Raw genomic sequence first — 58439 nt, 5'->3', positions numbered from 1 at the left:
AGAGAGAGAGAGAGATCGAGAGCAGGAACACAAGCAGGGGGAGTGGGAGAGGGAGAAGCAGGCTTCCTGCTGAGGCTTGATCTCGGGGGCCCTGGGACCATGACCCTAGCTGAAGGCAGACACTTAACTACTGAGCCACCCATGTGCCCCGAGGAAAAAAGTTTTAAAAGGGGAGTTTACTGCTTAAGGACATATGTGAGCAAGGAAGGAGGGGGCAATTCCTTCTCTGTGGCCCTCAGTGTACCATAATGCTGAATGTAGCTATGTTTAATAAATGTTTTCTGGTGTTTGAGAGTCTCATTTACAAAACAAAAGATAAAAACAACACCCCCAACACAAACAAACAAAAAAACAATAGCTGTTGTAGATCTCAGAGGTCCCCTGTTCCTTTGTGAGTTCCTCAAGTCCAGGGGCATGGAATAATGGCTATTAATCACAGTACCCGAGTCACTGCTCTGAGATCTGCATTCTCAGTGTTCTTTATAGAATACTAGGCTACTAAATAAAAGAATGTCTTTGGTACTTATGAAGACACCACTACTGTCTGAGTTATTTCTTCCAGCTTTGGTATTAGATTTGCACTAATCCTTCCTGGGAATAATGGTATGAGTTTGAGTTGTCAGAGTGAGGTCAGTACAGAATAAAGTAAACAGCCTTGAATTTGGCACCACAACGTATAGTTCATGGGACTATTGTTCAGTAACTCCTTTGCTTGGGGCACATACCCACCCACCCTCCCCAGGTCCCCTGTCTAATGTTAGCTATTCTACAGCCATTCCCTCTTCCCTCTTTATCCTGAGCTCTCCCCTTTTCTGGAGGCAACTAAAGAGTTCTGTTTCCTGCCTTTTGCTTTCCTCAGAAATACCATTTAAGTTTTGATGAACAATCCAAGAACAAGCCATGAAGTGTGGGAGAGAACTAGATCAGGGACTGTGTGTGGAGGTGGGGAGGAGTGGAGGTGGTGGTGGTGGGATGTACAAAGAGGCAAAGCAGAGCATGTGTTCAGGTATTAGTCATGTGCTTGGGGTCTAGCACAGTTCCTGGTGGGAAGTAAGTGCCTTCATCATTGTTGGCTAAATGCAAAGTAACATATTGCTTTTTCTTGCCATATTTCATAAATTCTCTTTTCGCCCACAATCAGAACACACAAAATAGGGTATAAACAAAATCAAAGAATTAGAACTAGGGAAAAGATCAGTGAGAATAAACAAGACACTATATTCATTTCCTCTGGTTAGTTTCAAAATGGACTTTATTGAGGTCTATTTTACACTGTAATTTTTTTCTTACCTTTTTATTTTGAAACAATTATCAGTTCACAGGAAGTTTCAAAAATAGTACAGAGAGGTCCATATACCCTTCTCCCAGCTTCCCCCAATGGTTGCAGTGTATATGACTAGTACAATACCCAAACTAGGAAATTGGCATTGATAGAATGTGTGTATATAGTTCCATGCCGTTATATCTCATGTGTAGATTCAGGTAGCCACCACAACGATCAAGAGGCAGAACTAGTCCATCATCACAAAGGTCTCCTTGTGTTACCTCTTTTGAGTTACACCTGCCCCTCTCCTCCTCACCATCCCTCATTCCTGGCAACCGCTAACAGTTTTCCATCACTGCAATTTTGTCACATGGAGAATGTTATATAAGTGTGATCATACAGCATGTGACTTTTAAAAAAAAAGAACTTTTCAGAGGGTCGCCTGGGTGGCTCAGTCGGTTGACTGATTGCCTTCGGCTCAGGTCATGATCTCAGGGTCCTGGGATCGAGCCCCACATTGGGCTTCTCCCTCTGCCATTCCCCTTGCTTGTGCTCTCTCTCTCTGTCAAATAAATAAATAAAATCTTAAAAAAAAAATAAAACCTTTTCAGATTGGCATCTTTCACCTAATGTAATGCTCCTGTGATCCATCCAAGTTATATGTCTCATGATTTATTCCTATTTATCCCTGATTAGTATTCCATGCAGTGGGTGTAGCAGTCTATCGAGCCATTCACTTATTGAGGGACATTTTGGTTGTTTTCAGCCTTTGGCTATTACAAAGAAAGCTGTGATGAGCATTTATGCACAGGTTTCTCTGGGATAAATACTTTGGAGTGTGACTGCTGGGTTGTATAGTAACTGCATATTTAGTTTTATAAGAAACTATCAAACTACGGCCGTCCATTGTACAGTTGTACCAGCAAGGTGTGAGAGGTCCAGATACCCCACATTCTCAACAGCATTTGATGTAGTTACTACTTTTAAAATTTTAGCTGTTTTAATAGCCGTGTGGTTATATCTCATTTTGGTCTTAATTTGCAGTCCTATAATGGCTAGTGATGTTGAACATCTTTTTTGTCAATGGTTTTTAATCTTTCTTCAAAGACTTCTTCCTCTTAACCATGATACCAACTGAGACTACATATTAGTGTTCATGCTTGATCCTAATTAATATCCTTCCCTCCCTTTACTCTCTGTGGGAGGGTGCTTACTTTTTGTAAAAATCTCCATGTTCCCCTGTGCTCTAGTATTGCCTGGGGTGAACACTAATAAGGCTGTTTATGACAAAGTATTTTTTGAATAGAAGCCCTGTGTTTGGAGACATTGCCCACAGGTGACAAAAATGCTGCATTAAAGTCATTTATTTGCATTCTGAATACATTATCTCTAGAACGTTTTTACCCTACAGTTGGATTTTATTTATTTATTTAATCTATGTATTTATTTTTAAGATTTTATTATTTTTTTTAAAGATTTTATTTATTTACTTGAGAAAGAGGGAGAGAGCACAAGCAGGGGGAGCGGCAGAGGGAGAGGGAGAAGCCCTGCTGAGCAGGGAGCCCGACGTGGGGCTTGATCCCAAGACCCTGGAATCATTACCTGAGCCAGACGCTTAACAGACTGAGCCACCCAGGCACCCCTTAAGATTTTATTTTTAAGTAATCTCCACACCCAATGTGGGGTTTGAACTCACAACCCCAAGACCAAGAGTTTATTTATTTATTTATTTATTTATTTACTAACTGAGCCAGCCAGGCACCCCTATCATGGGATTTTTGAGTTTATTTTATATCTTGGGGAACAAATTGGCCTTGCTCAGAAGCTTTGTAATGTAATACTCAGGAGTTAGGCTTATTTTCTTTCTTTTTTTTTTTTAAGATTTTATTTTTTTTATTTATTTGACAGCGAGAGACACAGCAAGAGAGGGAACACAAGCAGGGGGAGTGGGAGAGGGAGAAGCAGGCTTCCCGTGGAGCAGGGAGCCCGATGCGGGACTCCATCTCAGGACCCTGGGATCATGACCTGAACTGAAGGCAGACGCTTAACGATTGAGCCACCCAGGCGCCCCTAGGCTTTATTTTCAAATCAATATAGATTTTAATTCCTGGTTTTGCCATTTCTGAACTTTGTAATCTTGGACGAGTTATTTAAACTAAGCATTAGTTTTCTCTTATATAAGATGAGAATAATAATGGCAATTACCTTATAGGGTTTTTATGAAGACTATCTGTGTGTTTCAGTTATCTATTGTGTTACATGTCATCCCAAAGCTTGGTGGCTTCAAATGAGAATTATTTAATATTTCTCATGATTCTGTGGGTTGACTGGTTCTATAGACTGAATGTTTGTGTCCCTCTGAAAATTCATATGTTGAAGCATATGTGATGGTGTTAGGAGTGGGGCCTTTGAGAAGTGATTGTGTCAGGAGGATGGAACCCTCATGAATGGGATCAGTACCCTTATAAAAGAGATCCTGGGGAGCTCTCTTGCTGCTTCCAGCATCTGAGGACACAGTAGGAAGGTGGCTGTCTATGATCCAGGGAGCAGGTTCTTTCTTATCAGACGCTGAATCTGCCAGTGACTTGATCTTGGACTTCCCCGCCTCCAGAACTGTTATATCTCTTTAGCTTTTCTTCTTAATGACACACGTTTCCTTCCTAAAAAGTCCAGGTCAACCATCTTATAAAATTCCCAGATGCTTAATTTGTTTATTTCTTCATGCTACCATATCACTTGTTTTTTCTCTCCCCTGTATTTCCTCTATACAGGATTGGAGGTTTAGAGACTTGATTAGATTCAGCTTAAACAACTTTGGTGAGAATGTATCATACTTAGTGCTGTGTATTTGCTATTGCATTTCCTAAGGAAACAACAATGCCAGGTTGTTCCACCACTAGTGAGGGCTAAGGTGGTGAATACCAGATCTCTCCACTGAATGGCACATATTTTCAACTTTAGTGATTAGTAACTAATCTGTATGGTTTTAGATTATTTAGCTATTGCTGCATAACAAACCATCCCAAAACTGAGTGGCTTAAAATAATGATTTATTTAGTTCAGGATTCTGAGGGTTGGCCATTTAAGTTGACTTTGTTTATTTATTTACTTTATTTAATTTTTTTAAGATTTTATTTATTCATGAGAGAGAGAGAGAGAGAGCACACATGCAGGGGGAGGGGCAGAGGGAGAGGGAGAAGCAGACTCCCCAGGGGGAGCAGGGAGCCTGACCCAGGACCCTGGGATCATGACCTGACAGACGCTTAACCAACTCAGCCGACCAGGCTCCCCTTAAGTTGAGTTTGGAGGGCAGTTCTGGTTTCAGCTGGACTTCCTCATGCATCTACGGTCAGCAGCGGATGGGCTAGGTGGCTTTGCTGCTGGATGTTGACTCACTTTTGCCTGTGGCACCTCAAATCTCCTCAGCAGGCTAACCTGGGCTTATTTTCATGACAATGGTAAGATTCCAAGGGAGCAAGGGGAAGTGCATGAGGTCTAGGTTAGGAACTGACACTGTCATTTCTTCCATATTCCATAGGTCAAAACAAATCACAAGGCCAGTTGGGATTCATGGGGTAGAGAGAAATAGGCTCCATCTCTTGATAGGGGAGCTACAAAGTCACATTGCAAAAGACATTGCTAGAGAGGGGAGAAGAAGTGAGACCATTCTTCACAATTAGTCTACAACAGGCATCATGTTGCCTATCAATCTCTCCTGATGATTTTGGCATCCATTGATGATTCTCACCTGAGTCAATTATCATATTGTGGTGACATAAGGGTAATTTCTTTTTCTTCTCTCTTTTTATTGAAATGTACTTGAGACACAATACTGTAAAAAGGGTGATTTCTTAATTCAACCATTCTCCTATATTTTCTAGATAGCATTCATCTGTAAAAAGAGCCTTCCTGAACATAAAAAAAATCCCAAACCCAAACAATGGGTAGAGGGCCTGAATAGATATATTTCCAAAAAGACACATGAAGGGGTGTTCGACATCACTAACATCAGGGAAATGCAAATTACGACCACAGTGAGATATATCACCTTATACTTGTCAGAATGCCTAGTATCAAAATGAAGGGTGGGAAATCGGAGGGGGAGATGAACCATGAGAGACTATGGACTCTGAGAAACTGAGGTTTCTAGAGGGGAGGGGCATGGGGGAATGGGTTAGCCTGGTGATGGGTATTAAAGAGGGCACGTACTGCATGGAGCACTGGGTGTTATATGCAAACAATGAATCATGAACACTACATCAAAAACTAATGAGGTAGTGTATGGTGATTAACATAACATAATAAAAAAATAAATAGTAAAAAAAAAGGCAAGAAATAACAAGCGTTGGCGAGGATGTGGAGAAAAAGGAACACTTGTGTACTGTTGGTGGGAATGTATATTGGTGCAGCCACTGTGGAAGACATTATGGAGTTTCCTCAAAAAACTAAAAATAGGAATACCATACAATCCAGTAATTCCACTATTGGGTATTTACCCACAGAAAACACTAATTGGAAAACTTCTATGTGCCCCTAAGTGTTTATTGCAGCATTATTTACAGTAGCCAAGATATGGAAACAACCTAAGTGTCCACTGATAGATGAATGAATAAAGAAGATTTTGTATATATACATGTGTACACACACACACACACACACACACACACACACACACCCCACACTGGAATATTATGCAGCTATAAAAAGGGATGAGATCATGCCATTTGTGACAACATGGATAGACCTAAAGAGCATGATCCTAAGTAAAATAAATCAGACTGAGAAAGACAAATACCATATGATTTCACTTATATGTGGAATCTAAAAATAAAACAAAAGAAATGAATAAAGAAACAAAAAAATGAACAAAAAAACCCTACACTTTTAAATACAAGGAACACATTCATGGATGCTATAAGGGAGGGGTGTGGAGGGTAAAATAGGTAAAGGAGATTGGGAGATACAGGTGTCCAGTTATGGAGTGAATAGTCATGGGAATAAAAAGCACAGCATAAGGACTGTAGTCAATGATGTAGTAGTTGTGCAGTGACAGGTGTTAGCTACACTTGTGGTGACCGTAGCATAATGTATAAACTTGCCAAATCACTATGTTGTACACCTGAAATTAATGTAACATTGTGTCAACTATATTCAAATAAAAAGATTAAAAAAAGAGTAACTACAACACACACAATCTTCCTTTATTCTTCTTTTTTATTATTTTATTATTTAATTTTTTATTATTATAGGCAACATTTTAATAATTATGTAAAATATAAATATATATTATATAATATATATAATATATTTATATTATATATAAAATTATGTAAAAATATATGCTCACAAAAATTCAAACAATATAGAATCATGCAAAATAGGAATAAAAAAATCTGTAGTCCTGCTTTCTAGAGGGACCCATTATTACAATTTTGTACATATTGTCTCATATATAAACATACATATAATACATATATGAAACAAAAATGAGATCTTACTTCACATAACACTCAGATTTCAGATGTCTTTGAAATATCATAATAAACATCTCACACTATTAAAAATACTAATATTTAAAAACAGAATGAGGGGTGCCTGGGTGGCTCAGTCATTAAGCGTCTGCCTTCGGCTCAGGTCATGGTCCCAGGGTCCTGGGATCGAGCCCTGCATCGGGCTCCCTGCTCTGCGGGAAGCCTGCTTCTCCCTCTCCCACTCCCCCTGCTTGTGTTCCCTCTCTCGCTGTCTCTCTCTGTCAAAAAATAAATAAAATCTTAAAAAAAAATAAAAACAGAATGAAGTGGCAAAACACTTTCCCAAAACTTGGCCTTCCTCTTAGAATCTTAGTTTTCCTTAGACATATATCTTGTAAATCCAACATGACCAATTACCACTTCCACATCCAATTAGCCCCATTTAAATCCTGTCACTGTCCTTGGATTACAGTATATCATCCTGAACTTGGCTCCTAACTACTCCTCAGTCTGCTCACTCCTATAATCCCCAAGTTCACCTCTAGCTACTCAGTCTTTCCGCCTCAGTTATACCAGATTTCTTTCAATTCCTTGAACTCACTACACTCTTCATGCCTCCTGGTTTTGAACATCTGGTTCCATCTCCTGAAACTCCCTTCCTCACCTCCCCCTCAGCCCAGCCTATGCCTGACTATATCTTGTTCACCCTTCAGCTTCAGCTCACATCTTACTTCCTCAGAGGGGCCTTCTCTGACTCCCAAACTGGCTTATGTTCTCCTTTTTTTGTGTCCTGTAGTGCTCAAAACTAACTTAATGTTTCTATTCATGGTCAGCCTGTAAGTGCCAAGAGGACAATATAACTGTGTCTTCATTGTCCATCACTGTATCCTCAGGGCTGGCATGGCATTTGGCACATTTTAGGTACTCAATACATTTTTATTTGATTAAAAAAAAATAGAACAGTGTTCTAGAATATGGGAGACCTATCACAATGCTATTTCTAACCATTCTCTCTGCCCTTCCTAGCCATTTAGTTCCTGAACACACTGTAGTGGGCCCTGTCTGTGCTCCACCTAGATCCTCTTGGACCCCTTAGTAAAACATTTCTTAATGCTTTTTAATAGCCAGCACCTGCAATTAGGTGGGCTGTCCTTGGGCTATTACAATGTCTCCCCCCTTCCTCCAGTCTTCTTGAGGTATAACTGACAAATAAAAACCCTCTATATTTAGGGTGTATAAAGAAATGATTTGATATATGTATACATTGTGAAATGACTACCTGATTACCATAATCAAATTAATTAATGCATCCATTATCTCACAAAGTTAGCTCAAAAAAAAAAAGATTTCATTTTTGAGTAATCTCTACCCCCAACATGGGGCTTCAACTCACAATCCCAAGATCAAGAGTCACATGCTCTACCAACTGAGCCAGCCAGGTGCCCCTAGCTTTTTTTTTTTTTTTTGTGGTAAGAACACTTAAGATCTACTTTCTAAGCAAACTTCAAGCATACAACATAGTTAGTAGTCTACTAACTGTAGTCACCATGCTGTACATTTTATCCCCAGAACTTATTCATCTTATAAATGAAAGTTTGTACCATTTGACCAACCTCCTCCATCTCTCCCAGCCCCCAAACCCTAGCAACCATCGTTCTATTCTCTGGTTCTATGAATTCAACTTCTTTAGATTCCACATATAAGTGAGATTATACAGCATTTGCCTTTCTGTATCTGGCTTATTTCACTTAGTGTAATTTCTGGGTATACAGCCAAAGGAAATGAAATCAGTAGTAGAGCTGCTTTGCTTAGGCAAGGGCCAAAGGAAGTGACCGGGAGTTTACATTCCTCCTCGCCAACACTCCCAGTCCTTAGTCACTGCAGAAGCATGAGAGCTTAACTCCTTTGACTCCACTTGGGATAAACTCTAAACTCTGAGCAATTATCTACATTCCAGAAGTCCCCTCCAGGATCCGGCTGGCCTTTGCATGCGATTGCGCCCATTCTTGGCTTTCTCCCTTCCTCGGGCCAGCTTCTCCAACTCCCTTACTAGTTTCTCTTGACAGCAATTTCTTTCTTTTTTTTGCATGAACTCAGGAAATACTGCTCCAGTGAGTCATTTTTCTGAAATTTTAACTTTTAATTGAGAAATTGATGTATAACATTGGATTAGTTTTACATGTACAACATAGTTATTTTTAATTGTATTTTTAAACAATTGAGGTATAAGTGACATATAACATATTAGTTTCAGGAGCACAACATAATGATTTGACATTTGTATATATTGTGAAAATATCACCATGATAAACTTAATTGACATTCATCAATACACAGTTACAAGTTTTTTTTCTTGTGATGAGATCTACTTTTTTTTTTTTTAAGATTTATTAAAGAGAGAGCAAGCATGTGTGCCAATGGAGGGGAGGGTAGAGGGAAAGAATCCTTAAGCAGATTCCCAGTGCAGGGCTCAATCTCACGACCCTGAGATCATGACCCTAGCTGAAACCAAGAGTGGGATGCTCAACTGACTGAGCCACCCTGGAGCCCCCAGATCTAATATTTTTTTTTTAAATTAGAGAGAAACAGAGAGAGCGTGAGCAGGGGAAGGGGCAGAGGAGAGAGAATCAATCTTAAGCAGACTCCATGCTGAGCGCAGAGCACCAGGCAGGGCCTGATCCTACAACCCTGAGATCATGACCTGAGCAGAAATCAAGTCTGTGGATTAACCGACTGAGCCACCCAGGTGCCCCCATCTACTTTTTTTTTTAAGATCTCTTTTAAGATTTGCTCTGTTAGGAAGATTTGAATATACAATATTGTATAGTAAACTATATTTTAAAGTCTACATTTACGTATTTATTTATTTGTCTATTTATTTATTTATAAGTAGCCTCCACACCCAGCATGGAGCCCAACCTGAGACTTGAACTCGTGACCCTGAGATGAAGACCTGTGCTGAGGTCAAGAGTTGGACGCTTAATCGACTGAGCCACCCAGACACCCCTTAAGTCTACTTTTAAGATCTACTTTTTCAGCAACATTCAAATATATGCTGAGGTAGAGTAAACTATAGGCACCATGCTGTACATTACATCCCCAGGATATATTTAGCTTATAACTAGAAGTTTGTACCTTTTGACCACCCTCACCCATTTTCCCATCCTCCCTTGCCTCTAACAACCAATAATATGTTCTCTGTATCAATGTATCCTAATTTTTTTTAGATTCCTCATATAAATAAGATCATACAGTATTTGTTTTTCTCTTTCTGACTTATTTCACTTAGCATAATGCCCTTGGGGTCCATCCACGTTGTCACAAGTGGCAAGATTTCCTTTTTTAAAATAGCTAAATAATATTCCATTTTGTGTATGTGTGTATGTATCCATATATGTCACATTTCCTTTATCCATTCATCCATCAGTGGACACAGGTTGTTTCCATGTTTTGGATATTGTAAATAATGCTTCAGTGAACATAAGGTGTGGATATCTTTTTGAGATAGTGATTTCTTTTCCTTCAGATAAATACCTAGAAGTGGAATTGCTGGATCATATGATAATTCTATTTTTTTGGACCAATCTAAGTTATTTATTTAAGCCATCTCCTGCCATAAGCAAAGGGATGGAAGATCAGTATACTGGTCATCATTTGATACAAGTAAGGAAGGTGAGCTTAAGGTCCCATAGACTTCTGGTCCGTGGGCAGAGTCATGGTCCAAAGCAGTGCTGTGGTCCCCACTGGGTGGTGGTCCAGGTTCTCTTTATTCATCTTCATAGCCGGTTGGAAGTGGATTCACGTGAGAGTTATGGAATAGATTATGATTACCATCTCCCCAGGAAAGGGCTTGGACCTGATGCGGAGATGGGGGTAGGCGACGAACTCGGGTCTCTCCTGCTCTCCGTGACGCGACTTCAGGAAGACATTCAGCATGCTCACACCCACGCCAGGGAGCGCTACGAAGTAGGTGAGAGCCTTCCACATGCGAGCTGAGCCCTCCTCGTAGTGGGCGCCACTCGACATGGACCGCCCCAGCTGTGCCCCGGACCGACCTAGCAGCCCAGACAGCCGGGACACAGACGCCGCCGCCACCACCGCCATTTTCGACCTGGACCATATGATAATTCTATTTTCAAAAAAGATTTATTTATTTATTTGAGAGAGGGAGGGAGAGAGAGCACATGAGAGCAGGTTGGGGAGGGGCAGAGGGAGAGGGAAAGAGTCTTGACTCTGCTCTGAGCATGGAGCCTGACGTGGGGCTCGATTCCACAACCCTGAGATCAGGACCTGAGCCAAAACCAAAAACTGGATGCTCAACCAACAGCACCACTCAGGTGCCCCATGATAATTTTATTTTTAATCTCTCAGGAACTTCCACACTGTTTTCCATAATGGTTGCACCGATTTACATTCCCACCAACAGTGCACAAGGGTTCCCTTTTCTCCACATCCTCATCAACACTTCGGGAGCATTTTCTTAGTAAGTCACCTGAATATGAATCTTTGTCTCAGTTTACTGCTACACCTCATGACCTAAGGCCCACAGCAAGCTTGCTTCTGACTCAGGGCACTTGACTTTACTTTGGCTTCCTTCCTTCCCCCATGAGGTCTCTATTTAAATGCCATCTCCTCAGAGAGGCCTTCCTGAACCCCAGGTATAAAATAGCACCACTCCTTCATTTCTGTCCCACTCCTGTTGCCTTCCATCTCAGTAACTTGTTTTATTTTTCCTTCACAGCAGTCATTACTCTTTAGAAGTACATACTTACCTTTTTGTTTACCATTTCCCTGTTTCCCTGGCGTCTGCTTCATGAGGGTAGGGACTTTGTCTCTTTTGTTATTGCTGCTCTAGAACCGAGCACCTAGTGGCACTTGGTAAAAATCACTGGAATGAATTATTGTTCTTTAATACAGCAGGGAAATGTAGTAGTGGAAATTTTGGGTCAAAAGAATAAAATAAAATTACATTATTAAAACTTACATTTTCTTGAAATTTGTATATAATCTTTAGAACTACATATTTTTTGGTTATTTTTTTTTCATTTTGCAACTGTTTGTCAGAAATGAGTATTTTAATTAGTGTTGCATGGCCTCCCTGTAGGAACCCCAAAGACTAGTGGCATTTTCCAAGTTCTTCATGAGAACTTATCTCCATTGTAGATGGTACAAATGAAAACAATTTGCAATGGAAAGAATATGGAATGGAGTTGTAGTCCTTGCTTTTGCAAACTAGCTCTGTAGCCTTGACCATTGTACCCTTCCTCTAAAATGACTGGCTGGGCTGGATCAGTAATTATCAAACTTTTGTGTGCTTACAGGTAGATGAAAATTTTCTTGGCTCAACCTGGGAGATTTTAGTTTAGATGTGGGGTGGGCCTCAGAATCTGTATTTTCTCCATAATTAAAACAGGTAACTTAAGAACAGATAGTCTGTACACCATACTTAATAGTCAACCAGGCAAGATGTTCATTTATTATGTCAATCAGTCCACAAACTTTTATTGAGCATCTACTATGTACTCTGCTATGTGTTGTAGATTCTGGAGATACAGTCATGAATGAAATGGACTAATCTTTGTTCTCCTGGAGGAGAGACAGAGATAGAGAGAGAGAGAGAGAGAGAGAGAGAGAGAGAGAGAGAGAGAGAGAGAGAAAACACTTGACAGGAGACACAGACAAAAAAACATACAAAATATATATCTGTTGTTAGATGGTGTTAAGTGCTAAAGAGAAAACAAGTAAGGATGGGGCATAGAGTGCCCCAGGAGCAGGTTGGGGTGGTGGCGATTGGGGTTGTAATCAGGCAAGACCCACTGAGATGGTGACATCTGAGGAGAGAAGGAGTTAACGATGAAGCTATCTGGAAGAAGAGCATTCCTTAAAATTAACAAGACAAGAAACAACAAATGTTGGCGAGGATGCAGAGAAAGGGGAATCCTCCTACACTGTTGATGGGAAGGCAAGCTGATACAGCCACTCTGGAAAACAGTATGGAGCTTCCTCAAGAAGTTAAAAATAGGGGTGCCTGGGTGGCTCAGTCGGTTAAGTGTCTACCTTTGGCTCAGATCATGATCCCAGAGTCCTGGGATCGAGACCCACGTTGGGCTCCTTGCTCAGCAGGGAGAGGGAGAAACAGCTTCTTCCTCTTTCCCTGCCTGCCACTCTTCCTGCTTGTGCTGTCTCTCTCTGTCAAATAAATAAATAAAATCTTAAAAAAAAGAACTTAAAAATGGAGCTACCCTGTGACCCAGCAATTGCATTACTAGATATTTACCCCAAAGAAAAAAATGTAGTGATCCAAAGGGGCACTTGCACCCCAATGTTCATAGCAGCAATGTCCACAATAGCCAAACTGTGGAAGGAGTTGAGATGTCCATCAACAGATGAATGGATAAAGAAGATGTGATATATACAATGGAATATTACTCAGCTATCAGAAAAGATGAATACCTACCATTTACATCGACATTGATGGAACTGGAAGGTATTATGCTGAGTGAAATAAGTCAATTGGAGAAAGACAATTATCATATGGATTCACTCATACATGGAGTCTAAGAAACAGTGCAGAGGATCATAGGGAAAGGGAGGGAAAAACTGAATGGGAAGAAATCAGAGAGGGAGACAAAACATGAAAAACTCTTAACTCTAGGAAACAAACTGAGGGTTGCTGGAGGGGGAGGGGGGTGGAGGGATGGGGTAAATGGGTGATGGTCTTTAAGGAGGGCATGTGATATAATGAACACTGGGTGTTATATACAACTGATAAATTATTGAACAATACATCTGAAACTAATGATGTACTATATGTTGGCTAATTGAATTTAAATTAAAAAAAAGAAAAAAAAAGAAGAGCATTCCAAATGGAGGGATGGGCAAATGCAAAAGGCTCTGAGGAGGGAGGCTGCCTGCATGTGGGAAGATGGGCACACACAGAGTGCGGTGATGGGAGGATTAACAGGAAATGTGGTGGGGAAGATCCCGAGAGGCCAGATCACACAGGGCCTTATAGGTCATTTTATAGTCTTAAGTTTTACTCTGAGCAGAATCAGAAGCCAATGGAGGGTTTTAAGCAGAGTTGAGACATTGTTCTACTCTTTAAAAAATTTAGTCCACAAGGGGAGCAGGGGTGGAAACAGGCAGGTGGTAAGTGCTTTTTATGTGTTAGCTAATTTAATTCTCATAACCAAGAGCTTTAACATTCTATTATCCATTGCTTGTTGGACTTGGTGAAAAATTTTATTTATTTATTTATTTATTTTTTTAAAGATTTTATTTATTTATTCGAGAGAGAGAATGAGAGATAGAAAGCACGAGAAGGAAGAGGGTCAGAGGGAGAAGCAGACTCCCCGCCGAGCAGGGAGCCCGATGCGGGACTCGATCCCGGGACTCCAGGATCATGACCTGAGCCGAAGGCAGTCGCTTAACCAACTGAGCCACCCAGGCGCCCTTGGTGAAAAATTTTAAAAATTAATTTTACTCAGTTCTTTGTCCTTGCTGTTATTACTGTTTATGTAACCTATTCATTCTCAACCATTCATAATTTCCTGGCCTTTTTAAAGCAGGGAGTGTGGTAGGGTGGGAGGTGGGAGGGTCATTCTTTCTCCCCTCCTGACATTTCCTTCCCTGTGGATGGACCTACACTCACCCAACACCATGGGGGTGGGGAATGTCCATTAGTTTTTGATGGAGTGTTCAACGATTCATTAGTGGCGTATAACACCCAGTGCTCATCACAACATGTGCCCTCCTTAATACCCTTAATACCAACAAAGCTCTTTGTTGGTTGGTCATTCACAAAAATTACAGTAGGTGGCAGACACACTCTATCAAAATCAACCTCCATCCACAGCAGTTCTATTAAGGAGCTAGCCAATTTTACAATGTCCCATTAGAAATCACACCATCTTTGTTTAAGCTTCTGTAACAGAGTACCACGGACTGGGTGGTACTCTTTTAGATGACAGAACTTTATTTCCCACAGTTCTGGAGGCTGAAAGTCCAAGATCAGGGTGTTAGCATGGTTAAATTCTGGTGAGGACCTTCTCCTGGGTTGCAGACTGCTGAGGGCTCACTGTATGGTGGACAAAATGAGAGTACTCTTTGGCTTTTTCTTTTAAGGAAACTAATACTATTCATAAAGGCTCTACCCTCATGACCTAACCACTTCCCAAAGACCCCACCTCCAAATAGCATCGCATTGGGATTAGGGTTTCAATATATGAATTTTGGGAGGGGGACACAAATAATCAGTCCCAGATTCACCTGGCAAAGCATCTAAGTTCGGCTATTTAAGAGTGAATCCTGTTGGTTCTTATCTTGGAGTTGGCAGTTTGAATGTTTTGAATGTTTGTAAAACATGTTGAAGGAATGTTTGTAAAACATGTTGAAGGAATTCATTGTTAGTAGATTTTATTTTTTGACATAGAAGTTGTTCAGAGCCAAGTCTTTCAAATATGAAAAGCCATTGAATTGAGTTTTTTGATGTGTAGAAGGATAATTTTTGGAAGTATTAATTTGTATTTTGCCATATGCTTATTTCTGCTCCTCCAATCCAAGTGTGTAGCCAGGCCCTTGAGAAATTCCTTGCTTCAGATATTTTTTTATAGGATAGAAATACAAATTTTGATCTTGGGGAAAGAGTATTATCTCCACTGAATATAATTTATGTCCTGGAAGGGTAGAAAAAGAACAGAATAGACAAACAGAGAGAAATAAAAGATACTAGAGACTGGGAAGGAGATAAAAGTCACTGGAACTTGTGCTTGTTAGAACCCTGGGCCCCTGGCACAGGATCCCCAGCCTAAACCTTCAGTCCTCTGAGTATGCACAGGAGAGGTGGGATGCTGGACAGGAAGGAATCATAATCCACTGGGACAATGGACTTCTTGGCAGTCTGGATAGATGACTAAGCAACTCTTTAATGCTTCGGTGCCAAAAGATCCCAGGATCTTGGTGCAACTTGGAATTGGGAACCCAAATAATGGATGGAAGTGCTTATCTCTTGCAGCCTGGTAGAATGGGGCTCAGAGTCAGATTTAAGGTGATTAAAAGAGAATAAAGCAACACATTATTTCTTGTATCCCTAGAGTCATACTCACTACAGATATTTGGATATTTGTCTCTAAAATAACCATATTTACTTTTTATCTCTAATGTTTTATAGGTCTGTGAGTGCCCCATATTTTCTGAACAAGGCTAGCATCATTGGAATAAGTATAAAATTTTCTAGGTGGCCATTTGAAGGTCAGTTTTCTTTTGCCTGTATAGATTTTTTTTAAAAAATTGACATATAGGGCACCTGGGTGGCTCAGTTGGTTGAGCGACTGCCTTTGGCTCAGGTCATGATCCTGGAGTCCTGGGATCGAGTCCCGCATCGGGCTCCCTGCTCAGCAGGGAGTCTGCCTCTCCCTCTGACCCTCTTCCTTCTTGTGCTCTCTATCTCTCATTCTCTCTCTCTCAAATAAATAAATAAAATCTTTAAAAAAAATTGAAATATAATTGACATAATAAGGCCTGTGTACATTACTAATAAACAAAACTATATCATTACTTTTAATTATTTCATTTTGTTTCTTTGAATTCCTTTATCTATTATGACAGATTCTTGGGAAAAGTCAGAAATTAGCCTTGAGATCCTATAGTATCTCCATGTACTGATATTTACTTCTCACAGAATAGATGAGAGCAAATGATTATGAGGCAATTAGCTTGGCCAAGATCATAGTGGTATAATAATATTAGCAATAATAGTGTTGATGTGATTATTATGATGACAAACTAATTGAAATGATAGAGACAAACAAAAAAGCTACTTAATAAAGTCAAAGAAATATAGTATTTTTGGATTTGTTATGGCCCTTTAACTATTCAATGAATACGTTATAGAACTCAGTACATTTGCTGTGTACTTTTCAAAGATCTTTACCAATATTAACCTCACTTAAGACTCGTAACAGTCTTCTTAGGTAGACACTAGTATCTTCTCTTACTTATTTATTTATATTATTTTATTTATTTATTTATTTATATTATTATGTTCAATTAGCCAACATATAGTACATCATTAGTTTTTGATGGAGTGTTCAATGATTCATCAGTTGCATATAACACCCAGTGCTCATCACAACATGTGCCCTCCTTAATGCCATCACCTGGTTATCCCATCCCTCCACCCTTCTGTAACCCTCAGTTTGGAGAGAAGGAAATTGAGGCATTGAGAGCCTAAGTAACTTGTTTAAGGTTATGCAACTAGTGATGGAGTCAGGGTTTCAGCCCAGGTAGGCTCACTCTAGAGTCTATGTTGTAAACCACTGTGCTACACTGCCTCTCTCTAACAGGCTCTAATGAGCAGCTGAGAGCCTCTTTTAGGAGAGAAATAAGAAGGCGTGGGTGATCCGTGGCAATAGGAGGAAACAGCTCACTCATTTATTCATTTGGTTTCCTAGGCTTAGTTTGTTATTTTTTCAGGCTCAGTTCCTATTCCAGATAGTTCAAGAAATCAATTCAATTTTCTTACTGTCTTACTAACTGTCCCAATTTAGTACTTAGATGGTGGATCTGTCCATCAACTCTGCAGTCAAATTATGGCTTCATTGGTATTACTGAATGATTTTTCTTTATCACATAAACAACATATTTATGATTTTTCTTTATCACATAAACAGCCATATTTCTGTCTGTGGATTTACCATGCAATGAGCAAGATAGAGACCATCTTTACACTTGTCTTTATCTTTACTCACAAGAGAATCTCCTGAAAGATCACATACTAAACATCTGAATTCTTCTGTTACCTACTCAAGGCTAGGAAAATCACACCAACCATATGCTATTTTGCCACAAACTGAAATTACTTCCATTGACACAAGTATTCAACTAGCTATAGACTCTAAAACCTCCTAACTTTCCTCTGGTTTGATACTTATTTCTAGTTGTTGGTTTGTTTATAGGTAAATGTAGAGTACAATGGAAGCTCTGAAAGGCATAGTTTTGTGTAAGTCTCAAGTTCCTAATCAAGATACTTGTTCTTTTTGAAGACATCTTGAAACAAAGGGGAGGCTTGATGTACCATGGAGACCCACAGTCCCTTGGGACCCTCAAACCAGGAAAGAAGGAGAGACAGCTCTAGCCACAGGCTGGAAGGGGGTAAACTAGCTGTTAAGCTTACTGTTGTCACATAGAGGGTCTGGGGGTTTTCTCTCCTAGATAGTTTATTTTCTATGAGTATATATAAGGTTGAACGAACTGTTTGTGATTGCAAGGGAGTCTCAATCCAGTCTCTATCATTCCAAGCAGATGTGCTGCTCCTTGTCCCTTTCCTGAGAGCCAGGGTCTTAGCTCATCTCAGACACAGAAAGGTATTTGTTGTCTGTGTACCTCACGACCAAGTAAATAAAAACCTAGGTTGATGACATACATAATGTAGTCTCCATACAAAATATTATTATTTATATCCAGAACTGTATTAGCAACCTTACCTACCAGAATAGAAGCCTATGTAGTAATCATTGTCCAGGATAATTTTGAAATTTGGCTAAATTTTAGGATTTCTTTTTTTTTAAGATTTTATTTATTTATTTGACAGAGAGAGACACAGCAAGAGAGGGAACACAAACAGGGGGAGTGGGAGAGGGAGAAGTGGGCTTCCTGCTGAGCAGGGAGCCCGATGTGGGGCTCGATCCCAGGACCCTGGGATCAAGACCTGAGCCGAAGGCAGATGCTTAACGACTGAGCCACCGAGGTGCCCTAAATTTTAGGATTTCTAACACCAAAGTAGATATTATGAAAATCTTGGCCACCCTTATATAATTTTTATTTTTTCTCTTTTTCAGCTTCCCTCGGGTTCTTTCCATTATAATTTCTCTCTCTCCTCTTTTCCCCACTTTTCTTATTTAAAAAAATGCTTCATGTTCTGAAAATCTCTGAGTCAGGTCTCAGCTTAAATGAGTTTCCTAGGGAAACCTTTTCTAATGCCCAGATTAGATTAGGTAGCTCTAGTCAAAGTATTCATAACTCATACAATCAGTTTAGTCATTAATTATGGCATGAAAGGAATCATGTTTATATTTTTACTCTTTGTCCTCCTCTCTGCCATTAGAGTGGATGAGGGCAGGGACATATCTGCTTCTTTCTTTGCTAAATTCCCAGGGCTGGCACACAGTAGTAGTTCTTAACAGGTAATTGTCCCCTTTTCGAAGGTTTAAAAAAAAAAATCCCCCCCCCAGTTTTTTGGTTGTTGGTGTTTGTTTTCTATTTCATCAGATACCTTAAATATATTTATGTACAATACAGAATGTTAAACCTGGAAGAGACTGTCAATGCTTATCTAGTTCAATTCTCTGCCCTTTCCCCTTAATTTAAATATGAGAGACCTAAGTCTCAGGTAGGTGCAGTGACTTCCGCATGGTTACATTGAACACAGGTGACAGAACTAGGACCCTCAGTCCAAGTCTCCTTCCGTATATTACATTGGTTCCCCTCCCTTACTCCTCTTTTTGTCAACCCAAGTATCTAATAAGTAAGGAGAAAATCCATCCAAGATGAAAGGGATGTTTCTCTTCTATTTAGTCCAGTCCAAATATCTTAAGTTTTCAAAGCATGATTTGGGGATGATTTAAAAATATTTTTGAAGTATAGGAAACTGCTAAGGGATAACATTTTTTCGTCATTCAACATTAGAGGGCCAGGTACATGTAAAGACGTCAACCTTGAAGTGCGACTTTCCTTTGAGTCACACTGTTACGAGGGGAAGGAGGAAGACAGGACAAAGTTGTGCCTGGGATGCTAGCTAGCATAGTCTGATATGGAATTCATAATCCCAGAGATCTCTGAGGTTGATCTAGCCAGCAGGCAAGTAGTCTTTTCTTCCCTTAACAATACATGAGCCTTCCTAAGACAACACAATTTTTTTTTTAGTAGAATCTTTTTTATTCAGGAAAAAAACAAACAAACCAAAAAACAAAAAAGTTTTCTAACCACACACAGGAGGAGTTTGGGTAGGGGGAGGTGTCTGTCCATCCAGCCCCAGCCCCTAGCCCATGTGGTTTTGGCAGCAGTAAGGGGTGTGGGGTAATGGTCCTCCAAATAAAAATGCTGTATGTGTGTATCTGGGAAGGAGAGGGGTACAAAAGCCGTGGGAGTGGTGGGGGGAAGGGACGGACGAGGTCAGTACTGGGAACGCCCCAGGTGGGAGGCCATTTCATAGCATTTCTTGTTATCATACCACCGTGGACACCTTCTTCGCCCATCAGCAGGACTAGCGTCTTGGCAGTCATGGCGACAGTGATGTTGAAAGTGGGGGCTCCCCCAGTGCTCTTGGTACGAAGATCCATGGTAAATTCCCCATCCTGCAGCAGTGAGTCCCGGATAACAGAACATTTCTGGCCCCCAAGTGTCAGCCCGTTCACGAAAAAACTTGATCTGTCTTTGCCAACCAGGACACCATCCTCAGCTGGTGTGATGTTGACGAAGGTTTTCCCGGGGACGGCGGCCCAGACGGAGGGTAAGACCTCAGAGTCCACGATGGCCGCGTCCTGACAGGTCCCGTCCACCATGAGGTTGTCGATGTAGGCGTCCCACCCGGCCATGGCACTGCTACGGGCGCTGCTCTCGGCGCTGCTGCGGGGGTCGCGGCCAGGGCTCGGGGGGCCTCGGGCTGGCGGGCGGGGGGAGGCGGAGAGCTCGGGGCACGAGCTGCCGTCCGGACCGCGGCTCTGCTGGCTGTGCCGACAATACGGTTTTCTTAGAGAAAAATGCTTCACGCAGAGAAGGAAGTAGGGATTTGAAAAAGCCATCCTGAGCAGGAAGCATTATGAGAGGTAGTAGGATCAGAGGTAGTCCAGAGAGGTTATTAGCCTGGTAGCCAAGTGTGCTGCTATTAAGAGTTCTCCTTATTCTCATGTGGGAATGAGGAGTTAGTAGAGAGTGCTTGTATGAGATTGTGATGTCTTAATAGTACATCACTTGTAAGAACCAGGGGGAAATATTTTTTTATTCAGCCTTAGTTTTTACATTAAGAGACTGCTGCTTTGTATTTTCTTAAAAAGAATGTGGTTAAGGGGCACCTGGGTGGCTCAGTCAGTTAAGCATCTGACTTCGGCTCAGGTCGTGATCTCGGGTTGTGGGATGGAGCCCTGGGTTGAGCCCTTCGTTAAGCCCTGAGTGGAGCTCCATGCTCAGCAGGGAGTCTGCTTCTCCCTTTCTCTCTCCCTCTGCCCCTCCCCTGCGTGTGCTCTCTCTGTCTCTCTCTCAAATAAATAAACAATCTTAAAAAAAGAATGTGTTTAAAAAAAAATAATCTGGTTTAGAAAAGCTATGGAGAGTAAGTAGAGAAGAGCAATGCAATGATGGAAAAGATGAAAACAGGTTTTAAAATGTTTTTATTATTATTCACATGGAAGAGGTAAAGCTAAAGAATAAATCAAGAAACATGTAAACAGAACTTTGATCAGCTGTTCTCAATATGTACATAACACAAGTGAGACAATAAGCTTGTTACATAAATGGAAAGCTAATTATATAGTATAAAAAGATATATTCTTGATATGATTTTAAAAACACTGTGAATAGCTACTTGAATTTAATGTTTTAGGGACTAACTTTTCTGGAAGGGAAAGGCTGGTTATACGACCAATAGGCAACACTTGAAAGTGTGAGAGATTTCATCTCTTGCTTTGTTAGTAACCATGGCTGAAATATATTTTGAGGGGGCCTCTGTAGAACACAAAACAAGAAAAAAATGTTTATTTTTTAGCTTTTAAGAGCTCTTGCGTATTTCTTGTGAAATAGAATCATTCATGAGCTTAAAGAAACTAGTGAACAAAGAAGTTCTTCTCCAAGTAATCTAAGAACACCCCAAAAGTCATTTTAGCTTTCTATATTTCTTACAATCGTTCTAGGTTGGACTGAATCAGCCAAGGAATATTTGATTTTCCTTCTGCCTTGGTTATGCTGTGTAAGCATTCTTTTTTAAAAAAGATTTTATTTATTTATTTGACAGAGAGAGACACAGTGTGAGAGGGAACACAAGCAGGGGGAGTGGGAGAGGGAGAAGCAGGCTCTCCGCCGAGCAGGGAGCCCAATGCGGGGCTCCATCCCAGGACCCTGGGGTCATGACCTGAGCCAAAGGCGCCCCAGCTTTGTAATCATTCTTTAGAGAATATCTCACCAAATCTTATAATAGTTGTTTAAAAAGCAGGGTGGAAGATTTGAATGATCTAAATTCTAGGACAAAATCTAACACTATTTAAAGGAATACAATAAAATGCAATAATCAACAATGTAAAAATCGCAACTAGCATCCAAGCAAAAATTCTCAGGCATAATTTGCAACGGCATGGATAGAGCTAGAGAGTATTGTGCTAAGTGAAATAAATCATTCAGAGAAAGAGAGATACTATATGATTTCACTCATATGTGGAATTTAAGAAACAAAACAAATGAGCAAAGGGGAGAAAACAGAGAGGCAAACCAAGAAACAGACTCTTAACTGTAGCGAACAAACTGATGGTTACCAGAGGGGAGGTGGGGGGATGGGATAAATAGGTGCTGGGGATTAAGGAGCACACTTGTGATGAGCACCCCGTGTTGTATGGAAGTGTTGAATCACTATATTGTACACTTGAAACTAGTATTACACTGTATTAATGAACTGGAATTTAAATAAAAACTGAAAACTAAATACAAAAAGAAAAAAATTATAAAGTAAGTGATTAGTATTAGATGTTAGTGGTTAAAGGTTAGGGGTTAGGGTTAAAGTTAGGGATTAGGGTTACAGTTAGGGTTAGGGTTGGTGTTTGGGTTAGGGTTAAGGTTATGGTACATGCCTGGAATTTTACAGTTCAGAGACCTCTCCAGAGGGTTAGGGTTAGGTGAGGTGTTAGGGTTATGGATAGGGTAAATTTTAGGGATAGTATTCAGGGTTTGTGGTTAGACGTAGGAGTCAGTTATGGTTTTGGGTATGGTATGTGCCTGGTATTTTCAGATGAGGTATCACAGAGAATAAAACCCCAAACTTCTGCTGGGGTTACTGTAAGAGTTCTGGTTAGAGTTAGGGTGAGAATATGTGCCTGGTGTTTTGCCATTCAGAAACCTCTCCAGAGGGTTAGGATTTGTGGTTCAGGATTAGCGTTTGGGTTTGTTTTAGGGTTTTGTTTAGGGTTGGTTTTAGGGTTAGCATTGGGTTTGAGTTAGTGTTTGGGTTAGGGTTAAAGTTAAGTTAGGGCTTAGGGTTTAGCAGTTTGATGTTAGGATATGTGCCTGGAAGACATAAGTATTTTTTTAAAAGATATATTTATTCATCTTAGACAGAGAAAGAGAGAGAGAGTGGGCACACGAGCATGGGTAGAGGTAGAGGGAGAGGGAGAGAGAGAATCATCAAGCAGACTTCCCACTGAGCAACTGAGCACAGAGCCAGACTCAGGGCTGGAACCCAGAACTCTGAGATCATGACCCAAGCAGGATCCAAGAGTCAGCAGCTTAATGGATTGAGTTACCCAGGCACCCAAAGGAAGATATAAGGATTTCTAAACATATGTGTGAAAGCATGTTGGAATAGCTCTGTGCTTAACTCATTAAAGCTACACTGTGCAAAAAAAAAAAAAAATTCAGGCATACTATGAAGCATAATAATATGACCCCCAGAAGAAAAATAAATCAACATATTCAGGAATGACAGAAATGATGGAAATACCAGAAAAGGATGTGAAAATCTCACCAAGGCATATAACAATTAAATTGTTGAAAACCAGTGATGAGAAAAACTTAAAGGCAGCCAAATAAAAAAGATTCATTGCATATAGAATGAGAGCAAATGACTTTTTTTTAAAGATTTATTTATTTACTTATTTGAGAGAGAGAGGAAGAGAGAGAGAGAAGGAAAGTGCGCACAAGCCTGGCGGGCAGGGGCAGAGGGAGAGGGAGATAGAGTCTTTAGCAGATTCTGCTCTGATCACGGAGCCTGACATGGCGCTGATCTTATGATCCTGAGATCACAACCTGAGCCAAAACCAAGAGTCAGACCCTGAACAGACTGCACCATGCAGGTGCCCCACAAATGGCTTCTCTTAAGAAACTAAGTAATCAGTGCAATCCCTATCAAAATACCAAAATACCAATAGCATTTCTCACAGAACTAGAACAAATATTCCTAAAATTTGTACAGAACCACAAAAGACCCTCAATAGCCAAAGCGATCTTGAGAAAAAACAAAACTGAAGGTATCACACAATCCTAGATTTCAAGATATACTACAAACCTGTGGTAATCAGAATAATATGGGACAGGCACAAAAATAAACACATAGATCAATAGAACAGATTAGAGACCCTATAAATAAACCCATACTTATATAATTAATATATAACAAAGGAGGCAAGAATATGCAATGGGGAAAAGACTGTCTCATCAGCAAATTGTGTTGAGAAAACTGGACAGCTACATGCAAAAGAATGAAACTGGATCATTTTCTTACACTATTCACAAAAAATAAGCTCAAAATGGGTTAAAGACCTAAACGTAAGACCTGAAACTATAAAACTCCTAGGGGAAAGCATAGGCAGTAATCTCTTTCATGTTGGCTTTAGCAACATTTTTCTAGATGTTTTCCCAGCCAAGAGAAACAAAAACAAAATTCAACTATTAGGACTACACCAAAATAAAAAGCTTCTGCATAGCAAAGGAAACAAAACAAAAAGGCAATCTAATGAATGGGAGAAGATATTTGCAAATGATATATCTGATAAGGGGTTAATATCCAAAATATATGAAGAACTTATACAACTCAACACCAAAATCACAAATAACCTGATTAAAAATGGGCAGGAGTGCCTGGCTGGCTCAGTCGGAAGAGTGTGTGACTCTTGATCTCAGGGTCATAAATTTGAGCTCCATGTTGAGTGTAGAGATTATTTAAATAAATAAATAAATTTAAAAAATGGGCAGAAGACCTGAATAGACATTTTTCCAGAGAAGACATATAGATGGTCAATAGACACATGAAAAAGATGCTCAACATCACTAATCATCAGGGAAATGCAAATCAAAACCGCAATGAGATATCACCTCACACCTGTCAGAATGGCTAGTATCAAAAAGACAAGAAATAACAAGTGTTGGTGAGGATGTGGAGAAAAAGGAACCCTTGTGCACTGTTGGTGGGAATGTATGTTGATGAAGCCACTGTGGAAAACAGTATGGAGTTTCCTCAAAAAATTAAAAATAGAAATACCTTACCATTCAGTAATTCCACTATTGGGTATTTACCCAAAGAAAATGAAAACACTAATTCACAAAGATATATGCACCCTTATGTTTATTGCAGCATTATTTACAGTAGCCAAGATATAGAAACAACTTAAGTGTCCATCAGCAGATGAATGGATAAAGAAGAAGTGTTATAAATACATGATGGAATAGTATTCAGCCATGAAAAAGGAAGATACTCTCCCATTTGTGACAACATGGATGTATCTAAAGGATGGTATGTTAAGTGAAATAAGTCAGACAGAGAAAGACACACACCATATAATTTCACTTACATGTGGAATCTAAAAAACAAAACAAATGAAGAAACAGGAAACAAACAAAAAAACAGACTCTTAAATACAGAGAACAAACTGGTTATTGTAGGTGGTAGGAGGGGAGGTAGGTGAGAGGGATGGATGAAGTAGATAAAGGGGAATGGGGGGTAGGTGAGGGGAGGGGAGGTAGGTGAGGGGGATGGATGAAATAGATAAAGGGGAATGGGGGGTACAAACTTTCATTTATAAAATAAAGAAGTCACGGAGATGAAAAGTACAGCATAGGGAATAAAGTCAATAACATCGTAACAAGGTTGTCTGTGACAGATTGTGACTACACTTATTTCGTGAGCACTGAGTAATGTACAGAATTGTTGAATCAATATATTGTATACCTGAAACTAATGCCACATTGTATGTTTATTATACTTCAATTAAAAATGTTTATTTTTGTTTTTGTTTTTTTTTTAAGATTTTATTTATTTATTTGACAGAGAGACAGAGTGAGAGAGGGAACACAAGTAGGGGGAGTGCGAGAGGGAGAAACGGGCTTCCTGCTGAGCGGGGAGCCTGATCCCAGGACCCTGGGACCACAACCTGAGCCGAATGCAGATGCCCAAAGACTGAGCCACCCAGGAGCCCCTGGTTTTGTTTTTCTTAAAAAAAAAAAACCCAAAAACACAAGGTGAATCACAATCCCATTTTGCTATGTATTGTCAAATGGTCAATCTCCCTCCATCTTCTGTGCTCTTTGACAGGAAGCTGATCTGTGATTTTTGGTCACATCTTCTCTCATTAACCCAAGGTGCCCACAGTTATTTCTAAGAATTCTCAGCTTTGTTCACAAACCATGGCCTTCCACGAGCAAACTGCTGGCAAGCCTCTGTAAATGCTGTGCTGTTTCAGATTTTCATATCTTTTTTTTTTAGATTTTCATATCTTTATATGAGCTGCTCCTTCTGTCACTGCTCAAAGTCACATTATCACCCAACTATTACCTTTTTGATGAAGTCTTTTCATACTTTCCACTCATATCTTATTATTTATCTTCTATGTGGAGCTTTTAATACTACATTTATCCTCTATTTAAAATATTTCTTTACATTTCTCTCATTCACGGACTATGAATTCTTTGAGGGAGATTCCATGTCTCCTCTTCTTCCTCCTTCTGTATAATTATCATCTGTAACAGAACTTGGTATATTAGAATCTCAATTAGTGTTTTCAGAAATAATGTGAATTCCTTAAAATTTTCACCCTTTTCTCTACCATCCTGATCAATGGTCTTTGAACGTGTAAAGAAAAATATTTTGTCATAAGAACTAATTAGATACTACAAAAGTCACAAGTGAAACAGGAAATATAACCATATTCATAAAAATCTTATAAATATTTATTTGGAAGAGCAATGGGCATTTAGAGGTAAGAATATTGATAAGACCCTTAGATAGATGAATAGGTAGATTCAGGATAGTGTCAAAAACAAAGAGTCTTTATGTTTTAGTTGGCTCTTTTTCTTGGATTGTTGTATTTTTTTAATTTTTTTAAAGATTTTATTTATTTATTTATTTGACAGAGAGAGACACAGTGAGAGAGGGAACACAAGCAGGGGGAGTGGGAGAGGGAGAAGCAGGCTTCCCGCGGAGCAGGGAGCCTGATGTGGGGCTCGATCCCAGGACCCTGGGATCAAGACCTGAGTTGAAGGCAGACGCTTAATGACTGAGCCACCCAGGGGCCCCTTGGATTGTTGTATTTTCTAAACCCCAGAATATACTGTTTTTTCTTTTTTCAACCTGTCCAAATGCATATATCTAGAGAATAAATATCCAATTTTGTGTGTTTGTGTCTGTCTTATATGTATACAAATGGGAGAAGAGTAAAGATGATTTTCAGTAAAAAAGCAATTAAAAGAGGGTCGCCTAGGTGGCTTAGTCAGTTAAGTGTTTGACTCTTAAGCTCAACTCAGGTCTTGATCTTGGAGTTGTTAGTTCAAGCCCTTCACTGGGCTCCATGCTGGGCATAGAGCCTATTTAAAAAAAAGTAATCAAAAGATATTTTCATGAATCTTAGGACTTCATCTTCACCTCAAGCCCTGAGGTAAAAAACAAAATGAAACAAAAACAAAAACAAAACCACAACAACCTGATAAAACTTATTTATTCATGAGGGAGCTCTTCCCCTACGTGACTCCTTAATTGTCTCCTCTTACATTGCTCTGGGAAAATCAGTCTTATTCTGAGACCATTCCCAGCACAGACTGAAATCATATTGGTCTTCCCTCTGCTATGTGGTACCATTTTTGACTACCCTCTGTATTGCTAATTAGCTATCTCTTTTCCACTCCGGGGGAATTTCAAATAGGTCCACATGCCAGGTGTGAGTTTTCTGAGGATGCTGCTATTTCAGGTCTGCTAGAAAACAGGTGGGTGAGAAGGACAGGCGGAACAGATACAATCATTTTGTTGTGTTTTGTCAACTGAGATGTTTTCTGGTACTAAATCAGAGTTTGAAATCACCACTGAAGATTTCAAACTGTGATTTAGTTGTGGTCCAGAGGAAGAGGGCACTCAGAAGAGAAAGAGTTGAGAAGAGTAGTTGAGTCAATGGGCAGGGTTTGAAAAATATTCTGCAGGGAACTTATGTTGGTCTTTATTTTTTTTTTTAAAGATTTTATTTATTTATTCAACAGAGAGAGACACAGTGAGAGAGGAAACAGAAGCAGGGCAAGTGGGAGAGGGAGAAGCAGACTTCCTGCGGAGCAGGGAGCCCAATGCAGGGCTTGATCCCAGGACCCCGGGATCATGACCTGAGCTGAAGGCAGACGCTCAACGACTGAGCCACCTGGGCGCCCCTATGTTGGTCTTTAAAAGGGATAGAGAGGTATTCAGTGTCACATATTCAAGGGTACGAACCATGATGTGGAAGAGTCAGGCACGATCCAGGAGGCAAACAGGAGTGTAAATGACATTAGGATGCACATAGAATATGTAGATTTAGGTCAGATTTAGTCTGGCAGTAAACATCCACTCCAGAGTTGGTAACAGTGTCTGGTTTTGGTGGTGGAACACAACTTCTATGTGGACCAAGCAAACAGAATTATGCAATTTAGCCACTGTTTGCCAAAGAAGCAGGAATTGCATGTTCTTTCCTCTGACATTTAATTAGTTATTATAATAAATGACTGAGGAGAAAAAATCTGAAGTAATTGCTGAGGTGAAATATTCTAATTTATTTCATTGGACCCTCGTCTTCCTGAAGGATTCAGAAAACCTTGATATCTGGGTTATTTGTATGTCCATTGTCTCATTCAACAAAAAGTACTTCCCCAGCTTCTGTTATGTTTTCAACATTAACCAGAGTTCTGGGAATACAGAGAAAAATACACAGTTTCTTCCCCCCATGAGCTGGACTCGTGGGAGTAGGAGATAGAAACCGAAAGTTATGTTCCATCACTGCCTCTGGAGCAGGAACAGCTGAGAGGTGGAGAGGTAAGTAAGGGAGGAATACCACTTAGGGAAATGTCTCATTAGAAAAGAAGTAGAAAGAATGGGGAAAACTTTGGTTTCTAGTTAAGGATCTGCCATTCTCCACAGCAGATGAGGCTTTCTGTCAAATATTTTCTTTCTTTTTTTTTTTTAAAGATTTTATTTGTTTATTTGACAGAGAGAGACACAGCGAGAGAGGGAACACAAGCAGGGGGAGTGGGAGAGGGAGAAGCAGGCTTCCCGTGGAGCAGGGAGCCCGATGGGGGACTCCATCTCAGGACCCTGGGATCATGACCTGAGCCGAAGGCAAACGCTTAATGACTGAGCCACCCAGGCTTCCTCTGCCAAATATTTTCTGAGAAGGAAAACTCAGGTCCTTGTCTTTGTGAGGTTAGCTTCTTTCTAAAAGCCTTCTACTGGGTGTATGGCTAGGGCACTTTGGAATTTTCAATATTTAAGCTAATTTTTAATTCCTTTCCTGTATTTTTCCATTTGGGCATGTTAGTCTCTAGTCTCAGAACTTGAGGGAAATTTCACTCTGTTTCCGTTTTTCTTTCTCTTCTCCATGATTCTTTTTATCACTCTTTCCCTATTACTTACTTCTTCACTTAATTTTTGTTTTCTTTATCATTAAATTGTTTTTTCTCTCCACTCCTTACCATCATTCTTCTTCTCTTTGTATGTTTTCTTTATCTTCATCTTCTAAAATATCTTATTTTAAACAGTTAAGTTGAAATTGCAAAGGAATTAATTCAAATTAATTTAGCAAACATTGACTTCCTAGAATGGACAATTCTGCCCTCTGAAACTCTCCTAGGATGAAAATAGAGATGAATAATGCAGAGGTCCTGCCCTCTAGTGCCTGGAAACACAGGAGCCAAGTCATGCTCATGTAACTATACTGCAGGACAAAAGGTGCTGTGCTAAGTAGGAAGTGCTACGGCAGAGCGAACAAGATTTTTTTTTCCCTGCTAGGATAATTGGGGAGGTTTCATGAACTGGGTGGCACTTAAATGGGGCTGTGAAAAATGAACAACATTTCAAGATAGATGAGGCAGCGTTTTTTATTTGGAAGGGAGAGTCTGAAGAAAAGGAGGAAAGTTTCAGAGATGCAGGGTCTGTTTAGCTGAACATAGGGCGAGTTGGTGCTGGGGCCCAAACACAGAGGCCCTAGAATACCTGGGTTGTTTATCAGTCAATGGGAAATCTCCAATTTGGATTAGTAGAGAGGCACAGCCAGTGTTTCTGGAATACTATTTTGCTGTAGAATAGGAGGGGCGGGCAGAGACTGGGAACCAGGAACACTCTGGATTTTGCAGGAACCTTGTATTTTCCTTTTTTGGCTCATCAGTCCTCACTACTGTATCATCTTGAAGCTCTGGTCTACTGGTTCATCCTCTATTTCTTATTGGTTTCTCTTCTCTGCTTCCCTGGATCCCACTCCATCCCAACCAGATTCTAGATAAATCATGGAAAATTTTGATTTTTTTTTCTTTTTTAAGTAGCAAAACTGCAGGATGTCGGATGATCTTTTCCTTGGTTTGAGGGCTTTTCATTTACTTATTTAAAGGTCTATTTATTTATTTGAGAGAGAGCGAGCTCGAGAGTGCGAACAGGGGGAGGGGCAGAGGGATAGGGAGACAAGCAAACTCCCCATTCAGTGGGGAGCCCAATGTGGGGCTCGATCCCAGGACCGTGAGATCACGAGCTGAGCCGAAATCAAGAGTCAGTCAGTCACTCAACCAACTGAGCCATCCAGGCATCCCTCTTTTATTTATTTGCTGGTGATATCAAATGAAAAAAGGGACAGTAATAGGCAGAAATCATTTTATACATCTGCTTGAAAATCTATAGTTCAAAAACCTCATTGACAGTATATCCACTAAAAGACAGACCTTCTGATCTAGTACAGTTCAGATTCACCTGTTACTACTTTAGTGTTCTTACTATAACAAGAAGCCTTATTATAGCATGTTTGTGTCTTCACAAATTTTTTTTCCCTTTTCCTTTCCTGACTTAGAATACATGGCCCTTGTATTTTGCAAGGCTAAGCCTTCTTATCTTTATTTTTTATTTCATCCATTTCTGCTACTCCAGAGCCTTATGACCAATTACCTCTGGCTGTTGTGCGCTTTCATATTCTCCCCCACTGGTTCCTATGAAACACTCATTTCTCCTGTTTATTTAATCATTAAAAAGTCCCTTTATTTTGGGCTCTCTCCATGTATCCTTCTCCTCCTTTATTTTTAAATTGTATACTCTCAAGAGACTAACTTTCTTAACAGCCTACGTTTACCTTAACCCTGGGCAGTCTGAGTTCCTCCCTCTATTATTCATTTATTCCATAAATATTCATGGAGCACATCCGATGTGTTAAATTCTAGGCACTAGGAATACATTAGTGAAGAATTCCTAGCAGTGCCTTGCTTTCAAATACCAGTTTTCTTTTGTTGATCCCAGAAACGCTGAATTAATTCTTATTCCTCTTGATTCCACTGCAACACTATTCACCTTCTGAAATAATCTCATTTCTTGACTTCTAGAGTTCTGAACTCTCTGGTTCTCTGGAACTGTTTCTTTCCCTGTTTTTGTTTCTTTTTCCCAGACTTATTTTATTTATTTATTTATTTATTTATTTTAGATTTTATTTATTTATTTGACAGAGGAGACACAGTGAGAGAGAGAACACCAGCAGGGGGAGCGGGAGAGGGAGAAGCAGGCTTCCCATGGAGCAGGGAGCCTGATGTGGGACTCGATCCCAGGACCCTGGGATCATGACCTGAGGTGAAGGCAGACGCTTAACAACTGAGCCACCCAGGTGTCCCTTTTTCCCAGACTTTAAATCTTGGGCTTTTCTCATAGCATATTTGACTTTTCCTCTAGATACATATATTTCTTGTGGCTTCAGTGATCACATCTATGCAGATGATTTCTAAGTCACCTCTCTAGCCTTAGCTCCTTTAAAAAAACCAACACTACTTTACAGGTATCAAGTTCTTCAACTTAAATCTCCATTATGGAGTATTTCATTCCCCATAGTCTGGCTTTCTAGGGCCTCTGCAATCTGTTTTCTACTTATCTTTACCTTTTATCTCCTATGTTCCTCCTACACAACCTTGCACAGAAGCCATAAAAGTCATTGTTCTCCACCCAAAACTGCTGCTCACTCTCACTGCTGTACCTTTGCACATGCTGTTCCCCCCGTCTGGAATATCCCTATCCATCTTCTTTTTCTGTTATTTTTTTAAAAATTGTGAAATATTCTACATACAGAGGAGTGTATAAACATAGGTATATTAAAAGTAATGTGAATTCCTGTGCACTCATTACTCAGGTTAAAAGAGTTTTTCTAGTGCCTTATAAAGCTCCTGTGTTTCTCTGTTTTTGTTCCTCTCCTTCCTTTCTACAGTTAACCTCCATGTGGTTTTTGTGTTAACAATCCCTTGCTTTGGGATGCCTGGATGGCTCCGTCAGTTAAGTGTCTGCCTTTGGCTCAGGTCATGATCCTGGGGTCCTGGGATGAAGTTCCCCATTGGATTCCCTGCTCAGTGGGAAGTCTGCTTCTCCCTCTGCCTGCCTCTCCCCCTGCATGTGCTCTCTCTCTTTCTCTCTCTGACAAATAAAATCTTTAAAAAAATCCCTTGCTTTTTCCTTTCCTATTATTCTGTTATTTATGTATGCAAAGTAGGCAAAAGCAAAATAAATGTGCATTGTTTAAAGAAGAATACTACTGGATGTCCACCTTTCACTTAACACTTTGCATGTCTAGACTAGAATCCTTCATCTCCTGCCCTCCCTGCCACCTGGGTTTTCCTTCAAGGAGGGATTTGCTGCCCAGCCATGGGGAGTGCCATCAGCAGATAGCCTTGAGGTCACACCCTGACCAGAGCAGCCCATATGTGCTGGAAGACTGAGTGAAGGGAAGTATAAATGCCGAGCTATTTCCAGCCCACATGGGGCACTCTCATGGAGCAAAACTCCCTACAGGGCTCAGCAAGGTGGGGATTTGTTGGCTTTGCATCGCAGTTAGACTTTGTCTTTTGCCCAATCCTGCCTCCTCTGACTTCTCCTTAAAGGTGTTAATCTCTCATGATCATCTTGTACACTAACCTCCACCTCAGTGCTTGCTTTTGGGAAACCCAGACTGCTATACTGCCCCACTTTTCCTCCTTTTAGCAAAATTATTTTTATTAATTTTGCATCTAAATCCATGGGTGATGGGGGCGTGTGGGTGTCTCCTTCGGTTAAGTGTCTTACTCTTGATTTCGGCTCAGGTTGTGATCTTGGGGCTGTGGGATCGAGCCCCAGTAGGGCTCCACTCTCAGTGGGGAGTCTGCTTGGGATTCTCTCTTCCTCTCTGTCTGCTTCTGCCTCCCACCCCCACTCGGGAGTGTGCTTTCTCTCAAATAAATAAATAAATCTTAAAAAAATCAAATCCGGGGGTGATACTGCCCTGAAATTTTTTTTTTCTCATACTGCTCTGGTCAAATTTTAGTATGGACATTATGTTAGTCTCATAAAATAAGGTAGGGAAGAAAATTTTCTCTCTTTCTTTGCAGTTTCAGTAGAATTATAGTTATTGGTTCCTTGAATTTTTGGTAGATTTTGCCATAAAAACCGGAATTGTGTTTGCTGGAAGATTTTTAAAATTCAACTTAAATTTTTTAATCTCTTTAATGCAGTTATAGGATTATTTAGGTTTCCTATCTTATTAATTGTGGTCCCCACAGAAAACAGCACACTTAAGTAGAGTAATAGAGGGAAGATTCACAATAAGTAGACTATTTAGAAAGATGAGGATGGGATTAAGGGAAACCAGTAAGGCATGGTGAAGCATCCCAGGGTGGTTGCTGGGATCTGCAAAGGAAGTTACAGATGTAGGAGAGGGCTGCCCTGTTAAAAAGAAATGCAGACATTGCCAGCCCGGGGCCTGGAGGGGACTGTCAGGCGATTGATATTCTTTTTTTTTTTTTAAGATTTTATTTATTTACTTGACAGAGAGAAACACAGCGAGAGAGGGAACACAAGCAGGGGGAGTGGGAGAGGGAGAAGCAGGCTTCCCGCCGAGCAGGGAGCCCGATGCGGGGCTCGATCCCAGGACCCTGGGATCATGACTTGAGCCGAAGGCAGACGTTTAACGACTGAGCCACCCAGGCGCCCCGCGACTGGTATTCTTATCTTTCACTCTCCCTGGCCTCTTGTTTCTTGTTAGTGCCTCTCATTGATCAAAAGTAGCCAACAGTGAGAGCCCGGGAGCCCAGTTTATGCAGTCCTTAAAGGCCCTCCCCAGAGGTGTGGAGCAGGGTAGAGAAGGACAGTGGCTCTAGAGTGTCCAGCACGGTGAATTTTGGTAAGTTATGTTTTACTAGATATTTGCTGATGTTATCAAAATTTTAGAATATGTTGGCATAAAGTTGTTTATTATAGTCTCTTATTATGCTTTCAATGTCTGTAGCATCTCTATTTATATTCCTCTTTTGTTCTTGATATTAGTTCTATGTGCCATCTCTCTTTTTTTCTGCTTGATTCATTTCATCAAAGGCTTATCAATTTTACTTGTCTTTTCAAGGAACAGCCTTTGTTTTTGTAGATTCTCTGTAGTTTATTTTTGGTTTCTCTTTCATTAATAGAAAATGTTTTTGTTTTGCGGTTGTGTTTACTACTTTTAAAGATGGATACTTAGCTCATTAAGTTTTAGATTAATTTTAAGCCTTTTTTCTTTCTCTAATATAAGCAGTTAGACTATATATTTTCCTCTAAATACAGCTTTTGCTTCATCTTACTGGATTTGGTATAAAATATTTTATAACTCAGTTTAAAATGTTTTCTTATTTCCATTGTGATTTCATCTTTGACCCAAGAGTTATTTAAAAGTGTGTTACCTAATTTCCAAACATATGAAGATTTTATAGTTACATTTTGGTTAGTTGTTATACCTTAATTGCTCTGGGGCTGGAATATGGTTTGCATGGTAGCAATCTTTTGAAATTTGTTAAGATTTGCTCTATAATACAGCATATGGTAAAGTTTTCTTAATGCTCTATAAATAGTTGAGTATTCTGCATATATTGGGGACAGCGAACTATATAATTCAATTTGACTGATCATGTTTTTATTTATTTTATTTATTTTTTTTAAAGATTTTATTTATTTATTTGAGAGAGAGAATGAGCTAGAGAGAGAGCATGAGAGAGGAGAGGGTCAGAGGGAGAAGCAGACTCTCCGCTGAGCAGGGAGCCCGATGCGGGACTCGATCCCGGGACTCCAGGATCATGACCTGAGCCGAAGGCAGTCGCTTAACCAACTGAGCCACCCAGGCGCCCCTGATTAATCATGTTTTTAAACCTTCATTATGCCGACTGATATTTTGTTGGTTTGTCCTATTGTTCACTGAAGGAAATGTGTTTCACTCTTCCACTATTTCCACAAGTATACAGAATGTCCCTATTTCTTTTGTAGTTCTGCCAGTTTTTTCCTTTTTATGTTTTTAGGCATTTTGAAGTCCCTGTGGGCTAGTAGAAGCAACAATTTATTGCCGTATAATACTTAGTACCTTTGTTTTCCTTTCACTACAAAACTCTATTTAAATTCTTTTCCATTTCTCTCTTGAAGTGGCTTTCTGACATCAGAGGAGAACCCATGGTGAAATTTTAAACAGAGTCAGTAATAACAAGGGAAGTTGGTGGGAGATGAAGTGAGATTAGGACTAATAGATTTAGAGCCTTTGTCAAGTCTACTTAAGTGCCACTTAAATTTGGTTTGACCAAATGAATAGAGGTGGTAATTTTCAAAATTTTTACATTCTCTTAGAAATCTATTTTTTAAAGATTTATTTATTTGAGAGAGAGAGAGCGTGTGTGAGCAGGGGGAGGAGCAGAGGGAGAGGAGAAGCAGACTCCCTGATGAGTGCCCAGCCAGACACAGGGCTTGATCTCATGCCCCTGAAATAATGAGCTGAACTGAAAACAAGAGTCCAACACTTAACTGACTGAGCCACTCAGGCACCCCTATATTCTTTTAAATAGACAGTATGGTGGCTTTGTATTGTGTCAGCTTGCCTAGATTGACCTACATGCTCTAGAATTCCTTTTTCTCTATGTTTCCAACTAGAATACATTGTAAAGGAGATTCTTTTGCAATATTTCTAGGTTGAAGTGAAACAGCAGCCATATTTATAGCTCATACACGTTGTCATTTCTCTGCTGGCTTATCTCATTGGGGTGAGGCAGTGGCCAGGACCGCAACTGCCACACCCTCTTTGGGATCCTTCTTGAGCTTCTCTGACTTGTGGGCCCACTGTGTGTTCAGCTCTGTGGTGGAGGGCCCTGGCTTCTGCAGTACATCTATACCATTGAGGTTAGAGGCAATGAACACTGACACTAATTTTCGTCTGTCCCTGAGGACTTTAGCTTTTACTTGTGTGTTCCAGTTTATTTTTGTTTTCCTTCAATTTACATCCATCTTCCCTTCCTGGGGGCCTGTCCTGTGGACATCAAGCTACGGCATCAGATGCAAAGACAATAGACTTAACAGAAACTGGTGAATCAGCTTCCATGATTATGCAAGGTCAAATCACTAAGAAATACCTTAGTATATTATCTCCTAATGGTCTGCTTCTCTAATGGAACCTTGATGGATATGGCCAGTAATCCCAATTTGTTATTTTTTTCCTGTTCTTTCAGGCAAATTTGGAGCCCAAAGTGACTGAAACCATGGGGGGAGGAAATAATTCGGTGGTGTCTGAGATTGTGTTGGTGGGACTCACCAGTTCTTTGGAGATGCAGCTTGTTCTATTTCTAGTTTTCTCTGTGTTCTATATAACGGGTATTTTAGGAAACCTCCTCATTGTGCTCACAGTGATCTCTGACTCCCATTTACACTCCCCCATGTACTTCCTGCTGGCCAACCTCTCCTTTATTGACATGTGGGTTTCCTCCATTGCAGCTCCCAAGATGATTTCTGATCTTTTCAAGGAGAGAAAAGTAATCTCTTTCCAAGGCTGCATTGCTCAGATGTTTTTCATTCATGTTATTGGAGGAACTGAGATGGTTCTGCTCATTGCCATGGCCCTTGACCGTTATGTTGCTATATGCAGGCCTCTCCACTACCTGACCATCATGAACTTCAGAACTTGTATTTTACTCTTGGTGGTAGCCTGGACCATTGGAATCATCCACTCATTGATCCAACTTGTATTTGTTGTAAACCTGCCATTTTGTGGCCCCAATGAAGTGGACAGCTTTTACTGTGATCTTCCTCGATTTATTAGTCTTGCCTGCACAGACACTTACAGATTGGAGCTCATGGTCACTGCCAATAGTGGTTTCATCTCTCTGGGAACTTTTTTCATTTTGGTTATTTCCTATATCTTCATCTTGGTCATTGTTTGGCAACGTTCTTCAGGTGGCTTGTCCAAGGCTCTCTCTACTCTGTCAGCTCACATCACAGTTGTGGTCTTATTTTTTGGTCCATGTATTTTTGTGTACTCATGGCCATTTCCCACAGTGCCAGTGGATAAGTTCCTTGCCATTTTTGATGTAATTATTACCCCATTTCTGAACCCTGCCATCTACACTTTTAGGAATAAAGAGATGAAAGTGGCAATGAGGACGATATTCAGTCAGGTGTTGAGCTCCAGGAAGCTATTTTAAGTGATTTTGAATCAAGAAAGACAAGCATCTCTAACATTCCCTGACTGTGCTGCAGACATGAATCCAATGAAACACAGCACAGGGATGCTCTACTTACTAGTTTAATTATTAATTATAGGATTTTCTTAATGAGTTTTCTGCCCATAATCAAGGAGGATATGGTGTTCTTTCTTATGTAGTGTGATGGAATAAGAAGTATTAATATATAATTGTTTCCGCATTTTCTCACCTCTCCTTGATAAGGAGGATTTTGGACAGGACTTTCTATCTCTTTTCCTACTCTGTGTTCCAAGGAAAATCCTCACTTGTCAGATTTATTTTTGGGGTTTGTAATGCAGAACCTGAAGAAAAGTGCTTTGGAAATATTAAAAATATTAGAGATAGGTTTTTTTTTCTTTAGAGGTTCTACAGTGAGATGTGTGGGAGTAGCCAAAGTGTGTGAAGAAAATAGATAAAAGACAAAAAGAGCATTTTAAAAAGATATTGTTGTCTATCTCTTACCTTTCAATATATATTGCCCTTTAGTAAAAAAGCAAAGAGCTAAAGTTATTTTGAATTTTCTTTGTGTGTGCATGTGTGTGTGTGTGTGTGTGTGTGTGTGTGTGTGTGTGTTTTATAACAACATCAACCTGAAATTGGATCACTGGGTTATAGCTTCTTAAACTTTTCAACTAATGCATGAATTAAGCCTTATAATTACTCCAGTTCTTTCAAAAGCTGTATTCCTGTACTGTCATGGGATTTAAATAATGGGGGCCAGGTAATGGACAAAGACCATGACCTACTTAATAATTCTGTCCTAGGTAGTGCTAATTCTTGCCCTAATTATATTGAAATCAGCAATGATACCTCAGAGTTAGGTAAACTCTTTCCTTTTATAGTGCCATGGTTACAAGTACACACTCTTGAGCCAGACCGCCTGATGTAAAAACTTAGCTTTGCATTTTACTAACACATAAATTGCTTAACCTCTTTATGCCTAAATTCTGTCATCTGTAAAATAGAGGTAAGTTGAACCATCTGAAATTTCTTTTTTTTAAAAGATTTTATTTATTTATTTGAGAGAGAGAGAATGAGAGATAGCACGAGAGGGAAGAGGGTCAGAGGGAGAAGCAGACTCCTTGCTGAGCAGGGAGCCCTATGTGGGACTCAATCCTGGGACTCCAGGATCATGACCTGAGCCGAAGGCAGTCGCTTAACCAACTGAGCCACCCAGGTGCCCAGAACCATCTGAAATTTCTGATATTTGTTTTTGACTTAATTGATATGGTAAAGTTACCTTCCTCATAAGATTATAAGGATTGACCAAGTTAATATTTGTAGGTACTTAAACAATTCTTGATCTATAGTGTTATGTAAGTGCCTGTTCAATAAAATGAAATAAAACATTAAAACCACTTCTCAGTTTTGATGACCTTCTTCCATGCTATCTACAAACTATTTCCTTTCCTTTCTAAGTCCATTCATCAGATCTTGATCAAGAACATACACTTTTCCTAACAGGACTGAAGTATTTTATTTATTTATTTATTTATTTGAGAGAGAGAGAGAGAGAGAGAGAGAGGGAGCGTGACGCGGGGCTTGATCTCAGGATTCTGAGATCATGACCTGAGCCAAAGGCAGATGCTTAACCGCCTGAGCCACTCAGGCATCCCAGAACTAAAATATTTTAAATGATAAAATTCCTTGAATATAGAGACTTCAAAATGCCACAATTCAGTTTACTTTCTACACTTTCTTTTATATTCAAATTACCTTCTTATGAGCTATGCATTAGTTCTAAGAAGCTTGTTTTCGTTATCTATGGTGCTTTTTAATGTGCTGGAAGATGTTACCAAGCTGAGTAGGTTATAAAAAGTTACATATATAGAAATTCAATTAATCAAAAAAGGTATTGAATACTTACTGTGTTCTAAATCCTGTCCTAGGAACTGTAGAAATTTGTGTTAGAAGTATATAACCTGGGGTGCCTGAGTGGCTCAGTCGGTTAAGTGTTCCATTTGTAATTTTGACTCAGGTCATGATCTCATGGGTCCTGGGATTGAGCCAGGTGTTGGGCTCTGCATGCAGTGTGGTGTCTGCTTGAGATTATCTCCCTCTGCCCCTCCCCCCACGAGTGCATGCGTGCTCTCTCTCTCTAAAGTAAGAATAGGGTGCCTGGGTGGCTCAGATGGTTAAGCGTCTGCCTTCGGCTCAGGTCATGATCCCAGGGTCCTGGGATCGGGTCCCGCATCGGGCTCCCTGCTCCTTGGGAGCCTGCTTCTCCCTCTGCCTCTCTCTCTGTCTGTCTGTCTCTCATGAATAAATAAATCAAATCTTTAAAAAAAAAAAATAAAGTAAGAATAAATAAATCTTAAAAAAAAAGAAATATACAACTTAATTTAGGAAGGGGCGATCCATCTCTGAGGCAAAAAAAATCACTGCAAGAAAGGAAGGGGTGTGGTAGGGTAGGCAGACTGAACAAAAGGGTTTGAGAGAGGAGTTCATGAATTTGTGAATATCAACCCCAAGAAACTTCCTATCTAAAGAAGTTCCCTCTTGCCTTTCTACTCCAATCATTCTCTATCATATGCTTTGTTGAATGTCCCCATTTGAATGACTGCTTTGTTTTATTAATTATTTTTTGTTTCTGTCCACATGGAAAGAAGATCCATAAAGCAGAAAATACAATTTTTTGATCTTTGTACCTAGACAGATGCTGGACCTACAGTGGGAAGTCAATAATTATTTGTTTTTGCCCAAAGAGCAAATGGTTTGTCCAAAAGCTGAGAGAGAGAGAGAAAACTCTTTCATTATGAATCACAAGGAATGGGAGGAAATAGGAAAAATCTAGTAGATTTAGCGCAAATGTTTAACTTATTCAGGAAAACAAACCTGTGCAATCTAAAGTACATTTGTAGGTTACATATAAATAAGCACAAGGAAGAAAAGAAAAAAAAATCACCGAGAATCACTTCACTCAAATATAATTGTCGAAATATTGTTATATTTCTTTTAGGATTTTTCCTTTATGCCTTTGAAAAATCATACAAAATAGGACCACATTGTTCTATAGTCCATTTAACAATATGATATGTAAGTCATTTAACAATACTGATATTGGTCATTTAACAATATGATGTGTAAGTCTTTTTATGCTAATAAATCTACTTCTACCATGTAGTTCTTGGTCACTATATAGTAATCTATTGCATGGATATAGCCATACTGCTTTAGTCAATACTTCACTGCTGACATTTAAGTTATTTCCAATTTTTAGTCTTCAGCAACTCTGCTATGGAAGATATTGATGTACCTTTTTATATATACATGGCTTTGGTTACTTCCTCATAATAACAATAGAAATGAAATTGCTGTGCCCAAATGTATTTGTAAGGCTTGATTAAATATGGCAAAATTGCCTTCTAAAATGATTGGGTCGATTTATATTTCCATCACCAGCAGTGAATTAGAGCATGAGTTTCTCCCATCTTTGCGAACAGAGGATATATAATTAATTGAATCTTTGCAAATCTGAAAGAAAAAAACTTTATCTACTGACCTAATTGATTTTTTCTACTTCTTGTTATGAAATATTATGTATTTACAAAATATGTAACATATATTTGAGTTAAAAAGCATAATAAAATAAATACCTGTGAGCCTATCTATCATTGCATCTACTCTCTCAACCCCTATCCCTTTACCTTGTTTTTCACCCAGAAACAATCACTCTTCTGGATTTATCTTTATACTTCTTTTGCTTTTTTTGAAAAATAATTTTATTAAAGAAGTATATATCCGGGCACCTGGGTGGTTCAGTTGGCTAAGCGTCTGCCTTCGGCTCAGGTCATGATCCCAGGGTGCTGGGATCGAGTTCTGAGTAGGGTTCCCTTCTCAACGAGGGGTCTGTTTCTCCCTCTGCCTCTCCTCCTGCTCAGGTACACACGCACTCTTTCTCTCACAAAAATAAATTAAAAAATACTTAAAAAATAAATAAGTATATATCCACAAACAATCTTGTTTAATTTTTGCTCATTTTTAATGTTTGCATATATTCTTCTTTAAAAATGTATATATCTGTCTACAAGAGACTCATTTTGAACCTAAAGATACATCCAGACTGAAAGTGAAGGGAAGGAGAACCATCTTTCATGCCAACGGACCTCAAAAGAAAGCTGGGTCTGTTAGCCATTTGTATGTCTTCTTCAGAGAAGTGTCTTTTCATGTCTTCTGCCCATTTTTTGACTTGATTATTTGTTTTTTGGGTGTTGAGTTTGAGAAGTTCTTTATAGATCTTGGATACCAGCCCTTTATCTGTAGTGTCATTTGCAAATACCTTCTCCCATTCTCTGGGTTGCCTCTTTGTTTTGTTGACTGTTTCCTTTGCTGTGCAGAAGCTTTTTATCTTGATGAAGTCCCAAAAGTTCATTTTTGCTTTTGTTTCACTAGCTTTTGGAGATGTATCTTGAAAGAAGTTGCTGTGGCCGATGTCAAAGAGGTTACTGCCTATGTTCTCCTCTAGGATTTTGATGGATTCCTGTCTCACATTGAGGTCTTTCATCCATTTTGAGTTTATCTTTGTGTATGTTCATCATCATTAGCCATCAGGGAAATTCAAATCAAAACCACATTGAGATACCACCTTATACCAGTTAGAATGGCAAAAATGGACAGGGATAGAAACAACAAATGTTGGAGAGGTTGTGGAGAAAGGGGAACCCTCTTACACTGTTGGTGGGAATGCAAGTTGGTACAGCCACTTTGGAAAACAGTGTGGAGGTTCCTCAAAAATTTGAAAATAGAGCTACCCTATTACCCAGCAATTGCACTCCTGGGTATTTACCCCAAAGACACAGATGTAGTGAAAAGAAGGGCCATACGCACCCCAATCTTCATAGCAGCAATGTCCGCAATAGCCAAACTGTGGAAAGAGCCGAGATGCCCTTCAACAGACGAATGGATAAAGAAGATGTGGTCCATATATACAATGGAATATTACTCAGCCATCGGAAAGGATGAATACCCAACTTTTACATCAACACGGATGGGACTGGAGGAGATTATGCTAAGTGAAATAAGTCAAGCAGAGAAAGACAATCATCATATGATTTCACTTATTTGTGGACCATAAGGAATAGCATGGAGGACATTAGGAGAAGGAAGGGAAAAATGAAGGGGGGGAATCGGAGGGAGAGATGAACCATGAGACACTGTGGACTTTGAGAAATAAACTGAGGGTTTTAGAGGGGAGGGGGAAGGGGGATGGGTTAGCCCGGTGATGGGTATTAAGGAGGGCATGTATTGCATGGAGCACTGGGTGTTATGCATAAACAATGAATCACGCATCACTACATCAAAAACTAATGATGTACTGTATGGTGAATAACATAACATAATAAAAAAAAATAAAAATGTATATAACTAATTAGAACTGACTCAAGAAAGAATTATGAATATATTTTTAAAAGAATTTGTCTATTTCATTTTTACAGTTCTAAAATATACTGGCATAAAGTTTTCTATAGTAGTTTATTTTTTAAAAATGATATATTTATACCATGTTGATATATCCTTACTTGATTTTCTCTACCTCTCTGTCTCTCTTTATTCCTCTTTCTGTGTATTATGTGTATTATTGAGGTATAATTGATATATAAAGAATTACACATATTTAATGTGTACAATTTTATGAGTTTGGATATATGCAAACACTCATTATACACTCAGTACAATTAAAGTAATAGACAATATGAAACACCTCCCAAAGTTTCCTTGTGTCCCTTAATTTTACTTTACTTTTTTTTTTGTGGTAAAACACATGTCTACCTTTTAACAAATTTTGAAGTGTACAATACCATATTATTAACTACAGGCACTATGTTGTAGAGTGGATATCTAGAACTTACTCATCTAAAAGAACTGAAATTTTATACCCAATGGAAAACAACTATTTCCTAGCCATGGCAATCACTATTGTATTCTCACTATTGTACTGTATTGTATTGACTATTTTAGTTACTTCATATAAGTGGAATCCTGTATTTTTGTCCTGTAGATGGCTATTTCACTTAGCATAATGTCCTCCAGTTTCATTCATGTTGTCACAAATGGCAGGATTTCCTTCCTTTCCAAAGCTAAATAATATTCCATTGAAGGTGAATATCAGATTTTCTTTCTGACTCATCTGTTGGTGGACACTTTGGTAGTTTCCATATCTTGGCTATTGTAAATAATGCTGCAATATATGTGGGAGTGCAGATATCTCTTTGAGATACTGATATGGTAATTCTATTCTTAATTTTTTGAAGGACCACTATAGTGTTTTGCATAAGGAATGCACCAATTTACATTCCCATCAATAGTGCCAAAGGGTTCCAATTTCTCCACATCCTCACCAACAGTTATCTGTTTTTCTTTTTTTGATAATAGCCATCCTAATAGGTGTGAGGTGATATCTCATTATAGTTTTGATTTGCATTTCCCTGATAATTAATGATGTTGAGCATATTTTCACATCCCTATTGACCATTTATATGATCTTGAGAAAGAAGAAGAAAGCTGGATGCATCACACTTCCTAATTTCAAATTACTGATTTCAAATACTTCAAGTCTACAATAATTAAAACAGTATGGTATTGGCATAAAGACAGGCTTATAGAACAATGGAACAGACTATAGAGCCAAGACATAAACCCATGTGTGTGTATGGTCAACTGATCTTTGACAAGAGTGCCAAGAATACACAATGGGGAAAGGATAGTCTCTTTAACAATGGTGTTGGAAAAACTGAATATCTACATGCAAAATGTGAAAATTAGTGCAGGGAAACCTCACCAAAATGGAGTAAGGAGCTCTCATGTCTTACCACTTGTTGCCAATTTCAAATACAACAGAAAAAGGGCTTTGCACTGGATAGTACTTAGTAAAGTACTTTCCCAGCAGAGGGAAAGAAGGTTTCTTCCTCCCCGGCAACAGCCCAGCCTACAAGGGACTGTCACAACTCAGCCAATGAGAAGCCACTATGGTTTGAACTCCCAGTTTACTCCAATGCACTTTTGGTTTATAACAGCCCTTCCCAAGCCCCCCCCCCCCCAAGAAAGTATTCCTCTCCTTCGTTCTCCGCTGGAGGCTTTTTTTTTTCTTTTTAAGATTTTATTTATTTATTTGTCAGAGAGAGAGAGAGAGAGACAGAGATTGAGCACACAAGCAGGGGGGAGTGGCAGTGGGAGAGGGAGAAGCAGGCTCCCTGCTGAGCAAGGATCCCGACGTGGGACTCGATCCCAGGACTCTGGGATCATGACTTGAGCCAAAGGCACATGCCCAACTGACTGAGCCTCCTTTGTTCTCCAAATTAGCCTATGGCTTTGCTATAGACTGCATGTCCCTAATTGTAATTCTCTGCTATTCCTAAATAAACCCATCTTTTTGCTGGTAAAATAAATGGCAGCTTTATTTTTAAGGTTAACAACAACAAAAACGGATCCCTAACTTACACCATACACAAAAATCGACTCACAATGGTTAAAAGCTTAAATGTCTGGGACGCCTGGGTGGCTCAGTCAGTTGAACGTCTGCCTTCGGCTCAGGTCATGATCCCGGGGTGCTGGGATGGAGCCCGGCGTCGGGCTCCCTGTTCAGTGTGGAGCCTGCTTCTCCCTCTGCCTGCTGCTCCGCCTGCTTGTGCTCTTTTTCTTTCTCTCTCTGACGCATAAATAAATAAAATCTGAAAAAAAAAAATAAAAGCTTAAATGTCCATCTGAAGCTATAAAACGGGATCTAGGAGGAGACATAGGAAAAAAGCTTCTTGACATTGGTTTTGGCAATGATTTCTTGGACATAACATCAACAGCACACAGGTAACAAAAAAAATAAACAAGTGGGACTAAAAACTTTTGCACAGCAAAGGCAACAATCAACAGAGTCAAAAGACAACTTGTGGAATGGGAGAAAATACTTGTAAACCATGTATCTCATAAGAGGTTAATTTATAAAATATATAAGGGACTCAAATAACTCAACAGCAAAAAACCAAATACCAAATTAAAAATGGGCAAAAACCTAAGAGAATATATTTCTAGGGAGATTTTGTAGAAGAAATCATTGTTGTAAACAGTGGGATGTAGGAAAAATTCAATTACAAGTAGATAATATCATAGATGATTTTGAGTTTTCACTTCATGAGCATAAAGAAATTAAATTCTTTAGACAATTTTTTTTAAAAAGTCCCAAATTTCTAAGAAGAAAGGCTAGACTCTGCCCATAGTTTTCTGTTTCACATATTTAAATTTAACTTAGATATATTATTATCAAATTTTGGCACTGTTAAATTATACTTTTTAAAACAGTATATTAAGATTCATATACCATTTACATGACAAATAATACTTGAAATTTATAGCAATTAATCAAATGACTTTTATGTGTATACTCTGTAACATTATGCATATAGCATGTTATGTATGGACTATAATAACTAATGACATTTAATGTAAAAGTTCTTTTATGATATTTAATAAAGAAGTAGCATTTATAGACAATAAAAGTTATATTGGCTTCTGAAAATAATGAACAAAGAACTTGAACACACATTTTTCCAGAGAAGATATATAAGTATATAGTTTTCTCTTGCTTGACCAAGTTAACAAGAGTCTGTTTCTTGGTTTGCCTCTTTCTTTTTTTATTCCTTTTGCTTGTTTGTTTTGTTTCTTAAATTCCACATATGAGTGACATATATGGTATTTGTCTTTCTCTGACTGACTTATTTCGCTTAGCATAATACTTTCTAGCTCCATCCATGTCATTGCAAATCGCAAGATTTCATTCTTTTACATGGCTCAGTAATATTCCATACATTTTATTTATAAGCATCCTTCAACTAGCATCGGCTTTCATTAAGATACAAGTGTTTGGAAACCTATGGGTGGAAGCGTATGGGCATAGCCATATTCTGAACTAATTGAAACTACATTGTGTATCATGTGCCCTTCAGCTAACCTCTTCTTTCATTAAGATATAAGTGTTTGTAAATGTATGTGTAGAAGTGTAATGGACCAGCTGCATGCTTCATTCATTGACACTACACTGTGTATAAATCATTGTTCAAGTAACATCTTCTTTCATTAAGATATATGTGTTTTCTGTATCTTTATGTCTTTAAATAACACAAGGATGGATTTTTAAAGTCCATTTTCTCTACAAATTCTTTACAAATATGTAAAGCCTAGACAATAGTTTTACTTCATGGAATTCTTTTAACAGCTGATCATTGGTAAAGGCTATGTCTATGAGGGATTAACCATTTGAATACATTGATTAATTTTAAAAATTATTCTAAACTACATTAGAAAAAATTAGTCAAATATTTTTAAAATTAATACTTATTAAATATTGACTATGTGTTCTGCACTGTGTACCTCTGCTTGCTTGCCTTTACTGATCAGTTTATGGCAGGGTGTGATGTTGGAGCCAATCAATTGTAATTCTTCGTAAGAGTTAATATGAGGAAATCAGAGAGGGCGACAAACCATGAGAGACTCTTGACTCTGGGAAACAAACTGAGGGTTGCGGAAAGTGAGGTGGGTGGGGGGATGTGGTAAATGGGTTAAGGAGGGCGGCATAGCCTTAAGGAGGGCACATGATGTGATGAGCACTGGGTGTTATACACAACAAAAGAATCATTGAACACTACATCAAAAACTAATGATGTACTATATGTTGACTAATTAAATTTAAATAAAAAAAGTTAATATGAGGCAATAATTCCTAGACAATAATACCCAAAGATGCTGATAATAGAAGCAGAGGGAACGATTATAGGACAATGAAAGAAAAGCATAAGAAAAATGTGGTCAGGGAAGGCTTTTATGGAAAAGATGTATTTATTTTATTTTTAAAAAATTTTTTAAAGATTTTATTTATTTATTTGACAGAGAGAGAGAGAGCGAGAGAGGAAATACAAGCAGGAGGAGTGGGAGAGGGAGAAGCAGGCTTCCCACTGAGCAGAGAGCCCGATGTGAGTTTCGATCCCAGGACCTTGGGATCCTGACCTGAGCCAAAGGCAGATGCTTAATGACTGAGCCACCCAGGAGCCCCAAGGTGTACTTATTTTAAAACTTTCTGACATAATTCCTTTTATATGTCCTTTTATACTCCAGTAATTACCACTTTATAACTTGATAGCACTCTGATGAAAAATTTATGTAGTCTAAGGTCCTGGGTTTTGAATTTTGTGGGACCAAAAGGCACCTAGAAAGCCAAAATTGTTAAAGTAAGAGATAGTTTTTTGTCTTGTTTTTCATTTGCTGTTACCTCCTTGTTCTCATTGATGAGTGTTTTGCCATGAAATCTTTGTTAGTACTATAGTAGAGTAATACTGTTTCCCTTTCTATCTGCTTCTCAAGCATTCTGGTGTGTTGGATTTCTTAGATACTTCTACTGATTCATTTTATTTTTTATTTTATTATTTTTTAAAAAGTTTATGTATGTATGTATTTATTCATGTAAGTAACTTCTAGACTCAATGTGAGGGTGGAACTCAGGACCCTGAGATTAAGAGTTGCACACTTTTCTGACTGAGCCACCCAGGCGCCCCTCTACTGATTTCATTTTAAAGCAAAAATATTTCTGTACATCCATCTAAAGCACCATTAAATCTGGTATCCAGAAGCTACTTTTCTTTCTTCAGTCCTTTTTGCCCTTTTTAATTCCCCAGGGGGAAAATCAGTGTGGAATCCAAGGAATAATTCCCAGGAAAATCTAATCAAGGAAAAGTCGGCTATTCCCAAGACTCACACCATCATTTTGGTCACCAGTATTCAAGGTTGCTAATTAGAATCTTTTTTACTTGAGGAAGACAATATTAAGCTCTTTGTTTTGGAAAAAGTTACAATCCCAGTCAGAATGTGAAATTGTCCTCTCCTGAATTTAGAAAAATACTTCTACCTCAAGTACTATCATGTAAAATGTATGCAAAACAAATGTTTTACGGTTTAGCAGACTGAACATTAATCCAACCTACTCTTGGGTCTCTCTCCAATGATTGCTCAGTAATTATTTCCTCTCTTAACCTAATACACAGTTTAATTGCTATTCCACATATTTGTGATACATGTATTCTGGGCAAGGCATGGGGAGGAGTATCAAGATGAACGAACTATGGCTCTTGCTAAGTGTACTGGGGAAGGTATTGCTAAGGGTATTTGGAGGACAATAAGCTGGATCATGAATCAAGGGTGGGATTTTGACTAGAAGAGGATGTTCTAGGAGGAGGAAACAGCATATTTCATCTTTTCTATTTCTTATTCTTTTTTATTCCCCTACTTTGTATTTTCTTTTAGTTTTTTTTTTTTGTGTGTATGTGTGTGGTAGATAAATTCCTATGTGGTATTTTCAGTTTCTGTGTTTTATACACTCCCAATTTCTGTCATTTTGTTCTCTGTATCCATTAAACTAATTCTTATTTTTCTCTTTTAGAAATTATAGTTTTTACATAATGGAAGCTCTCTATCTTGTCACAAAATTTGGAGGGAATTGATCTACTACTATTTGAGAAGAATAGATTCTTTGGTCTAACTCAGGTAAGAGAGAGTCTGGTTCCCACTGCCTTTCTTTTCAAATAGGATTAATGACATTTTCAGCATTGAGTGTGAGCCATTTCTAGGGCTCAGAGAAGATTCATCTGTGTTGTTTTTTTGATGCAACATAGATGACACAGACAATGGAATGCAGTAAACTACAATTCTCATGTGAAAATTTCACCATAGGGATATAAGATTAGGTATAGGCAACATTTTAGAAGTTGAGTGCCAAGCTGTTGACGTCTCTTTCTGATGTTCAAGGAGGGCAGGTTGAGAGTGGAAGAGTTGGGAGTAGCCTGGAATAGTTAGGAAGCATGGTGCATGGACATACAGAACTAAAATGAAAATTTTATGAGAGTTAAATTTATATAAATTCGGGTAACTATTGAGTTCTTTTTAACACACTTTATGTGGATACGGCTCAGCATGTAAATGGTTTAATTGAAAAGGGTCTGGAAAGGAGAACACTGGAGGCTGGGAAATTAGAAGAGACTAGATCTGGGTAAGAATGACAGTGGAGGTCTTGCACAGCCAGAGATAGCATGAGGGTAGTAGCAACCCACGTTGCCTTCTATGAACTTCTGTCAAGTACTTTAGTAGTAGAAGCTACTTCCTCATGCCCTTGAAGTTATTTTTTTATTTTTATTTATTTTTATTATTATTTTTTAATATTTTAATTTATTTGACAGAGACAGACACAGCGAGAGGGAACACAAGCAGAGGGAGTGGGAGAGGGAGAAGCAGGCTTCCCGTGGAGCAGGGAGCCCGATGCAGGGCTTCATCCCAGGACCCTGGGACCATCGGACCTGAGCCAAAGGCAGACACTTAATGGCTGAGCCACCCAGGTGCCCCCCATTGAAGTTATTTTTGACTGCAGGTTGTCAATGACTTACACGGCACTGTAGTGAAGAAGGCCTGGACTCTGGAGCCAACTTGCTTTTTTTTTTTTTTTTAAGATTTTATTTATTTATTTGAGAGAGAGAGAGTGCACAAATGGAGAGAAGGGGCAGAGGGACTGGGAGAAACAGACTCCCTGCTGAGCAGGGAACCGTCCTGGGGCTTGGTCCCGGGACCCTGAGATCATGACCTGAGACGAAGGCAGATGCTTAACTGACCTAGCCACCCAGGCACCTTCAACTTATTTTTTAAATTAATATTTTTTAAAAAGAAATAGATGTGCAAAATAGAAAATTTATGAAAGTATAAGGAAGGGAAAAAATCACCCACAGCCCCTTCATAGGAAGATAGCAACTGTTAAAATTTTGGCATTTTCTTCACATATTTCTTTTATTCACTTGCATCTTTTCAACAACTGCAAGAATTGGGCTTGAATTTGACATTTAGTTGTGCAAAATTAGGCAATCTGTTTAATCTCTTTGAGTTCTTGTTTTCTAATCTGTAAAATATAGATCATATTCTCTTTCCTTCTCTTCCCTGTGTATTGTACAACAAAAGATGTAAAAGGTTTTTAGAGGTTGTAAACTTTTAGAAAAAAGCAAAATGATGTTATAAATTTTGGTATTCATATCCTGTAGGAAATGATTAATGAAACAAGATAAAAATAGCAGTGTTCCTGGTAGGGCAGAACTTGAAGAAATTGTCTTAGTTGTAACTATGTGAGAGAATAGAAACATTCTTAATTCAGATGAATTTATAACCCATATGGCTAATCATGAGGACTGATGATAGTCTCACATACAGCATCTTTATTTCCAGAGGATGCAGTACAGCTATTATATATAATACTAATGTGATATATAACATTAAGGTTTTCTAAAGCCAATATGAGATCAGAATTAACAGAAGTCTGACTTGTAACATTTAGGAAATAATTGTATTATATTTATAATTAGACTCTTACCAATGTTTTACAACCAAGATTCATTAGAACATTAAGGAAATGGAAATGATGTGTAGACAGTGAAGAGGATCAGAGAACTATTAATGTGTTAAAGAGAGTTGAGGAAAAAAAGCCACCATTAATAATAAAAAATATTTGTGAAACTAATGTAACATTGTGTGTCAACTATACTCAAAAAAATTTTTTAAAGTATTTATTCTGGGTATGATAAGATTAAGAAGAGGTGTAAGAGTTTAAAAAAATGATATGGCTGACTCATTGATCAGCAGTTTTAGTTGATGGCCCCTTTGGCATTTTTCACATGTATAAAAGATCAATATCCGGTGGATAATGATAGTTTCCATCTATACTGAGGATTCAGCAAAAGTAATTGCTCCTAAATAATCATCCTAAGAAAATTATATCTGAGGGTTTGGAGAGGAGTGAAGAAAATCATTTAGGAAACTCAAAAGGATGCCCAAAGTAGGTTTTAGAATTTACACATTTGCATTTATTTGAAATTAAGTTATGCACTGTGTGTTTAAGACACATTCTGCCCTTTGGCCTCTAAGCTTTGACATTTAAGTCCTTTCATATGTTAATGACTCTAGTTAGAAGTCTTTTTTTTCAATTGTGCCCACATAAGAATGCTGAGAAAGAGGAAAATTAAATAAGATGATCTTCCTAACTATCTGAAAGTGAATCTTTTAAAATAATATTGTATTAGTATCAGAGATTCTACTATCTATGTCCTTAGATCACTTACTTTTTTCTCATGAATCTTTCTATAAGTTCAATGAACAGAAATGTCTCTGGCCCCTGTACAGGGAATAACTTTAAAAAAATTTTTTTTATTGTTATGTTAATCACCATACATTACATCATTAGTTTTTGATGAAGTGTTCCATGATTCATTGTTTGTGCATAACACCCAGTGCTCCACGCAGAATGTGCCCTCTTTAATACCCATCACCAGGCTAACCCATCCCCCCACAGCCTTCCCCTCTAGAGCCCTCAGTTTGTTTTTCAGAGTCCATCGTCTCTCATGGTTCGTCTCCCCCTCCGACTTACTCCCCTTCATTCTTCCCCTCCTGCTATCTTCTTCTTTTTCTTTTTTCTTAACATATGTTGCATTATTTGTTTCAGAAGTACAGATCTTTGATTCAACAGTATTGCACAATTCACAGCGCTCACCATAGCACATACCCTCCCCAATGTCTATCACCCAGCCACCCCATCCCTCCCACCCCCCACCACTCCAGCAACCCACAGTTTGTTTCCTGAGATTCAGAATTCCTCATATCAGTGAGGTCATATGATATATGTCTTTCTCTGATTGACTTATTTCACTCAGCATAACACCCTCCAGTTCTATCCACGTCGTTGCAAATGGCAAGATCTCATTCCTTTTGATGGCTGCATAATATTCCATTGTGTATATATGCCACATCTTCTTTATCCATTCATCTGTCGATGGACATCTTGGCTCTTTCCACAGTTTGGTTATTGTGGACATTGCTGCTATAAACATTGGGGTGCATGGACCCCTTCAGATCCCTACATTTGTATCTTTGTGCTAAATACCCAGTAGTGCAATTGCTGGATCCTATGGTAGCTCTATTTTCAACTGTTTGAGGAAACTCCATGCTGTTTTCCACAGTGGCTGCACCAGCCTGCATTCCCACCAACAGTGGAGGAGGGTTCCCCTTTCTCCACAACCCTGCCAACATCTGTCGTTTCCTGACTTGTTAATTTTAGCCATTCTGACTGGTGTAAGGTGGTATCTCATTGAGGATTTGATTTGGATTTCCCTGATGCCGAGCGATGTGGAGCACTTTTTCATGTGTCTGTTGGCCATTTGGATGTCTTCTTTGGAAAAATGTCTGTTCATGTCTTCTGCCCATTTCTTGATTGGATTATTTGTTCTTTGGGTGTTGAGTTTGATAAGTTCTTTATAGATTTTGGGTACTAGCCCTTTATCTGATATGTCATTTGCAAATATTTTCTCCCATTCTGTCGATTGTCTTTTGGTTTTGTGGACTGTTCAGGGAATTACTTTTGATCTTTCTATTCAACTACAAACCAGATAGGAAAAAAAAATTAACCCATTTTTTCCCCGTGAAGTGACAATTCAAGCCTCCATCAATGTTTGCACTGTCCATCTACTACCTCCAGTTCTTCTCTGTCCTTTGTTTAAATATTCCTTTTGGCTAACCCTTTTTGTCTTTTTAAAAACTGAAGTATAATTGACATATGACAGTATGTTAGTTTCAGGTGTACAACATAATGAGAATGTAAATCCATAAGGATTTAGGTCTTTTCCTATGTTAATGACTAGTTAAAATTCTTACTTGAGGGATTGTCTTACTAGGCCCAGTTTATAGAATAGACATTACCAACAGGGAGAAAAATGACAAAGTCTCTATACATCCCACTATTTATAATGTTTCTCAGAAAGTAGGAAATGGTGAACAGTATGAAATGATGCAGGGAGATCATAAGGATGAAGATTTAGCTACTCCAAGGTATTTAGTGATCTTCATGATGATGAGGGGAACAAAGGCATAGGAACTGTAGCTAAAATGAAGTCTCCTTACAACTTGCAGCCCAGTGATAAATCCCTGAGACATACAGGGTGTAACACTCCTACAATTCCCTTAAGATTTTCTTTAATGTTCAACCAATATAGCTTTGCTTTGGTTAGTGAAATTCACTCTGATAATTGCAAACCTCCAGGATATGATAACAATCATCTTTCAACATGTGGCCCCACTAACACACATCTGAAGGGTCTCATGACTAATGCTTTAGTAAAACAATAAAGAATAACCTTATCTTGATAATAGCTGGCTCTCCAAGGTCTTGGATACCTTGCTTTCAGCATACATAAATTCCTTTGGGACTGATGTTATAATATATATATATATCCTAACCCTCACTACCTAAAAAGTATATGATCAGCTACTCCTCACAATAGCAGTGCAGCTCTTTTTGCCCATGGGTCCTATCCCTGTGCTATAATAAAAGCACATTTTTGCACTGAAGATGTTTCAAGAATTCTTTCTTGACCATTCGCTCAGTGGCCTCACATCAATGGGATCAGTATAAAGGTCGAGGGGACAGCTGTCAGAATGTAGGGAGTTAAGAAGGAAGTCATCTATAGGCAACAGAGCAGATAGTATTAAAGAGGAATAAATATTTTTTGAAAATAGAAGCATCCTGGAAAGATGCTATGGAGGCAAACTGTAGCAGCACCTTCTAAATTAGGATTTTGTACTTTCAGAGGCAATGAAAACCACTGAACATACTTTGCTGGTGCTAGTTACATAACCAAAGTGCTTAGAAAGGGTAATCTGATGGCCATATTCAGGTTAGATAGGGAGAGATCAGTTGTCCTGTATAGTAGGGTTTTGGTAATGATTAGTGAAAGCAAGTGGAGGATTTGAGAAGAGCTGAGTAGACAAGATGCTTGTAATGTTATACTAGATCTGAAAGAAAAGCTGCATTGGGAGGAGAGTGATGATTATTAGCTTTGTGGTAGTCATGTGAAATTCCACAAGCACAAGACTGATATATAAATGTTAAGTGACAGTGTTTAGTAGACTATGGGAAATTAGACTATACTGTTTAGGATAGAATTAGGGAATGAGTGATATACCTATTTGGATTCAACTAGCATTTGTATTCTAATGAAAGTATTAAACCCTTTCATATATGCTGCCTTTCACACAGTGGTCAAGCTTTTGGGGAGGGTATAATTAGAATTTTAAAAGAAGCCCATTAGGTGGAGAACAAGACAAGATCTTAAATAATGTATATAGTGAACAGAGGACAAAAAATGAGGGAGACAAGTCTGAGACTTAGGACTACCAGGAGAGTTTAGTGAACTAAGGATGTTAAAATAACATCATTACAGCTAACAGTTATTGAATTCTTGCTATGTGTTCAATACTGTTCTAAGCTCTTTACTCATAGCAATTTTTGAGGCCAGACTATTATTACTTCAATTTAACAGATGAGTAAACTTAGACACAATAAGATTAAGTAAGTTATCTGAGGTCAGGGTGTAACTGGGGCACAGGGGTGCAAGAGTACCTGACTCTGGGGGTCCCATTCAGACCAGGTTTGGCCACTCACCGCTGACAAAATCCAAAGGCAGAGGGATGAGTGCTTGCTGAAACAAGAAAGGAGTTTATTTCAGGGAGGCCCACTCTGGGAAGACAGCAGACTAGCGTCTCAAAACCTATCTCCAAAGTGCTGAAAAAACTTCTAGGTTTATGTAAGGAAAATGTGGGACAAAGGTCAGGGGGTACCTGCAGGTGGGCAGTAAAGGTCTGGTGAATCATTGTCCTGAGTCAATCATGCAAGGTCATGCTGGTGTCAGGGAAGTCCCTGTTGCTCCAAGGGGGTACTTTTGGTTTCCATCAGGGGATGCTTTGCCTGCAGGGTCTGTTGTCTAAATTCAGAGATAAGCTAGAAAGAAGAATTTAATCAATTAGAAGGTACAGACTGAAGTCAACATGGAGGGAGTTGAAATCCTCTTTCAAGGGTTAGTGGTGGGGCAAGTGGATAAGGCAAGTTTAAACCCAGTAGTCTGGTTTGTGATTCTTCACTTTTAACCAACATTTTACATCTGTCTCTCCAGAACAAGAAACATAGGAAGAATATGAATGAACCAATTTAAATAAACAACATAATAACCAAATCTGTATACATTGAAAGATTAACAGGATTGGATATTTATTTTAAATTCTAGTTCTTTGTTAACTTGTAAAGAAAATTTCACTTGTCTTCAAGAACAACTTTCACTGTGACAGAAAATATTTGGGATGATATCAATTCTTAGTTCTGAGCCTTAAAAAAATCAAACTAAAAAAAATCAAACTCTCAAGTCAGCTTTTCTTTAATCACTTTATCATAAAGCAATACATAAGAATATTGTAACTGAGAGTTATAGTTTACTCCAAACCCCAGTGACATGATGTTTACTTACTTCACAGGTTTTTAGGCACTTTTTGATTGTCAAATTATTATTGCAACAACACTTAAAAAGGACACTATGTATTAGGTGGCATTTACATCCCTGAGAGTTTAGAGAAGTAAAAACAGTACCAGACTAGACTGGATATATTGAATAAATCTTGAAATCAGACAGATTGATATAGATGATTTTGGAAATTTCATCTCAGATATTAGAATTTATATGTGTAAAGAATATATTAAGCATATGTGATATTAGGCTGATGTTGGACACAAGGCTGTTGGAAGAAGCAGATGCTAATTTCAATAAAAAGTAATATTAGCACGCAAAGGGATTCATGGGAAATATAAACAAGACCCTTTAGAACTGAACAATTGAGATGAATTTAAAAAAAAGATGATTATTCTTGAAATCTAAATTTGAGACTAGAAGGTTAGGAGCAATGGATCTCTGGAAGCATATAGGGTAGAGATAATGAGATAGAAATCATGAAGGGAAACCAAACAGGGAGGACTCAGGAGGCATAATATATAAAATAACGAGAAGTTCGAGAAAGGCAAAAAGGAACCAATTTAATTTAAGCGGAAGGAAGGAGGTAAGAAGTTGGGGAGAAATGTATTTTAAAGGTCTTATCTTAATTGGTGTTGGGGTAAGGCGGGAAGGAAATAGAACATATTGGTAGGGAAAATAGATGGCATCTTATTTTACTTTTTATTTATTTTTATTATTATTTTTATATTTTTTGGGTGGGGGGAGGGAAGGGGCAGAGGGAGAAGGAGAGAGAGCATCCCAAGCAGGCTCCATGCCCAGTTTGGAGACATGGGGCTCGAGATCACTAGCCAAGCCGAAATCAAGTTGGTAGCCTAACAGCCTGAGCCACCCAGGCGCCCCATTGGCATCTTATTTTAAAATAAGAATAGAGGGGGTACTGGGTGGCTCAGTTGTTAAGTATCTCCCTTCAGCTCGGGTCATTGTTCCAGGGTCCTGGGATCAAGCGCCGCATTGCACTCCCTGCTCGGCGGGAGGCCCACTTCTCCCTCTCCTTCTGCTGCTCCCCCTGCTTGTGCTTTTTCACTCTCTCTGTCAAATGAATAAATAAAATCTTAAAAAAAAAAGATACAACAGTAAGTAATTTAAAAATAAAACAAAATAAGAATAGAGAAATGTAGCACTGGAAAAGGGAGAATAAACATGAAAAAAATAGGAAAGTATAGTAGGACTTTCATGTTAATAAGGGGATAATGAAATGGATACTATCTTAACCAAACCAGCAAAAATTAAATATGAAAATGTTGTCTCTTTTTGCTGATGACATTATTATAAACCTAGAGAACCCAAGCTATTTCAGTAAAAAACTATTCAACGAATAACAGAAGGTAGTAAGGTGACTACATGTAACATATAAAAAGGAATAACTTTTTTCCATTCTAGCAAAAAGAACTTAGAAATGAAAGGGAGAAAAGATATTTCATTTATAATGCTAAGAAAAAAAGCTATAAAATACATAAGAATAATTTTAACAAAGAGAGCATAGAACATATATAAAGAAAACGGCAAAATCATATTGAAGGACATGAAACAAGGTTTGAACAAATGGGTGGTGGTGCCTGGGTGGCTCAGTCAGTTAAGCATCTGCCTTTGACTCAGGTTATGATCCCAGGGTTCTGGGATCAAGTCCTGCTTTGGGCTCCCTGCTCAGCGGGAGTCTGCTTCTCCCTCTCCCTCTGCTCCTCCCCTCCTCTCCCTCTGCTCCTCCCCTCCTACTCCTTTCTCTCTCTCTCTCTCTCTCTCTCTCTCTCTCTCGCAAATAAATAAATAAATAAAATCTTTAAAAAAAAGAACAAATGGATGGATGTACTATGTTCTTGAATGGGAAGACACTATCATAACTATGCTACTTCATTCAAAGTTAAAATACAAATTTATAGCAATTCAAATCAGAAGTTCAATGGAATTTTGGGGGGGATTGGAGAAAATGAATTTAAAATTTATATGCAATAATATATGATCATGAATAGTCAAGGAAGTATGAAAAATAAGGACAGTGAAGGAGGGACTTGCTTTATCAGATATAGCGACATAGTATTACCCTGATATTTCTTTTTTTTCTTTTTTTAAGATTTTATTCATTTATTTGTCAGAGAGAGAGAGAGAGAATAAGCAGGGGGAGAAGCAGGCAGAGGGAGAAGCAGACTCCCTGCTGAGCAAGGAGCCCAATGTGGGACTCGAACCCAGGACCCTGGGATCATGACCTGAGCCGAAGGCAGATGCTTAACCAACTGAGCCATCCAGGCATCCCATTACCCTGATATTTCTACAGAAAGAGACAAGTATATCAGTGAAATCAAAATAAAGAATTCAGAAACAGATCCCAAAATATCTGATAATTTAGCAAAGTGCAAAAAATAGTTAAATTGAAAGAGAAAAGAATGGGTCATTTAACACACAGTGCCATTACTATTTTATTCACCTGGAAGAAATTAGAAATGAACTTACATTTTAAAATATATACAAAAATAATAAAGCACTGTCCTAAATAGAAAATAAAACAAAGTATTGAAAGAAAATCTAAGGGTGTACGTGTATGATCCAGGAGCAAAGGAGATCTTAAAAGCAGTATGTATAAAAAAGTAATAGCTGTATTTAATCATTTAATAATTAAAA

The 58439-nt window shown here is 38.8% G+C and overlaps 1 protein-coding gene and 2 pseudogenes across 1 annotated transcript; 1 reads left to right on the top strand and 2 right to left on the bottom strand.

Annotated features, from left to right (window-relative positions):
• Positions 1–10428: 10428 nt before the first annotated feature.
• LOC114221442 (cytochrome c oxidase subunit 6A1, mitochondrial pseudogene) lies at positions 10429–10839 on the bottom strand (annotated as a pseudogene).
• Positions 10840–19905: 9066 nt separating this feature from the next.
• LOC114221409 (profilin-1 pseudogene) lies at positions 19906–20342 on the bottom strand (annotated as a pseudogene).
• A 16114-nt stretch (positions 20343–36456) lies between these two features.
• On the top strand, positions 36457–37395 carry LOC114221370 (olfactory receptor 4F21-like). The gene has a single exon (XM_028119490.1). The coding sequence runs from the start codon at positions 36457–36459 to the stop codon at positions 37393–37395; it is 939 nt and encodes a 312-aa protein (XP_027975291.1).
• Positions 37396–58439: the final 21044 nt, after the last annotated feature.

The sequence above is a fragment of the Eumetopias jubatus genome, unplaced genomic scaffold, assembly GCF_037043125.1.
Source record: "Eumetopias jubatus isolate StellerSeaLion01/CBP00866 unplaced genomic scaffold, mEumJub1_p1.0 scaffold_7, whole genome shotgun sequence".
In the NCBI taxonomy this organism is placed as follows: Eukaryota; Metazoa; Chordata; class Mammalia; order Carnivora; family Otariidae; genus Eumetopias; species Eumetopias jubatus.
The sequence above is the reverse complement of the archived record's forward strand: the minus strand, read 5'-3'. Positions and strand labels throughout refer to the sequence as shown.

Excerpts from the sequence above, each read along its gene's own strand:
- LOC114221370 (XM_028119490.1), top strand. The coding sequence starts at position 36,457 with ATGGGGGGAGGAAATAATTCGGTGGTGTCTGAGATTGTGTTGGTGGGA.